Raw genomic sequence first — 71,508 nt, forward strand, 5'->3', positions numbered from 1 at the left:
TTTAAGGATGTCTATGATATATGTTGTCTTTAATAAGTACTACTCGCTCACAGCACTTGCCCCAACAGTCTGTTTAAGGATGTCTATGATATATTTTGTCTTTGACAAGTACTACTCGCTCACAGCGCTTGCCCCAACAGTCTGTTTAAGGATGTCTATGATATAGTTTGTTTTTGATAAGTACTACTCGCTCACAACACTTGCCCCAACAGTCTGTTTAAGGATGTCTGGGATATATTTTGTCTTTGATAAGTACTACTCGCTCACAACACTTGCCCCAACAGTTTGTTTAAGGATGTCTATGATATATTTTGTTTTTGATAAGTACTACTCGCTCACAGCGCTTGCCCCAACAGTCTGTTTAAGGATGTCTATGATATAGTTTGTCTTTGATAAGTACTACTCGCCCACAGCGCTTGCCCCAACAGTCTGTTTAAGGATGTCTGGGATATACTGTGTCTTTGATAAGTACTACTCGCTCACAGCACTTGCCCCAAAAGTCTGTTTAAGGATGTCTATGATATATTTTGTCTTTAATAAGTACTACTCGCTCACAGCACTTGCCCCAACAGTCTGTTTAAGGATGTCTATGATATATTTTGTCTTTGATAAGTACTACTCGCTCACAGCGCTTGCCCCAACAGTCTGTTTAAGGATGTCTGGGATATATTTTGTCTTTGATAAGTACTACTCGCTCACAACACTTGCCCCAACAGTTTGTTTAAGGATGTCTATGATATATTTTGTTTTTGATAAGTACTACTCGCTCACAGCGCTTGCCCCAACAGTCTGTTTAAGGATGTCTGGGATATATTGTGTCTTTGATAAGTACTACTCGCTCACAGCACTTGCCCCAACAGTCTGTTTAAGGATGTCTGGAATATATTGTGTCTTTGATAAGTACTACTCGCTCACAGCGCTTGCCCCAACAGTCTGTTTAAGGATGTCTGGGATATATTGTGTCTTTGATAAGTACTACTCGCTCACAGCACTTGCCCCAACAGTCTGTTTAAGGATGTCTGGGATATATTGTGTCTTTGATAAGTACTACTCGCTCACAGCGCTTGCCCCAACAGTCTGTTTAAAGATGTCTATGATATATTTTGTCTTTGATAAGTACTACTCGCCCACAGCGCTTGCCCCAACAGTCTGTTAAAGGATGTCTGGGATAGATTTTGTCTTTGATAAGTACTACTCGCTCACAGCACTTGCCCCAACAGTCTGTTTAAGGATGTCTATGATATATTTTGTCTTTGATAAGTACTACTCGCTCACAGCGCTTGCCACAACAGTCTGTTTAAGGATGTTTGGGATATATTGTGTCTTTTATAAGTACTACTCGCTCACAGCACTTGCCCCAACAGTCTGTTTAAGGATGTCTATGATATATTTTTTCTTTGATAAGTACTACTCGCTCACAGCGCTTGCCCCAACAGTTTTTTTAAGGATGTCTGGGATATATTGTGTCTTTGATAAGTACTACTCGCTCACAACACTTGCCCCAACAGTTTGTTTAAGGATGTCTATGATATATTTTGTCTTTAATAAGTACTACTCGCTCACAGCACTTGCCCCAACAGTTTGTTTAAGGATGTCTATGATATATGTTGTCTTTAATAAGTACTACTCGCTCACAGCACTTGCCCCAACAGTCTGTTTAAGGATGTCTATGATATATTTTGTCTTTGATAAGTACTACTCGCTCACAGCGCTTGCCCCAACAGTCTGTTTAAGGATGTCTGGGATATATTTTGTTTTTGATAAGTACTACTCGCCCACAGCGCTTGCCCCAACAGTCTGTTTAAGGATGTCTGATATATTTTGTTTTTGATAAGTACTACTCGCCCACAGCGCTTGCCCCAACAGTCTGTTTAAGGATGTCTGGGATATATTGTGTCTTTGATAAGTACTACTCGCCCAGAACACTTGCCCCAACAGTTTGTTTAAGGATGTCTATGATATATTTTGTCTTTAATAAGTACTACTCGCCAACAGCGCTTGCCCCAACAGTCTGTTTAAGGATGTCTATGATATATGTTGTCTTTAATAAGTACTACTCGCTCACAGCACTTGCCCAACAGTCTGTTTAAGGATGTCTATGATATATTTTGTCTTTGATAAGTACTACTCGCCCACAGCGCTTGCCCCAACAGTCTGTTTAAGGATGTCTATGATATATTTTGTCTTTGATAAGAACTACTCGCCAACAGCGCTTGCCCCAACAGTCTGTTTAAGGATGTCTGGGATATATTTTGTCTTTGATAAGTACTACTCGCTCACAGCACTTGCCCAACAGTCTGTTTAAGGATGTCTGGGATATATGTTGTCTTTAATAAGTACTACTCGCTCACAGCGCTTGCCCCAACAGTCTGTTTAAGGATGTCTATGATATATTTTGTCTTTGATAAGTACTACTCGCTCACAGAGCTTGCCCCAACAGTCTGTTTAAGGATATCTTGCTGTGTGTATTTTATCCTCATCGTTATTGTTGTTAAGCATATTCTTATTGATTATCCCGGGTGCGGACGACAACGAACGTATGTTGCCTCGATGATAACACGGAGGGGGGGGGGGCGCGTACGCAAATTTCGCAGCAGACAAAGATGCCCCGGGTAGCCTTCGATGAACTGTTGCGGCAAGAGCTGTTGGCGAAATAGCGGCGGCACCTGTGAAGGCGGGCGCGGCGCGCGAGGCGCGGGTGGTTTTTGGGGGGGGGGTGGGGTGGTGGTCGGCACCACGCCCGGCCGCTTTTGTCTCCCCAGTGCCGATGTGTACGACGCTCCGCGCCACGTGCTCATTTAACGGCACGTAAGTCGACCTGGTTCGCCGCGCCGGTGCGCTAACCGCTGCGCCACCACTCCCCACTCAAGGCAGCAACTACACGCACGCGTACACACAGTCGCGTGCGCGCGTGTATGTATACATGTGTATATGTGTGTGTATATATGTAGATGTGTAGCTGTACGTACAGCGTTTGCACCTGCAGCCGTTACGAATGTGTGTGTAGATGAGTGTCGTATTTCCGGCTTGCCCCCACCTTGCCGAATGGCACAGAGAGACGGGCGGGCGGGCGGCAATCACAATATTCATTCACACTGGAGGAGGAGGAGGAGGAGGAATCCGATGAGCTATAAAGCGCACCACACACACGTGTAGTTCGAATTCCCGCTCACGGCCAACACCAGCGACGATCATCTGAACCGGTCCTGGGCCCCCTCCCCCCTAGGTCGACTCAGCCTCAAATTAGCTACCTGGTGCGTTGTGTAGTAAACATCGCCACTGGGGAGACAAAGGCGGCCGGGCGTGGTGTTGGCCACCCACCCCTCGTGTGCCGTGCCGGCCTTCAAAGGTGCTCGCTAACAGCTCTTGCCCCTACAGTCTATTAAAGGCTATATGGGGGTCTTTGTGTGTATTTCCACTAAAAGTTAAGTTCATCAGTCTAATTTGCACAGACCATACCGTATGTACACGTGGACTGTGTGAATATATACTGCGCCGTAGATGTGTGCATCTGGGCCATGTGTTGTGGTTGATTAGCAGTCACCTTATATTCTCTATAGATCCTCTGTAGTCTCTACTTGTGTGTGTGTGTGTACGCGATGTGTCCCCGTGTATATCCGTGTAGAGCTCTGTCTGTCCACGTGCGCTTGTCTGTATATGAATGTGTCTCCGTGTGTGTCTTCATATGCATCGGTGCGTCCGTGTGTGTGTATGGACTGTATCTATGTGTGTGTCCGTGTATGTGTGTCCTTGTGCATCCGTGCGTGTCCGTGTGTATATGTGTATGTGTAAATGTGTGTGTCCGTGTGTACGTGTGTATGGACTGTATCTATGTGTGTCCGTGTATGTGTCCGTGTGTCTCTGTGTGTATGTGTACATGTGTGTGTGTTCGTGTGTATCTGTGTATGTGTACATGTGTGTGTGTGTGTGCGTATCTGTGTATGTGTACATATGTGTGCGTGTCCGTGTGTATATGTGTATGTGTACATGTGTGTGTGTATCCATGTGTATCTGTGTATGTGTACATGTGTCCGTGTGTATCTGTATGTGTGTACATGTGTGCGTGTCCGTGTGTATCTGTGTACATGTGTGTGTGTGTGTGTATCTGTGTATGTGTACATGTGTGTGTGTCCGTCTGTATCTGTGTATGTGTACATGTGTGTGTGTGTGCGTATCTGTGTATGTGTACATGTGTGTGTGTGTGTCCGTGTGTATCTGTGTATGTGTACATGTGTGTGTGGGTGCGTATCTGTGTATATGTACATATGTGTGTGTCCGTGTGTATCTGTGTATATGTACATGTGTGTGTGTGTATCTGTGTATGTGTACATGTGTGTGTGTGTCCGTGTGTATCTGTGTATGTGTACATGTGTGTGCGTATCTGTATGTGTACATGCGTGTGTGTGTGTGTGTCCGTGCGTGTTCGCGTGTAACCTTGGGGAGCGGCAGCGTGCAACGCTACGAACCCGGCCACCCGAGTTTGACCGCCCGAGCAAGTAATATGATATTTATTGTATCACGTCGCACGAGGGTTATTTTATTTATATTAACAAGTCTTCAAACTGTCTTCAATCGATACTAAGCGCATTCGTGGGTTCTATTTAAACGTGAATTCAGAGTCAGACGTTTAGGATTTTTTTTCACAGCTGTGTAATCTTTCGTCGATTATGTTTCGTTGTTTAAATTGATTCCGGACTCTTGCGCAAGTCTTGTAACAGGCGACGTATGTGACCCGACAAGAAGAAGGCGAAACCATTGTGATATTTATGATAATCATATCGAACAAATAAGGCACGCGATAAAATGATAATTATTTTATAAATAATATATCGCGGTCGTCGTGGGTGTAATGATTTATTGCGCCCGTAATGCCACAAACCGGCCTACGAGGCTGGAATCCTGCCTGAGGGTTGTATCTCAGCCCATCATTCCTCCATGGTTTACACCTGTTACACCGTACGGCTTAGCCGTATTCTTGAACATGCAAATTAAGGTTTTCAGGTCCATACGGCGCACAGCCGTTTCATTCCGGCCTCAAAAATGTCTCTGTTTGTGTTTCCCCCTTGTGGCGATGAACGTTGGGATTTATAAGTGGCACAGGGTTACCAATGAGTGTCTGAATTGGTCTGTAATAAGGCAGGGCACTGATAAGGGGTTGACAGGTATGACGGTTGAGCCAAAAAATATAATTACCACTTCGTGGTTGTTCCAACGGAGAGACTCGCCTCCCCGGCCATAGGAATGTGGAATGTTCCACCAGCGGCTCTGCAGGGCTGCGATCGGGAGATGAGGACCAATTTCTCGACGTGACTCGACAAAGGCGGTCGGGCGTGGTGTTTGCCACCCACCCCCTCGTGTGCCGTGCCGGCCTTTAAAGGTCCTCGCTAACAGCTCTTGCCCCAACAGTCTATTAAGGCTATACGGGGAATCTTTGTCCTTGTGTGTGAGAGTGTTACTTCGTGTGAGTGAGTGGAGTGTTATTAAATGTGTGTGTAATTGGGGGTAGGTGGCCAGCACCACGCCTGGCCGCCTTTGTTTCCCTAGCGGCGATGTGTGTGAGTGCGGTGTGTGAGTGTTGTGTTGCGTGTGAGTGTTGTGTGTGAGTGCGGTGTGTGATTGTTGTGTGTGTGTGGTGTGTGTGTGTTGTGTGTGAGTGAGTGTTGTGAGTGAGTGTTGTGTGTGAGTGAGTGTTATGTGTGTGCGAGTGCTGTGCCAGTGAGTGATGTGCGTGTGTGGAGTAATGTGTAAATGTTGTGTGTGAGAGTGTTGTGGGTGAGAGTGTTGTGTGTGAGAGTGTTGTGTGTGAGAGTGTTGTGTGTGAGAGTGTTGTGTGTGAGAGTGTTGTGTGTGAGAGTGTTGTGTGTGAGAGTGCTGTGTGTGATAGTGCTATGTGTGATGTAATTGTTGCGTGTGAGAGGGGAGGCTGAGCGTGCCGCTGGTGGGGCCTTGCCATCAGCCCCACCAAAACGAAGCACCTGCCTGGGTATTTTGTACCATCGGACACCCCACCCCCACAACTCGTGACCGGCTCCGGTTTAATAGCAGAGGTCTCACTCCGAATCAGAGCGGCAATATATTTTCATTGGTTGCGTAACGCTGTGTGGAAGCGACCTGGTCTGCCGCTACGCACGAAGCTTCAGGTCTTCTCGGCCACAGTCATTCCATCCCTTCTCTACGTTTGCGAAACGTGAAACCCCCTTAATGGAACATCTTCGCCGGTTCGAAACATTTAGACTGGCCTGACTACGATCCATAATGGGTTTAAGCAGGCTGGATTGCGTGAGGAGTTCACAAATCCTTGAAAGATGTGTACAAAGTCCCATCGGTGAGCTCCGATGGCAGGCAAGACCGCATGCCTAAACAGCTTTTGTTTGGCCGGATCGAGGGGGCTAAACAGGCACGGCACGGGCTAGAGAAGAGATGGAGTGATGTGGTACAGGAGGACGTGGACATGAGTGGACTTGCCGATGACCGGTACCAGCGGTGTCAAGATCGGCCTCTGTGGAGGAGGCTCGTGAAGGACGCTACTGGGAAATTGGAGGCAGTCGCCCTCCAACAACAACGGAGGGCGGAGGAGCGACGCTCACAACAACGAGCGGAGCGCCGGGTGCCTAAAGCGCAGCAAGTTGGCACAGTAGGGGGCACAGGTGGTGCATCAGCCAGTCATCTCGGTCATCTCAGTCAGTCGACCTGTGGCACCTGGGTCTGCCCTGTGACCTCCTGCCAGTGGGCGTTCGACACTTCACGTGGCCTCAAGGTGCACATGGCCTGGCACAAGCGTCGTGGTGACGTCACCGCCACTTAGTGGCGAATGGTGGTTGTTGTGTGTGTGTGTGGTGAAGGGTGTGTGTTGTGTGAGAATCGGTTACTGTTTCCATTACTGTGCACGGCGGTACGACGCGCCTGTAGCGAGTACTTTATCAGCATGTTTATTTATACTGCAGGAGGAATCCGATGAGCTATGAAGCTCTTTTTTCCGCTGATGTCCAGTAGGGGCAGGTCAGAACGTTACATCAACAAACACAATACACACACACGCGCGGTAGGAGTGTAAAGTATTGGAATGGTAAACAAATCACCGAAAAATTTAACTAAAATAAAACTGAACTTTTTTTTATTTTGGGGGCCGTCCATAAATGACGTCACGCGATTTTGAACGCTTTTTGACCCCCCCCCCCCTCGTCACAAAAAGCCAGACCCCCCTCAAATATGACGTCACAAAGCTCTGCCCCCCCCCCCCCCCCAAAAAAAAACATCGTCACAAATGTCTGACACCCCCCCCAGGTGCGTGAAGTCATTTATGGACGGACCCTTGGCAGGTAAATCGTGAGGGCTGACGTCCACCTCCCCGCTCCCCACGAGCGGGGAGCGACATCGACCCCCTCCACTCCCCCCTCCACTCCCCCCCCCCTCCACTCCCCCCCCCCCACTCCCCTCCACCTCCCCCCTCCACTCCACTCCACCCACCCCCCCCCTCCACTCCCCTCCACCTCCCCCCTCCACTCCACTCCACCCCCCCCCTCCACTCCCCCTTCCACTCCCCCCTCCACTCCACTCCACCCCCCCTCCACTCCCCCCTCCACTCCCCCCTCCACTCCCCCTCCACTCCACTCCACCCCCCCCCCTCCACTCCCCCCTCCACTCCCCCTCCACTCCACTCCACCCCCCTCCACTCCCCCCCTCCACTCCCCCCTCCACCCACTCCACTCCACCACCCCCCCCCTCCACTCCCCCCCTCCACTCCACTCCACCCCCCCCCTCCACTCCCCCCTCCACTCCACTCCACCCCCCCCCTCCACTCCCCCCTCCACTCCCCCCTCCACTCCCCCCTCCCTCCACTCCACTCCACCTCCACCACCCCCCCCTCCACTCCCCCCCTCCACTCCACTCCACCCCCCCTCCACTCCCCCCTCCACTCCACTCCACCCCCCCCTCCACTCCCCCCCTCCACTCCCACTCCACCCCCCCCCCCTCCACTCCCCCCCTCCACTCCCCCCTCCACTCCCCCCTCCACTCCACTCCACCCCCCCCCTCCACCCCCCCCCTCCACTCCCCCCCTCCACTCCCCCCTCCACTCCACTCCACCCCCCCCCCCCTCCACTCCCCCCCTCCACTCCCCCCCTCCACTCCCCCCTCCACTCCCCCCTCCACCCCACCCCCTCCACCCCCTCCTCCACTCCCTAAAACACACGGGGGGTGTCCGCTGACACTGGCGGGGCACGCTTTTTGTTTGCGGCCAATGGGGGTCGCTGGTTGCCAACAGTGACGTCGTCTTGGCTCTTGTGCAGGTCGCGTGCTGCTGCCCCCGGTACGCGTGTGTCGTCACTCGTCAAGGCGCACGCGCGGAGGCGGACGCTTCTGTAGGGGAGTGCGAGCTGCTGCTGCTGCTGAGCGGGCGTGGGAGGGGAACAATTCACTCGAGACTCGAGAGAGACGGGACAAGGAGTGAGACAGAGACGCGGCACAAGAAGAGAGACGAGACACGGGACAGGTCGTGGTGAGTCCTCCTTAACATCAGAACCTTTGCTTATCCTGCACACGGACTCCGCGTGAACTGGCACAGGGAGTGTGAAAACAACCCCGTATTGTCCCCATTCATCGATGATTATATTATCCGTAACAACATGAATCACGTACGTATAGAAACACATTTTAAACTGGCGTTTGTGTTCGATTGCTGCTCTCTGCCACACCGACTCGACTGCTTGTTCCGACCGCGGAATGAATGCCGCCTCGCCCTGCCCCACTTTACCCGCTGGTGGTGAGTGCAGCGAGAGATGTAGGAACGTGCGGTGGAGCTGTTACGAAAAGTGAAAAAAAGTAAAAATTAAGATTATTCCACTGATCTGTTTCATCCAGCAGCGGATAGACCACGGCTGAGCCCCTTCGTGCTGCGTGCACTCACACCCACGCCTCTGTGTGCGTGGTGGTGCTGGGGTGGAGCGGTAGAGTGTGGGCACCCCCACCACTCACACCCACGCCTCTGTGTGCGTGGGGGGTGAAGTTTGACCATACTTCACCACGCCGGTCACTGCGGCTTGCTGAAGGGACCCAGAGGACGTCTCCCCCCTCCACGGCGTTGTGCGACGTCTCGAGACGCACCCCGAAATGAGAGGCGTTGAAAAAAACCTGTTCCGTCTGCAGTGACTATAATAAAACACTCAGTGTGGACACGAACCATTGTGGTTAACATGCACACTCGCTGTGGTGGATGATAACGAGCCCATGTCGTGGTTTTGTTTCCCCGTACCGCGTTTTTTTTCCCCCAGCTCTTGACCGCAGCACTCAAGGGGGAAGCAGTTGACCAGCGCAACACCCATCAGTTCTCCAGCACTCGCCACTCCACACACAGGGGGCTGGCAGTGTTGAATACAATGCACCAATTGTGGAGGAGAGCCACTGAGTTGTGGTTGGAGTTGTTGTGTACGCGCCTGTATGTGTAGGAAGAGCGGTGGTGTAGTGGTTTAGCGCTACGCTGCGCTACGAACCTGGCTATAACCCGAGCTCGATTCCCGCTCACGGCCAACCCCAATGACGATTATCTGAACTGGTCAAATGAGTACCTTGAGTAACGGTGTGTAGTGAAAATTGCCACTGGGGAGAGACAAAGGCGGTCGGGCGTGGTGCACCCCCACACACACGGCACACACACACAGCACTCACACACACAACACTCACACACACACAAAACTCACACACAGCACACACAGCACGCACACAGCACACACAGCACTATCACACACACACACAGCACTATCACACACACACACAGCACTATCACACACACACAGCACTCACACACACAACACTCACACAGCACTCACACACAACACTCACACAACACTCACACAGCACACACAGCACTATCACACACACAGCACACACAGCACTATCACACACACACAGCACTCACACTCACAACACTCACACACACAGCACTCACACACACACAGCACTCACACACAGCACAATCACACGAGACTCACACACATACAGGTCGTGGGGTGTGTTTGACCATACTTCACCACGCCGGTCAACGCCGGTTTCTATCGGGACCAAGAGAGCCGCCTCCTCCCACGGCGTTGTGAGAGGCGTCTTGTCTGAATGTTTTTAGAACCAAAGTAAAATGTCCAACTCACCGTTGAAAATCAAAAACTGAACTCCGAATACCGCTCACGACAAGGCACCCCCTTCATCATGAACTGCAGTCATGTTTATTAACACAAAGCTAAACATGCCTCAGTGTCATGAAACAAATATACAACCTCTGAATTCAAAACATTTACAGAAGGTAACTGAAGCACAGAAACGAGTTGCAAAGTCGATACAAAATGTCCATACTTCTCTAGCAATGTAAACTTGTATACAACGTGAAGAGCGATGTGCACATCTGTAGATTGTATTTGGTTTTCAGTTCAATGTGCGCACCACGCCTCTGGCTGGATGTATAAAGGACGTTTCAAGCAAGCAAGCGCCCATTCAGATGGAATGGAAGTCTGATTTTTATCTGGTAATTAAGGCTAGTCAACGTATACATGTATCTAGTTTACGATACAACTTCAGTACACGATACGTCCTTTCTTAGCCGATCTGCCACAAATAGCAAAGCATTCCTTCGTCAGGTATGAAAACATTTGAACGCAGTATTTTTTATTTATTTTAAAGGCGAATTCTGCCTCGAAGCAGAACAGGAGGAGGAGAGATGTCATAGCCGGCAGTCACGGCGCCAGCGATGTTTTGGTGGTGTAGGCGGAGTGCTGATAATGTAGACGGAGTTTCTGGTGGTGTTGGGAGGTTGACTGCTGGGGCTATAAAAACAGCCGCGTTGTCGTTGCCGCTGCTATCACCGGCTGTTGAAGGCTCCTCCCCAGCAGCATCAGCAGCATCATCACAGCTGAGAGGAGCAGGTGAGGTTGTCTCTCTCGCCCTGCTCACGGAGACTGCGTCCCTGGGTCCCCACCGCGATTCTTGGGGTCCCATTTGGTTCATCGACTCCTCGTGTCGAGGCGTCACTCTGTGTGAGAGTCTCTGCCTGTGACTGTTACACTCGTGGTCTATGTGTCTCTGTGTATATCACTCTGTGTGTCTGTGTGTGTCTCTGTGTATCACTCTGTGTCTATGTATGACTGTGTGTCTGTGTGTCTATCACACTCTGTGTCTATGTGTGACTGTGTCTGTGTGTCTATCACACTGTGTCTATGTATGATTGTGTGTCTATCACTGTGTCTATCTGTGACTGTGTCTATCACTGTGTGTCTATGTGTCTATCACTCTGTCTATGTGTGACTGTGTGTCTATCACACTGTGTGTCTATGTGTGACTGTGTGTCTATCACACTGTGTGTCTATGTGTGACTGTGTGTCTATCACACTGTGTCTATGTGTGACTGTGTGTCTGTCTGTGACTGTGTGTCTATCACTGTGTGTCTATGTGTGACTGTGTGTCTGTGTGTCTATGTGTGACTGTGTCTATCACACTGTGTCTATGTATGACTGTGTCTATCGCACTGTGTCTATGTGTGACTGTGTGTGTATCACTCTGTGTGTCTCTATCACTGTGTCTATGTATGACTGTGTGTCTATGTATGACTGTGTGTCTATGTGTGTCTGTGTGTCTATCACTGTGTGTCTATGTGTGACTGTGTGTGACTGTCTATGTGTGTCTGTGTGTCTATCACTGTGTGTCTATGTGTGACTGTGTGTCTATGTGTGTCTGTGTGTCTATCACTGTGTGTCTATGTGTGACTGTGTGTCTATGTGTGACTGTGAGTCTATGTGTGACTGTGTGTCTATCACACTGTGTCTATGTGTGACTGTGTGTCTATCACACTGTGTGTCTGTGTGTGACTGTGTGTCTATGTGTGACTGTGTGTGTATCACTCTGTGTGTCTCTATCACTGTGTCTATGTATGACTGTGTGTCTATGTATGACTGTGTGTCTATGTATCACTGTGTGTCTATGTGTGACTGTGTGTCTATCACACTGTGTGTCTATGTATCACTGTGTGTCTATGTGTGACTGTGTGTCTCACACTGTGTGTCTATGTGTGACTGTGTGTCTATGTGTGTCTGTGTGTCTATCACTCTGTGTCTATGTGTCTATCTCTGTGTGTCTATGTGTGACTGTGTGTGTATCACTCTGTTTGTCTCTGTCTATCACTGTCTATGTATGACTGTGTGTCTATGTGTGACTGTGTGTCTGTGTGTCTATCACTGTGTCTATGTGTGACTGTGTGTCTATGTGTGACTGTGTGTCTGTGTGTCTATGTGTGTCTGTGTGTCTATCACTGTGTGTCTATGTGTGACTGTGTGTCTATGTGTGACTGTGTGACTGTGTGTGACTGTGCGAGTGGGATGCGACTTGCTATTAGAACCCCGCCGCTTGCGGGCGATGTGAACAGCGACTCACGATCAGAGACATTAAACATCCGCGGAAGTCCGCACGCGTCTCTAGCGCCCAGCTGGACGAGAGGTCGCGATTCTCGCCACAGCAAAGTGGAGGGTCGCCTCCTGCTCTCGGGAGCGGTGGTTGAGCCCGTGACGGAAACTCCACATTGCCCTGTCGGGGGCCAGACTCTCTCCTCTGTAGGGCCACCTCCAGTCGATTCAAACAGAGTGGTACCCAATCTTGATTTGAAGCTTTCGTGAATGCAGGAATCAATACTCTTTGGTTCTTTCGGTAACGTCACGTAGGTATAAAATTAAATAAATCACGGCCACCTCAGAAGCAGACCATGCTTTCCCACTTGAGGTTGGATGCTGGATGTAATTACCAGCGAAACGTCGAACTCAAAAATTGTAAATGTTGTGGATTCACTGTTCAACACACCGGTGGGCTAAAGTAGTGAACTATTTGTCTTTTGTCAACGTGACACTTTTTGCTGATTGGCCGTGTCGGGTGGTGGAGGGTTACGACACATTTATAAATAACGCGATCTAACCCAAACACGTTTATTATGAAACGATCAAAGATTAATAATATTAACGTGTTTAAGCAGTCTACCGCCGGACTATGCAACTTGGTTGAAGGCCAATGTAGACAAATTATCTTCGATAATTCTCGAATATTAATATTATTATCGAGGCATCACCCCCCCCCCCCCGTTTCCTATGCGCACATTGTCAGTAGACCCCCCCCCCCATACGCACACGGTACACATTTGGGTTAACCCCCCCCCCCTCCATGCGTACGGACACACACCACCACCACACACACACAACAACCACACACACCACCACCACCATACACACACCACCACCATAAACACTACCACCACACACCACCACCACCATACACACAGCAACCACCAACACACACAGCAACCACAGCAACCACACACACCACCACCATACAGTAACCACCAATACACACCACCACCACACACACCACCACCACACACACACAACAACCACACACACCACCACCACACACACACAACAACCACACACACCACCACACACATAGCAACCAAACATACCACCACCATAAACACACCACCACCACAACACACAGCAACCACCACCACACACAGCAACCACCAACACACACCACCACCACACACACCACTACCATACACACAGCAACCACCAACACACACACACCGCCACACACACCACCACCCGACACACCACCCCACACGCACACCACCACGTCAACCCATGGCACCTGCTGGGTCTCCTGTGACCTGTCAGCAGCAAGCCGTCGACACTTCACGTGGCAGCCTCAAAGTGCACCTAGCCTGGCACAGGCGCCTTGGTGACGTCACCGCCACTTGCGAATGGCGGCTGCTGTTGCTGGGAGGTAGTTGAGGGTGGTGAGAGTGAGTGTGGTGAGGATGGTGGTGAGGGTGGTGGTGGTGAGGATTGTACCAACTTCTACACTGCAGAGTATTCACACCGCTAAAGCACTCACTCTCAATGCAATCACAAGCTGTATTTTTAAGGTCTGAATTTTGAAAGTCACCACAAGCTGCATTTTAAGGTATGAATTTTGTAAGCCACAATTTCACGATGCAGCCCACACGAGAATGCCCCCCGGTATGAAAGCGCTTTGGCTCGCCGAGTGTCACGCGGTGGGAGCGGCAGCGGCAGGCGACTGATTATTGTACACTTCGAGAGTGAGGCGGGGTAATGTCGCCTCCAGGCAGCTACGGCATTGCCTACACATTCAGTGACCGGACAGTCGCCCAGACGCGCTGCTGCTGCTGCTATCGCTGGGTATTGGAGGAGACCCCACGTCCCTCCTGCTTCTCCTGCTTCTCCGCAGCAGCAGCATCACAGCTGAGAGGTGAGGTTGTCGGTCTTTTCCAGCTCACGGAGACTGCGTTACTGGGTCCCCACCGCGATTCTCGGGGTTCCATTTGGTTCATCGACTCCTCGTGTCGAGGCGTCTCTCTGTGTGAGTCTCTGCCTGTGACTGTTACACTCGTGGTCTACGTGTCTTTGTGTCTATCACTCTGTGTCTGTGTGTGTCTATCACTCTGTGTGTCTATTACTGTGTCTATGTATGACTGTGTGTCTCTGTGTCTATCACTGTGTCTATCACACTATGTGTGACTGTGTGTCTATCACTGTGTCTGTGTGACTGTGTGTCTATCACTGTCTGTGACTGTGTGTCTATCACTGTCTATGTATGACTGTGTGTCTGTGTCTATCTCTGTGTGTCTATGTGACTGTGTGTCTGTGTCTATCACTCTGTCTATGTGTGACTGTGTGTCTCTATCACTGTGTCTATGTATGACTGTGTGTCTATGTGTGACTGTGTCCGTGTATATGTGTAACTGTGCGAGTGAATGCAACTTGCTATTAGAACCCCGCCGCTTGCGGGCGATGGGAACAGCGATTCACAATCAGAGACATCAAACATCCGCGGAAGTCCGCGCGCGGTCTCGAGCACCCAGCTGGACGCAAGGCACCATTCTCGCCACAGCAAAGTGGAGGGTCGCCTCCAGCTCTCGGGAGCGGTGGTTGAGCCCGTGGCGGAAATTCCACATTGCCCTGTCGGGGGCCAGACTCTCTTCTCTGTAGGGCCACCCCCAGTCGATTCAAACAAAGTGGTACTTAGTTTATCGGCCACAACTGGGATCTGTGCCACTTCGGGCTGATTGTGGGGATCTGTCCGAGCACAGTCGGGAGGCTGCGTCCCGAGTGGAACTTCCGCGGGTTTCTCAATGCGCTGGAGAATTCACTCGGCCAGTTGGTGTGTGTGTGGTGGTGATGAGGGTGGTGGTGATGAGGGTGGTGGTGGTGATGAGGGTGGTGGTGGTGAGGGTGAGGGTGGTGGTGATGAGGGTGAGGGTGGTGGTGATGAGGGTGAGGGTGGTGGTGATGAGGGTGAGGGTGGTGGTGATGAGAGTGAGGGTGGTGATGAGGGTGAGGGTGGTGATGAGAGTGAGGGTGGTGGTGATGAGGGTGGTGGTGATGAGGGTGAGGGTGGTGGTGATGAGGGTGAGGGTGGTGGTGATGAGGGTGAGGGTGGTGGTGATGAGAGTGAGGGTGGTGATGAGGGTGAGGGTGGTGATGAGAGTGAGGGTGGTGGTGATGAGGGTGGTGGTGATGAGAGTGAGGGTGGTGGTGATGAGGGTGAGGGTGGTGGTGATGAGAGTGGTGGTGATGAGGGTGGTGGTGTTGAGTGAGATGGTGATGAGGGTGGTGGTGTTGAGTGAGCTGGTGATGAGGGTGAGGGTGGTGGTGATGAGAGTGAGGGTGGTGGTGATGAGAGTGAGGGTGGTGGTGATGAGAGTGAGGGTGGTGGTGATGAGAGTGAGGGTGGTGGTGATGAGGGTGGTGGTGATGAGGGTGAGGGTGGTGATGATGAGAGTGGTGATGATGAGGGTGGTGGTGATGAGGGTGAGGGTGGTGGTGATGAGAGTGGTGGTGATGAGGGTGGTGGTGATGAGGGTGAGGGTGGTGGTGATGAGAGTGAGGGTGAGGGTGGTGGTGATGATGAGAGTGGTGGTGATGAGGGTGGTGGTGATGAGGGTGAGGGTGGTGGTGATGAGAGTGGTGGTGATGAGAGTGGTGGTGATGAGGGTGGTGGTGATGAGGGTAAGGGTGGTGGTGAAGAGGGTGGTGAGGATTGTACCAACTCCTCCACTACAGAGTATTCACACCGCTAAAGCACTCACAACAGAAACACGCGTCAGTCCACTCGCTTTTACTGTCAACGCAATCACAATTCCACAGTGCAGCACGCCGTGGGGCATTCTCGTGTGGGCCATCGCTTTGCCTCGCCGAGTGTCACGCGGTGGGAGCGGCAGCAGCAGGCGACTCTGATTGGACACAACTCGAGAGTGAGGCGGGGTAACGTCGCCTCCAGGAAGCTACGGCATTGCCTACACATACAGTGACCGGTCAGTCGCCCAGTCGCGCTGCTGTTGCTGCTATCGCCGAGTGTTGGAGGCGACCCCACGTCCCTCCTGCGTCTCCCCAGCAGCAGCACCACAGCTGAGAGGAGCAGGTGAGGTTGTCTCTCTCGCCCTGCTCACGGAGACTGCGTCCCTGGGTCCCCACCGCGATTCTCGGGGTTCCATTTGGTTCATCGACTCCTCGTGTCGAGGCGTCTGTGTGAGAGTCTCTGCCTGTGACTGTTACACTCGTGGTCTACGTGTCTCTGTGTCTATCACTCTGTGTGTCTATCACACTGTGTCTGTGTGACTGTGTGTCTATCTCTGTGTGTGTGTGTGTCTATCACTCTGTTTGTGTCTCTATCACTCTTTGTGTGTCTGTGTGTCTATCACTGTGTGTGTCTTATCACTCTGTGTGTGTCTGTGTGCCTGTCACTCTGTGTGTCTGTGTCTGTCACTCTGTGTCTATCACTCTGTGTGTGTCTGTGTGTATCACTGTGTGCGTCTGTGTGTCTATCACTGTGTGCGTCTGTGTGTCGACACTTCACGTGGCCTCAAGGTGCACTTGGCCTGGCACAAGCGTCGTGGTGACGTCACCGCCACTTAGTGGCGAATGGCGGTTGTTGTTGTCTCTGTGTATATCACTCTGTGTGTGTCTGTCACTGTGTGTCTGTGTCTGTCACTCTGTTTCTGTGTCTATCACTCTGTGTCTGTGTCTATCACTCTGTGTGTGTCTGTGTCTATCACTCTGTGTGTGTCTGTGTCTATCACTCTGTGTGTGTCTGTGTCTATCACTCTGTGTGTGTCTGTGTCTATCACTCTGTGTGTGTCTGTGTCTATCACTCTGTGTCTGTGTGTCTCTGTGTATATCACTGTGTGTGTCTGTGTGTCTATCAGTCTGTGTGCCTGTGTGTCTATCACTCTTTGTGTGTCTGTGTGTATATCACGCTCTGTGTCTATAACTCTGTCTATCACTCTGTGTGACTGTGTGATTGGGATTTCACGTGTCACTAGAACTGCCGCATTTTACATTCGGAAAAATTAAACATCCGCGGAAGTCCGCGCGGTCTCGAGCGCCCCGCCTGACACGAGGTCGCGATTCTCGCCACAGCAAAGTGGAGGGTCGCCTCCTGCTCTCGGGAGCGGTGGTTGAGCTCGTGACGGAAACTCCACATTGCCCTGTCGGGGGCCAGACTCTCTCCTCTGTAGGGCCACCCCCAGTCGATTCGAACAAAGTGGTACTCAGTTTAGACGCCACGACTGGGATCTGTGCCACTTCGGGCTGGGAGGCTGCGTCCGAGTGGAACTTCCGCGGGTTTCTCAATGCGCTGGTGAATACACTCGCAGCCAGTTGGGTGAGTTGGTGGTGTTGTCCGTGGGGAGCGGTGGTGCAGCAGTTAGCGCGCTGCGCTACGACCCCAGCGTCCCGAGTTCGATTCCCGCTCACGGTCAACACCGGTGACGATGATCTGACCCGGTCCTGGGCCTCTCCTAGGTCGACTCGGCCTCAAATGAGTACCTGGTGCGGTGTGTAAACATCGCCACTGGGGAGACAAAGGCGGCCGGGCGTGGTGTTGGCCACCCACCCCCTCGTGTGCCGTTCTGGCCTTCATAGGTGCTGCTACTCGTTAACAGCACTTGCCTCTACAGTCTGTTCAGGCTACACGGGGGATCTTTGTCTTCATCTTTGTGGAGTCGTTCACTGCAAAGGCAGTCGACTCCGCCTCTTAACGCCACCAGTAAGCAGTGACGTCACAAGTTTCTCATTCTGCTTCTTCCCTCCCACTGGAGAAGTCACTCACTGGCCTGGTGGTGGGACATCACCCCCCGCCCACTCAGCATCGCGTGACAGAGTTGAGGCGGTTGTAGCGCAGCTCACTGCCGTGGTCGCGTTCAGAGGCGGCGTCAACTGCCTTGGCAGTGAATGGCAACCACACCACACACACCACCACCACACACACCACCACCACTCACACACCACCACCACTCACACACACCACCACTCACACACACACCACACACACCACCACTCACACCACCACTAGCACACCACCACCACCTCACCACCACCTCACCACCACTCACACACACAGCACTCACACACACCACCACCATTCACACACCACCACTCACACACCACCACTACTCGCACACCACCACCCCACACACACACACAGCAACCAGACACACCACACACCACCCCACACACACACACACCACCACCCCACACACCCCACCACCACACACCACCACCATGAACAAACAGAAACACACACACCACCACCACCCAACACACATACCACCACCACCGACACACACACACACCACCACCCGACACACACCACCACCCCATACACACACACCACCACCACACAACACACATACCACCACCACCGACACACACACACACCACCACCCGACACACACACACACCACCACCCGACACACCACCACCCCATACACACACACCACCACCCGACACACACACACCACCACCCCATACACACACACCACCACCACACAACACACACACACCACCACCACACAACACACACACACCACCACCCCACACACACACCACCACCATGAACACACAGCAACACACGCACCACCATCCTACACACACCACACCAACACACAGAAACACACAGCAACCACACACACCACAACACACCACCACCCCACACACACACCACCACACACACCCACCACCCCACACACCACCCCACACACACACACACACCACCACACACACACACACACCACCACACACACATACCACCACCCGACACACACAACCACCACCCGACACACACACCACCACCCGACACACACACCACCACCCGACACACACCACCACCCCGAACCACCACCCGACACCAAACCACACCACCACCCCACACACACACCACCACCCCACACACACCACCACATAAACACACCACCACCCCAACCTACCACCCAAAACACACTACTCCACACACACCACCAACACACACCACCCAACACACACACACCACCACCCCACACCCACACACCACGTCAACCCATGGCACCTGCTGGGTCTGTCCCGTGACCTCTTGTCAGCAGCGAGCCTTCGACACTTCACATGGTCGCCTCAAAGTGCACCTAGCCTGGCACAGGCGCCTTGGTGACGTCACCGCCACTTGCGAATGGCGGCTGCTGTTGCTGGGAGGTAGTGGAGGGTGGTGGTGATGAGAGTGGTGGTGAGGGTGGTGGTGGTGAGAGTGAGGGTGAGGATGGTGAGGGTGGTGGTGGTGAGGATGATGGGGGTGGTGATGGTGATGAGAGTGAGGGTGGTGGTGATGAGTGTCGTGGTGGTGAGAGTGATGAGGGTGGTAAGGAAGCCGAGGCGAGCTCAAAGACGCGACTGCCTCACTCAAGGTCAACGCCCTAAAGATGGCGCTCGTGAAACCGGGCGCGTCCATTCTCATTGTGTGTGTGTGGGGGGGGGGGGTTATTGCTGAAACGTTTCGCGTGATGGTACCAACTCCTACACTACAGAGTATTCACACCGCTAAAGCACTCACAACACAAACACGAGTAAGGCCACTGCCAACGCAATCCCAAGTTGTATTTAGACGCTGTGCAGTTCACAGCGCAGCCCAAACGACAGGAGGTCGAAATGCAGATTGCGCCGCGTTATTACAAAACGGCGTAGTGCAAAAGCGCCTCGACCGAGGATTGTCTGCAATGGCAAAGGAGCCACCATCGCCCCCCCACCACGACCCTCCTCCGGCTCCCCGGTTTCCCAGTCGGTGACTTTGTCCGTAAGTTTTGTGCATTTGTAGCGTCGGAAATACATCGCACACACCGCCCTGTGTAGACTTGCCTGTAGTTGCAGGCACGGGTCGATAGGGGGTGCCACCCTGAGCTAGGAGACCAGCTAGGCTGGGACCCCTGGGACCCGACGTCTTTTTAAGGGCCAAGCGTGGAGCAGTGGTCGAGACCCGCACCTTGGCTGGGTCGGGTCAGGTAGCCTCCCCTAGGGTAATCGTAGCCGGAGGACCTGAGAGCGTAGCCAGAGTCAGGCACGTTAGGATTGGGCTGTGTCCCACGGGTTGTGTCCCTAGGCTGTGTATCGTAATAAAGAAGTTACCTCTACAAGTGTCTCCGGAACCCATTACACCTCTAAAGACTACAGCTCCGTGGAACCCACTACACATTCATTAATCCCAGAGGTCGCAACCGGGTACCTGATACCCGTACCCTACCCGATACCCGGCTACCCGTACCCGGCCAGGTACGGGTAGCCGTTTGCGCCCCTGGTGCGGCCGGGTACGGGTAAGGAATCAAAACCAGTTTGCGACCTCTGATTAATCCCCCCCCCCCACTGCGTGCAATAAGTGCTCACAAGTGACACCATCACGTCTACCACTCTAAGTAACAAAACAGGATTTCTGCACAACTCTGGCTGTTGCCTGATGAAGCTGGTTGTAATTTCTGGAGAAACGTCGTAATCAGATGTAAATGTTGTGGCTTTGCTCTCCAACACACCGGTGTGCTGCTCTAGTAATGAATTGGCCACGTTCTGTTTACGTGACAAACCTTACTAATTGGCTGTGTCGCGTGATGGCGGGTTTAACGACAGATTTATATTCACGCACTTTAACCCAAAAAACCTGTATTATGGATGGTATTGGTCGCGAAAACCTACAACGTGTTAAGCTCACTACACCACCGCTCATAATCACAACACTGCCTGCTCCATCACCCCAGACTTCTCGGGTTCACAGTCTGTTACTTTGTCCATATGTTATTAAAGTTGGGATAACTAAATTCAAAATATGAATCTCATCACCGACATCACAAATTAAAATATGTAGAAGCGGAGTGATGTGAAAGTAAGGGAGCATGAACCATTGGGGTGAGCTGAGAGATGGACTAATGACTCATTCTCTTTTGTGATCATCAGCAGACAGAGCCGACCATGAAGCTGCTCCTCATCCCAGTGTTCATCTCCCTTCTGGGTGAGTTCACACCCAGAGCCACTCACCCAGCACACATTAGACGGTGCCCTTTCGTTAGCCAGGTGATAGTTCACCGTTACCTCCCTCGCCGGGAATGAAGGAGGTTGTGGGTTCGATTTTGACGCTGACGCCTGCTGTATATTTGGAGTTTGCATGTCTCTCTCACTGTGGTCACGTGGATTTGTCTCCGGGTCCTCCCGTTTTTTTCCTCCACATTTATAATCAACACGCATTTCGATTATTTTGCCGCAGTAAATTTCAGCACAAGCCACTTCGTTGAGCTACCATTAGTGGCCAGGTCACTTACCTGCAAATTAGACTAGCTTATTAGTTTTTAAATAAACCGCCGTGACAATGAGGTCACGGTCATGTGACCCCTGTGACACCGCCCTGGCCGTGCCAGTGGCTCCCGGGCCGCGCACCCTGCTGAGATTCGGCTCGCGAGCGGCCGCTCTGAGTCTGGGCACTGACGGTGGGGGAGGCAGCCCTAGGATTTGGTCGAGGGGGAGACGTTTCACTGCGCTCACTCACCAGGTGAGCGGCCTTCCTCTCTGACAGCTGATGCTGTGCGGAGCTCACCGTGTTGTAGCTTCCATTGAGGTCGTAGTTTTATTCATCTTTTCTCCACAATTACAAATGTAGATGGTGTAGCACCCCTGTGTTTAACGGCATTTTCAAGATCTCTCAGTGGCCCTGTTACCACTGCACGTACCTTTGCAGAGTGGTGTAACGAGTGTAATGATATTCAACATACGTACATCTCTGTAGGTATATGTGTAACGAGTGTGACCTGTCTCCCTGTAGATGCGGCATCGGCTGCGAAGCTCCAGATCACTCTTCCGCAAAGTCTGTCTGTGAGAGAGGGAGAGAACGTGACTCTTCCCTGCTCCTTCTACCCACCGTCGCCCGACCTGAGCCACATCGTCCTCGAGTGGTTCACGATGCCCAGACGCTACACAGAGAACGTGACGAGAAGAGAGATGACCAAGGTGACGGCCGCATTTCATGTCAACCGTGAATAATTATCTCCGTACTTGATGTCTACGTCGACACGTAACAGATAATAACAAAGTTATGTGGCACCCTTCAATTACCCAGAAATGTCTCAATTAGTCTCACAACTCCATTTCAAGAAGGCACTGCTCTGAGATCTTTGCCCAATGATGGTACGTTAATGAGAGTTTGGCTTCATGTGGAGGGAAACCAGAGTACCTGATGAACCTCGTGTTTAATTCGAGGGGGATTACATGCAATCCTCTACACAGATTCAAGTCCACAGGTAGACCCACTCTTACCACGCTACGCAAACTCAACATTGATGTTTTACCATCCCCTTGTCACCTTGCAGCCGAAGCCTACAACGCTTGGTGTTCCCAGGAGGTCTCCCATCCTGGTGGTAACCGAGCTCACGTCTGCTTAGCTTGCGACATCCAACGAGCCCAGGGGCATTCAGGACGATTTTACCGTGGGCATCGTGTGCCATTGTGGTTGACCTTCCATATTGTGGTTTGTGTCATTGCAGATCTATCAATCGGGGTATGAAAAAGAGGACTTGAGTATCGTTAAGTCTGTGGGAGACGTGCGGATGGGAAACTGCTCCATCGGCATCCCCAACTTCCCCAGTAGCCTCGGCCCGGTGGCTCTGTGCATCATCAAATGTCATCGATGTAACGCGGAGAACATCGAGGTGCGAGAGGAGATGGTGCTGAACGTGATGCCTGCAGGTGAACAAGAGCCGAGTGTGGCGCTCACGTTGTGAGATGACGGCGTGAATTGCGCTGATACAGCTACGCTAGCCACGATATGGCGGTACCCCGCGGTACCAAATAATACAAAATGGCCGAGGCAATTAAATATTTTATTTCTGGGACCCTATTTTTTCCAGGAGTCTACTTAACTCTGCGACTGGGGTACCAATCAATCCGAAATCAGTGCTACTCCACGATGTCGAAATGCCAAACATTAGCATAAAAATCCGTTATTGAAAAATTCAACTTTGAACAGTGCATCGTGTCCAGCTCGTCGAGATGAGTCGATTCCCGCATCGCCAACCATCAACAGACTAAAAATGACTGCATCACAGACATTATGCAAGAGCCGGGGTACTATGGTACCCTGGGGTACGGCCATAAGGTTCATATGACTCTTCACAATAGAATAAATATCAACTTTCACAACGTCATAATCTCGATCTCAGATGTTATTAACTTGTTCACGTTCATTATACAGGAATCTCTCGCCAACCCCGGTTTCATGTATATGCGGTTTATTATCCGCAGACCAATTTACCAACCGCAGCCTGAAAGTTTGAGTATCCACGGTTAAGCACGGCATTCAGGAAGTCACGTGACATAGGTATTACATCATTGCATTGCAGCATGACATCATTGTATTGCGTGACGTCATTGTTACACAATTCGTGCACCCTGTGGTGCTGCGTAGCTGATCAGCTCCCCGTCTGTGTCGTTGTACGTACTGTACGGCGTGAACGGGCGGGTGTCCCGCTCACCGCTGAATCTCGGAACGGGCAAGCGGTTCAGCGTCAATTTGATTCAGAGCGGCCTAGCGCCGTTGTTTAAGGACATTGCACTGGACTCGCCGCGGAGAACTGTAGCGACACGACCACACCGTGTGATGGCGAGCGCCAAACTGCGCCACGCGCCCTCTCGCAAAGCCTAGTGGGAGCTTCGGTACGTCTTCCCACCTACGAGCCAGCTTCAACACGAACCACAAAGGCGACAACGAAAAACATTTGTTTATTTTACCAGGTTAGGCCCAATGAGCTGTGTAGCTTTTTTTCAGAAGCGACCTGGCCACAAGTGGATTATCGCGTGGGAATTTACAGCAGCCAAATACTCTTACACACGTGTTGGTGAATGTGGAGGGGAAACACGGAGGAGCACACGGACAATACAGATGTTGTGTCATATCCACACCTTAACAATTAATAACGAGTTTGTAATTTTATTATTTGGCAGGTAAAAAACGTGATAAAAATAAAATGAGCATCATCCTTCACGATCTTGTTCAAAACAGATGATGCGATCATGGAGGAGGAAATTGCGAGATCCAAATCGTAGAAGCCGGGAGGTCGAGGGTCACGGGAAAAAACGGGGTGCAGGGCTGGAGTGGGCATTTGTACAGAGCTGAGTGATTCTCCGCCAGGAATCTGTGATGCACGTGGATTGGGCCTTTGAGTGTGGCACGTGAAGCCGTGTTGAGCGAGTGGTCTCTCCCTGCTGCACGTGAAGCCGTGTTGAGTCGCTGGTTGAGGCGGTGGTGCTGGGTGCGAGTGGGGGTCTCGTTGAGCCCCCTTCTCTGTCTAGGTTCTTGACAACGCCGTCTGTGTCTCTGCAGATCCACAGCTGCACAGCGGTGCAAGTGGCATGAGTGTCGCTGCGGCAGAGGAGACCTCGCCCACAGCAGGTCCCCACTTCCGGGGCAGGAAGGGGCTTGTGGCGGCGGTCGTCGTGGTAGCAGCGGCTGTCGTTATCATCTTCATCCAGAAACGCCGTCGGTCGTCTGGTACCTCCCCCGGCTCACACAGGTATGTACAGTACGTGTGTGTGTTGAACTTCGTTTGCACCCAACGTAGCCAACCGTAGCTAACCGAAGGGGTGGGGGGAAGGACAACAAACTGAACACCCAAAGCAGTTATAAAGAAATGCATTTTTAACCTCTAGCCTGGCACCAGGATCCTCCAGCCCTCATGAATGAATATGAACACAGGAAGCTGGGCTGGGTTCTCAGAGGTGCCGAGTCGGCACCACTGAGCACCTGGGGGGTGATTCCCTGTTTACTGTGTCCAGGTGTTGCTGGGTGCAGGCACTGTGCGGTTTGTAAACTCGTGTTCTTGTTCCTCAGTGGCGATGGGCAAGCAGACGTGCACGGTGGTGTGGAGGAGAATTGGCGTCCACTGATGGAGGTGAATGGACACAAGGGGGACAACGGAGACAACGGCACGGACGGCGTTTGAAGAAATCTTCTGTGGGCTCCCCCGTGACCACCCTGGCCGGCACGTGGAGCCGCTCTTACCCACAGTGCCATGCGGGAGTGCGGTGCTGACTGCCTGTGCTTCATGAGCTGATTGTTTACAGACCGTGCTTTTGTCATCTCTCTCCCTCTCTGTGACTCTCCACACTCCTCTTTGGCCAATTCAAATCCCTCATTGCGAAATTCTGCAGGATCCAGAATCCTGCTGCTGCCTCACCTCACAGCTTCTGTAAATGAAACCTCATCATCCCAATCCTCAGATTCCCCCACTGGCTCCCAATCCGGTCCCCAATCGACTGCGAGATTGCACTCTGCGCCTACACGATCCTCCATAGACTCTCCGCTACCTCTCCTCTCTCATCTCCCTGTACTCCTCACCACGTGTTCTCCTACCTCTCCCCTCTCATCTTTCTGCGTTCACGTAGAAAGTATATGAAATTCGCGGGTTTGTATTTTTTTAATTGGCTGCCGTGGCACAGATGGCCCGCTCCTAGCGGACGGCGTGGATGGTGAGAGGGGGAAGGTTGCCCAAGCGACGCCGCTCTCCCTCTCGGTTCGTCTTTGTCTGCCGCGCGGTTTACACGCGAGGTGCGTGTCTCTACACTGGTGTGGAATTGGGCACCATGTGACATTCATTCATTCATCTATTCGTATGAGCACTTTTAAATACCGCATGTTTAACCCTGTGTTGATCATGGGTACTAAGTATTAATGTTCTCCGCTTTAATATTTGCACCGTGGTTGCGGTGCAGGTCTGAGTTTTGCCTGTGAAGGGACCTGAATGTGCGTGCCTTGCACAAGTCTCGAGGCCACTGGGGAGACAAAGGCGGTCGGGCGTGGTGTTAGCCACCCACCCCCTCGTGTGCTGTTCCGGCCTTCATCGGTGCTACTACTCGCTAACCGCACTTGCCCCAACAGTCTGTTGAGGCTATACGGGGGTTCTTTGGCTGTGAAGGGACCTAAATGTGCGTGCGTTGCACAAATCTCGGGACCCTAAAGGTTCTTACTCTGGGATGTTTGGCCCAGAAGAGATTACATCGTAGGCGCCTTGAACTTGCCACAAACTAATGTCTGTTGTATCTGTACAATCGGGAAGCATTGATCTCAGGAGTCTATGCTGCTCATGGTTACTGTTGTGAGATGTGGGTCGAGAGGAGTGGTTCCCAGCCTGTGAGCTGTAGACCACACGGCCATGTTAATTTCCCTGAAGAATGTTGTCGATTTTATTCACGAAACCTTTCTTGTATACACTGCAAGTTATTCCGCAATTTGTTTTGAGGGTTGACAGTGAACGTGGCTCCAGAAAGGTTGGGAACCATTGCGCTAGAAGATCCACACTGTGACTGCTTGGAAGAGATTAGTTTCTAAGTGCCATGCTGCACATGTTTGGTCTTGACAAACATTTTCCATTCAGGTCTATAGTTTTTTATTTAAAATATTGACGATTGTCAACCTTGTTTAAAGCCAGTATGAAGAAAATATTTGTTCGTAAAAGCTTTGGTCAAGAAAAAATCCACGATTTAGCAATTTGCTGGTGTAAAGAGAAGTATTTATATATTCTTAAAGAAAACTCTTGTCCTGGAGACTCAAACTGACAGAAATATTAAATATGTTTACAACAATACCGAGTCTTGTCTGTTAATCATGACAACACCTCGAGCTGGGAATCTCCACTGCAGGCAAATGAACACTCGCGAGGGGCGAGGGGTTCGTTTTGCACAGCACAAACGTGAACGTTCATCTCGAGGGTAGGGCCCTGTCTCTAGCTCCCTCCACCCCACTCCATCCCACTCCATGTCCCTCAATCTCCCTCCATCCCACTCCGCCAGACGATTCGCCACAAGTGGTTGTAATCTCAAGCGAAACGTCGTACTCGAATTGTAAATGTTGTGGGCTTACTCTCCATCACAGCGATGTGCTGAAGTAGGCGCTGATTGGCACGTTTCTTATTCACGTGACAAACCTGACTTATTGGCCGTGTGGTGGTGGGTTCACGACACGTTTATGTTCACGCGATCCAACCCAAACCGCCTGCGTGATGAATCACTGAAACTCATCACACAACTGCACTGCCCCCTGGCGGTCAAACTACGCCATTGCACAATTCCACATTGACCAACAACCCAGCGGATTTGTATCTTTCACGTTCATCTGACCCCTTCCACATCAAGAATATAAAAAAAATGCAGCCACAAAAATCTTCCTGTGAGTGCACAATTTCAGCATCACTATTGGTGGTTCCAAAGCCAGAAAAGACATTCTGGACCGGTTTCGACATTCAGTGTCTCATCAGCAGTCAGGATCGCTGGAGAATGTAAAACACGGCGCTCGATGTGACAAAGATAAACGATGAAGGTGCAGCCCCTGCAACGGCTCGCTCACGCCACTGCAGGCAGAAGGGCCTCCACTAGAGGGCGCTCTGCACAGCCCTTCTAGCCAGACGCAGAGGGCTTGGGGTGCCGTGGTGGCTAGGAAATGTTAACTACCTCGCCTGGTATAAAGGAGGTCGTGTGTTCGATCCCGACCCTGACAGCTGCTGTACATTTTGAGTTTGTGGTGTCTCCCTCCTCGTGATCTAGAATCAACATCGCGCCTTCAGAGTGTTTGGCTGCAATAAATGTCCACGTGGTGATCAGCCACGAAGTTGAGCTGCCATTTGTGATGGCCTGCAGGTCGCTTCTGCAAGAGAGTGACGTAGCTCAGTGGGGCCTTACCTGGTAACAATAAAAACAGTTTAGTTTGTAGCTTTAACTATAAATATTATTTTAGTTGCACCGTGTATTGGGTTTAGAGATTGACAGTCTCACAAGTGACAGTAGCAATGAAAACATGTAAAGGTTACAAAACTCACAGTTAAGCAAAATAAATAAAAATAGTTAAAAGTTTGTGAACCACAACATGACCACAGCAGTCACGGCGCTTCGCCAGCGCACTGCTGGATGAAGGCCTCGCCAGGCCGCTGTGGGTCGTGGTGATTGTTGGACCATACTACACCACGGGTGATGGTGGTGGTGATTGTTGGACCATACTTCACCACGAGTGGTGGTGGTTGTGATTGTTGGACCATACTTCACCACGGGTGATGGTGGTGGTGATTGTTGGACCATACTTCACCACGGGTGGTGGTGGTTGTGATTGTTGGACCATACTTCACCACGGGTGGTGGTGGTTGTGATTGTTGGACCATACTTCACCACGAATGATGGTGGTGGTGATTGTTGGACCATACTTCACCACGGGTGGTGATGGTGGTGATTGTTGGACCATACTTCACCACGGGTGGTGATGGTGGTGATTGTTGGACCATACTACACCACGGGTGGTGATGGTGGTGATTGTTGGACCATACTTCACCACGGGTGGTGATGGTGGTGATTGTTGGACCATACTTCACCACGGGTGGTTGTGGTCACTACGCACGTGACATGTGACCCAGCGCTGTGGAGGCAGCAGCAGCAGCGGGGAGGGTTGCTGGATCACCGCACGAATGTTTCAGAACTCCCCTCTCGTGGCCGTGCAGGAGGCGTCGTACCCCGGGACTCGCCACGAGAGGGCGGCACAGCAAAGTGAGGTCATCATAGAGGCGCCACTCTTATCACTGAGGGCATCACGCGTGCGCAGTAGCCATACTTTGTGAGCTCTATCTATGGGACATTTTTTGCCAGTTTTGAAAATGATGAAAAATATTATCAAGGTTTTACCCTTTCTGGCAATAAAACAATAGTTGTGTTAAAATGTTCAAACACTAAATAGATGATACCTTTGGCAAGGCATCAAGTCTGCATGAACCACAACATACTTGTGGCAAAACATGCAAACAAGGCGGTATTTATTTTTGCCTTTCTCCGAGTGTGGCCAACGTGATCCTTGCAAGGAAGTTTTGAGTCTACGACGACCCTAAGGTAATTCGTTTTACCTGCCTGCTCAATTCGTTCATTATCTAAGACTGCATCGCTGAGGAAGACTTGCCGGTTGTTTTTCCCTGGAAACACGTCACCTTTGATGTATTGGCATTGAGGACGAGCTTAAGTGAGATGAGTTGGTGCTGAAATTTAAATCACTCTGTAATTCCTGTATACGTCTTTGGAGTAATTGCCAGCAGCCCTCAATATGGTGTCATCAGCAAAGATGTTCATCTCAGAGTGGTCAAGCTGGGTGCCCAAGTCATTGACATACAGGGAGAACAAGATAGGTCCAAAAACGGAACCTTAGTAATTAAACATTTGTTAGACACCAGAATATCAATGGATACGACCTGATTCCGTCAAAAAAGGTAGCTTTTGAACCAGTCAACTGTGTGCTCGGAAAATCGTAGGCTTCGAAGTCTATTTTATAAAATGCTATGGTCGACTGTATCAGATGCTTTGGATAAATCTAAGAATAGGCAGGCGCAGTTTTTTTTTCTCCAGATTATTGAAAAAAAATTTAGGGTGTCCATTACAGTGGAGGTTGTGCTGCATTGTTTACGGAAGCCTGATTGTTTTGAATGTAACAGCTCTCCTGATTGTTTCGGATGTAACAGTTTTCCTTTTTAAGAAAGTTACTTATTTAGGAGTTTAATTATTTTTCAAATAATGTTATCAATGGAGATGAGATTGATATTGGCCGTGGTAATCAGGGTCATCTGAAGACCCCCTTTGTGCACGGGGGTGAACAAAAGCAGTTTTCCATTGAGCGGTTACAGAGTCGTCTTGAATGGGCAAATTAATTATGGGTTAGGGGCCTGAAAATCACGTCACCCAATGCAATTAAAGTGAAGGCAGGCAAGCCGTCAGCTCCAGTGGGGGACTTGTTTGGAAGAGACAACTTTTTGAGACATCAAGCTCTGTCATGGGCTTGAAGTTGAAAATTATTATTAAACCATTTACAATATCCTGGCTATCAGTGAGATACTCTTTGGTTCACGTATGTAGAAAATAAATAATAAATCACGACCTTTCGATCGCAACACAAGCAATCAGGTGGAAAGATACAGCAGCAGAACTGCTGAACAAGAAAGGGCTGCTGCAACAAGAGGTTAGATATAGGTTTGAGGTGGGTGTCCGTGTGGGTGGCTTTCCTGTAGACAAAATGTCCCAACGAGACATCAGGTCTCTTCTCGATCAAAACATCCAGGAATGGTAGCTTGCCATCCTTTTCTACCTCCATGGTGAATTTGATGGCTGAGTGTATGGAGTTGATGTGGTTGAAGAATTGACCCAGAGCTGGTAGGCCATGTGGCCAGATGACGAACGTGTCATCTACGTATCTCTTCGACAAGGACGGACGTAGGGTGGATGTCTGGATGGAATCTGTCTCAAATTTCTCCATGAAAACATTCGCTACCATTGGCAATAAGAGAGAACCCATTGGGGTACCTTCCTATTGTTTGTAGAATGTAACATTCCAGGTGAAGTAAGTGCCTCACCAAATCTTCTTGGTTCTTTCGGTTATGTCACGTAGAAGGGAAGTAATAAAAGAATAAAAATAAAACAATAAAATAATTCTCACAACGTTTCGGCCACAACGCAAGCAGCCGTCTTCAGGTGAAAACCAGGTCTGTCGGGGAGACAGCGTCTGAATGAAACAGCACACGAGCTTGGAGCATATATATAAGCTGGGTTGGAAGGGGGGGAAAAGGGCGCCTTGACAAAATAATTTTCATATCAAGAGGAATTTAGCATATTTATGGGAAATGCAGGAATGTGATTAGTACTACATATGCCCGTGCATTATGCAGGATTAGCAGCATCAAAGGGAGGGGATATGGTAAATGCAGGTATGTGAATAGTACTAATTATGCCCGTGCATTATGCAGGATTAGCAGCATCAAAGGGAGGGGTAGCATTAATAAAGGGAAGGAGAGTTAATAGTATGTAGCTGCAGTAACTAAAACCAACACGTAAACAACTAAAGTATAAACTACATAGTATCATCAGTATACTAACAACACTCTATAATAAGCTGAGTTACTAACAGTAAGTAATACATTACAATTCTACGTCGTAAAAATTATATAATATGCTTACATCTAAACTTTATTCTCTTACATCACACGAGTCTACACCGTACTATATACTGCCATAGACAAACCCAACATTAAAGTATATACTGTATTGCTATAAACCTTATACATTTGTAATAAAGGACTCCGTCACACGATGTTGATCTCCGTTTGTCCTTTATTTGTGTTCGTTTTCCGCTCACCCCGCTGGCCTCCTCCTCGGCCCAGCGTCGTCTCTCCTTGCGCCCCGCGCACTCTGCAGCTACCCTGCTGCTCCGCTCTGCAGCTACTCTGCTGCCTGTGCAACCTCGCACCCCCTGCTAGTCCTCCACTAGCTCTGCAGCTACTCTGCTGCTCCATGCAACCTTGCACGCCCTGTGAGCCCCGCGCACTCTGTTCTCTCCTCACTCCGCTGGCTGGCGCCGTCTAGTGAGCCCCTCAGCCACCAGGCTGAGGCACGGCGGCCACCCAACGTGGTCCCCCCTCTTCACTCCCTCGACTGCCCCAGATGTCTTCCGGTCTCCTTCCTATAACTTCTCCCCCACGTGACCCTGACTCCTCCCTCTCCCACGTGACCCTGACTCCTCCCTCGCGGATCGTCACATCCGGCCTGGCCAATTACGCTCGCATTACACCACCCCCCCCCCCCCCCCGTAAAAAAAAAATCCAGCCGTCCTCGGCTGAAACAGGACAAAATAATGCAAGCGAAGGCATCACAATCAGGAATCACCACAGACCCAACGGAGAATAAGAATGGAACAATGCACAACAACGGCAACCGACACGGAAGAACGGCCGACGCGCACAACCCAGGAATGTGGTGTCTTAGAGCGTGTCCATGTTGCTGTTCCATCCGCTCGGCTCAAGTCAAACGTCAAAGAGCAAGTGGTAGAGCAGGAATGACGAACGGGCGCTCAATTGCTCCTTTAAGTCCTCATCCAGTTAGCACACCAGGTAACACCAAGTGTGGCAGGCGCCGAAGATCTGTGACGAGAAGGAGAATCCAACCCCCTGAGGCACAGCGCAACAACGCATATCCGCATGTCGTACACGACAGCCACCCGGTCCCAGGGTAGTGGAGATGATGTAAATCCGGCCCGCTTAAGAAAACCCCACTAAATACCCAAAATAGACGCGATGGATGCCCCAGTATTTACATTTTAACAACAATATTATTTACACGTGACAACAACAACAGCAAAAAATTCCTGCTCTTGCCCACCAGCAGTCCTCCCTTGAGGACCAGCACAGACATCGCACGTACACAGCATGTACCCACGGTCACTCTCAACAAAGCCCCCAGTCGCACACCCTCGCGTGGAGAGAGCCACGCTCCCCAGCGGTAACGTTTAACTCGCCCTAACCCTCCCTGTGGTCGTCAAACCACAGCAACATCCACTGACCATACTCTCGGCTAGTGCAATTTCGGGGATGAGCAGCAACTCGGCCATGCTCCTCCCTTGCTAACCCATCAGCGATGGACACACACCAGCATCTTATAGTCTGACGCTTTATAGCCCAGGGAAGGTTCATCCCCCGGCAATGCCAGACCCCATCGACCCCCCCCCCCCCCACCACGGGGCAATGTTCTCTTATAGATTCAATAACGCCCTAACCCAGAGTGGAACAAGTCCGCGGCCCTTCCAGCTGGAGGACCCACAAAGAGAATCCCCGCTCCATGCTAGCCAGGTTACCCCGTTCGCTGGCACGTAACGGAACCTCTACTCCACATCCCGTGAGCCCCCGGCACACCAGGTTCAGTCTGCCACCGCACAACTGAACCATGACTCCCCGAGCCATATGAGCACACGGCCCATTAGTTTGAGACATACCACGGAGTATCTCGCCTCCGGGCTGTCAGGTCAACCATCAGCGATAGGCCGATGTGACCACAACTCGTGCATCACCCAATCAACAATGGCAGGCATATACAGATGGAATATTAGCCCCACCGAGGTTAAGATCCGAAGTGGTTTATTACGTCCTTCCAATGATTGCTGAGCCAGAATCCATCTTCTCGGTTGAAATTGTCTCTGTGTTTGTATATGTGGATCGCCTCATGAACGAATCTCTCATGGTAGCCAGATGGCTTGCAGAGAACCTCTGTCTTGGAAAAGTCAATGTCATGTGAGCCCACTGAATTGTAACAGTGATCTGCCACGGCTGAGGTGTTTGTCCTACCGTGTTTCAGGTCTGCTTAATGTTCACGGATGCGGTCTGAGACATGCCGTTTGGTTTCTCCAATGTAACTGCTACCATAGAGGCAACTTAGTTTATAGACGCCAGGGTACTGTATGTCTGGAACCACGTCTTTTACAGACGGGACCAGATCACGGATTTTATGTACTGTGTTGAATCGTACCTGAATCTTGTGTTTAATCAGGATTTTGGAGATCTGTTTTGTGACCCCAGCAATGTAGGGTAAGGTGATGGTTTTGAAAGGCTCCTCAGCAGGATCCTTCTTGATGGTTGGAGTGATGGCTTTGCGGATTGTGTAGTCGGAGTAACCATTAGCCTTAATAGCTTGGCGTACGTGTTTGAGTTCAATGGCAATGTGTTCCTGGTCGGAGATGCATTGGGCTCTATGGTATAGTGTCTTGATGAGGGAGTTCTTCTGGGATGGATGGTGGTGGGAATCCGGTTTTAGGTAGGCATCCGTATGGGTGGCTTTCCTGTAGACAGATTGGCTCATTGAACCATCAGGTCTCCTTTTAATTAGGACATCCAAAAAGGGTAGCTTGCCATCGTTTTCGACTTCCATGGTGAATCTGATGGCTGGGTGTATGGAATTGATGTGATCGAGAAATTGGTCTAGAGCAGGCCGGCCATGTGGCCAGATGACAAAAGTGTCATCTACGTACCTCTTCCATAAGGTCGGGCGTAGAGTGGCAGCCTCTTGTTGCAGCAGCTATTTCTCCTACGTCGGCAATTCTCCTGCTGTGTTTGTTTCCCCTGATGACGGTTGCTTGTGTTGCGATCGAAACGTCGTGATCTATTCATTTTCTATCTTAGTGACTTTCCCGAAAGAACCAGAGAGTATTATCTCTCTACTCACATTGTTACACTCACACGCTGCACACTCATTCACATATTTAAAGTCAACACTCAACACACAATCACAACACCTCTGCCGCTGTGACGACTCCTGTGAGGCTGCTCACACATCAGCAGAACCTGCAGGGCGCGCGTGGTGGTGCTGGGGTGGTGGGGTAGAGAGTGGGCACCCCCACCACTCACAACCACGCCTCGTGCAAGGACAACTTTCGAGTCGGCGCCAAAACGACGCACTTCACCACACTCACACACACAGCACTCACGCGCGCGACACACACGCGCGCGACACACGCACACACGTGATTGCCGTGTATCCGTGGCTGGGGGAGGGGGAACTAGATAGGCGTCGCGCGTGTTTGTCGCGCGCGTGTGTGTCGCAGTTGTGGTGGGTGCGGAGCCGTCCAAGCCCCCTCCACACCTGGCGTCACCCCTCCCCATCACAAGTCTCCAACGACACGTCTCCCCACTCGGTGCCGCGCCCCACTGTGGGGTGCCCGCACGGTGCCGACCTGGTCTCCGTCAACCTTTTGGTTGAATTCCGCGCCCATTCTTCAACGTGGCCGCTGCCTCGGGCGGATTCACGGGCGCAGTAGAGAACGCAGCAGCGTCCGACACAGTTACTCGTCATCAACTGCGCACTTGATTCTGCGTATCCCTCCATTTACGACCGTGCAGCGTGTTGAGATCCACTGGACGTGAGACGTGTTGATGACACCCCACAAGCGGGAGTGATATAACAGCGGCAATAATGATGATGATGATAACGACACCACCAAGCCGTGGAGGCTGCGTGGCTCGCTTACATCAGCGCACCGAGGTGGCGACGGCTTGGAGGGGGCCTTCATCCAGCAGCGGATAGACCACGGCTGAGCCCCTACGCGCCGCGTGCACTCACAACCACGCCTCTGTGTGCGTGGGGGGTGAAGTTTGACCATACTTCACCACGCCGGTCACTGCGGCTTGCTGAAGGGACCCAGAGGACGTCTCCCCCCTCCACGGCGTTGTGCGACGTCTCGAGACGCTCCCCGAAACGGGGCGCTCAGAGAAAAAAAAACCCGTTCCGGCTGCAGTGACGATGATTGTCAACACAACTACGCCGTGGACGACCAAATATCAGAGGTGTCCCGGTTGCGAGTTGGAGTCTGCACGCAGCCGGGATAAGCCGCCCCTGCCAGCGGGTGGCGGCCGTGGGTGTCGTGGAGGCTGTGGGGGTAGTGGGGGACGTGTGGGCTGTGGGGGCCGCGGGGTCAGTTGTGGTGGGTGCCTTTGAAGGGCGCCACTTACACACAGGGGCGGGGGAGGTCTAACGTCTCTTACTAAGCTACAGTAGGGCACATTAAGCCCACAGCTCACGGGAGAAAAGCAAAGATCGACACACGAGATTGCGGCCTTTGTGTCACAATATGTGTGCACTGGAATGTGGCTGCAGGAATGCGCGCGAGCGCAGGAAGCATCGCTGATTGGTTGCGGACGGTGCGATGGGCGGAGCTTGCCTCGTTGCGACCAATGGGGTCGCGTCGAAGAGTTCTATTTATACGTGTTGTAGGTATAGAAAACACAGGACAAGAAGAGAGACAGAGACACGGGACAAGAAGAGAGACAGAGACACGGGACAGGCTGGGGTGAGTACTCATCAAAATCACAACCTTTATTTATCCTGCACACAAAGTGTGAATAGATCCGTCTTGAAGGTGTTCATGGCATCGTGATAATATTTGCTGTGATCTATTCTTAATATCTGTTCGAAAACATGCACAACACGTTGAATAAACACATTTAATGTATCCTCAATTATCGACAATATATATATAAATAAATGGATATGACAAATGTAAACAACTATTCTTATTTTTTATACAAGGTGTTTTAAAAGGATGGACCCAATTTCAATGTATACTGCTGTGAAATTGGGTCCATATTTTTACAACACCCTGTACTTTGATACTGGCAAAAAGGTCCCATGGTGAATTCTATAATTTTCCAAAGTAATAAAAATATATATTTTTAAACACGCTTTAATGAAATGTACCGCACGAGTAATGGCAGAAATCCACGACTCCAGGAAGTGGGCCCGAGGCTTGCCATAACGTCAGGGACCCTGGTGATTTACAGCCAACGTGAGTTGAGCATCGAGAATTAGACCCGTAAAAAGATATATATTTTTAATGATAGAATATAGTCTTGTCATCAGTATGACATACCTATACCAAGTTTGCAGTCGATACATTGGGAAGACGGTTGAAATTGAGTTACAAGATTTGAGGATACGACAACAGAGTGAAATAAAAGCATGTAAAATGTTTAAAAATATATTTTTAAAATTTTTAATAATTATAGAATATAGTATTGTCATCAGTATGACTTAAGTATACCAATTTTGCAGTCGATAGCCCATTGGAAAGTGGGTAAAAATTGAGTTGCAAGATTTTTTGAGGATACGACAACAGACGAGTTAAATCTCACGTTTGTTGCTATGGGTGGCGCTGTGATCCCCCATAGCCCCACCCCTCGGAGGCGATTCGTATAAAAGGCGGGGTGCCGGAGAGCTCGAGGTCAAGTGTGTGAAGCTTAAACCAGTGAAGACTGAAGACCGGCAGATAGACCCTGGGACTCCCCTGGCTCGCTGTCCTTCTCAGGACCAGGCAGGGCAAGCCAGTGGCGTGGCCCTGAGAGCTTCAGGAGCGATGCTCTTGTAAGAGCACGTCTGGTTGGCTGGGTGCCGGGATCCGTGCTTGACCAGGGCCGGATCAGACAGCCTCCCCTAGCACTCTTAGCGGAGGACTGGGAGTAGATCAGTCAGGGGATAGTGCTAGGGGTGTTTCCCATTGAGTACGGGTGAAGGGGCCGTTACCCTTTCAAGTATTGTGTTACCGCCCATTGGTCAAAAAAACAAGTGTGCCTCAACTACGTCGTCTCTGTCTCGCTGAGAACCCACTACACACACACTACACTATACACTACACAACAACAATAATCATTATAAACAGCGTCGTTATGGAGACTATATATAACAAAAACAAGCCTTCATCTGCGACAAAGAGCTTCATAGCTCATCGGATTCTTCCCGTCTAAATAAAGATTCTGATTCTCACCATGTCCTTCACATGAACAGTAACTCTCTCTGCATCACGTGATGTGTGGGCCCCGTGCCTCCTATTGGCCGTGAATGTTGAAACTGCTCCAGAATTTCCTTCCACTGAGCCCCTGCCGCTGAGATGATTCACTCCCAGAAGGTCGTGTGGCTGATGGGATGAGTCAACATTCTTGTGTACTTTCACGTGGAGGGACAGATATACGAAGGTGCTTGTTATGTGTTACTTGTATTCTCCAAAACAAACTAAACTATTTTTATTTGACCAGGTAAGACCCCACTGAGCTATGTACAGGATTACGATGCACATTCGTCTGGTTAGGGACCAGAGCATGGACGAATGTCAAAAATGGACGAATGCAAAAGCAGAAGCTTTAATTAGCTTGCAAATGTATTTTGGCTGGCGAAAAACGTACATTCAAATAACTACAGTCAATAAAAAATATGTACGTGCAAATAACTGCAGTAACTATATAAATTGAGAACCTTATGGGTTTATTGCTGTTCTACCAAACCGTCTGTTCCCTCATTGAAAGGAAACCGGCTCACCCTGCCCCACTTTAACCGCTGGTGGTGAGTGGAGCGAGAGATGTGATGAGCCACTCTCTTCTGTGTTCATCAAGAGACGGAGGCACCATGAAGTGGGTCCTGGTCGCAGCGTTCATCTCCCTTCTGCGTGAGTTCACACCGAGAAGCACTCACCCAGCACACGTGGAGCGGTCTCCTTCAGAACCCTTTCCACCGGCACAACCGAGCCGTGCCAGCCCAGAGCCCTGACGGTCCTGGTGGTTTTCCACTGCAGTTTGCTGCACTGAGCCAGAACCAAACCACCCTGGCCTCATAAGCAGGGCCAGGTGCAGCATTTATAATTTTCAACATACATACATACATCTCGACTCGTTCACGTCACGGCTCTGCCCCTGCAGTGGAAAAACAGCCTGGCCCCGTCCTGAGCTGCACCACATCGGCTAGGCACAATCCCAGCATGGCTCAGGTGTGCAGTGGAAAAGAAGTGATGTGTAACCAGCTGAGAGTCCAATGGAGGTCGTCGTCACGATAACGTCATGGCGATGGGGTCCCAGTGCCCCCGTGTAGCCGTGAGCGTCGGTGCCTCCCGTGGTCTCGCTGCGCTGAGACGCGTCCCTCACGCCGCCCGTGTGACCACGTGAGCACTGACGGTGAGGGAGGCAGTCGTGCTCACTCACCAGGTCAGCGGTCTTCCTATCAAATAGCTGATGCTAATGATGCTCATTTTAGGTCACTCTTCAGTGAGCTCCTCGTTTTGTTATTCACTGATACTGGGTCAGTGTAAACGTGAATGTTACAGCACCGCTGTATGTAACGCCTGCATCTAGACTCCCTCTGGCTCTGCTATTGCTGAGTAAACATGTGGTGAGCACTTTAACAACAGTAACCAGTCTCTATCCAGACATCTGTGTTGTCTATACAGTGATAGGGTATTGCTGATCTCTCTCTGTGGAGGCATCTCTCATGAGAGTGACTGGTCTCTCTCTCTCTCTGTGTAGCTGTGACGTCTGCCGTGAAGCTGCAGCTCTCCCTGCCGGAGAGTGTGGATGTGACGGAGGGAGAGAACGTGACTCTTCCCTGCTCATTCTCCTCCCTGTCGACCGACTCGAGTGGCCTCTACATCACGTGGCTCACGATGCCCACACGCTACATAGTAAGCATGTGTAGATGATATCATCAATGTGAGAACCTTTTTCCACGGCAACCCTGAATATTCAACTCAGTAATTGAGAGTAATACAACGTTATTTCCAGGAGAAAAACGCCACCACACAAGGGGATAATGGGCAAAGCTCTACACAGACTCAATCCATAGATAGAGCCAATCTTCAACACTACCTGTAAACCAAATCTATGGCTGTACCATAATCTTCTGGTCACCTTGCAGCCCAAGCCTACAACCCCTTGCATCCCCAGTCAAAGTATTAAGCAAGCTCAATCCTGCTTGCCTATTAAGATCCAATTAGTTAAGGTTCATTGTAATTTCATCGTAGTAGGATTGTGGTTCATGTTCAAATTTGTGTTTTGTGCAATTCCAGATCTATGACTCTCTTCACGGGAATATCCGGCTTGGAATAGCTGAGTTTGCGGGAGACAAGGAAAAGGGCGACTGCTCCCTCAGGCTCCTCAACGTCTCCAGGACCCTCAGCCCCGTGTTTAAGTGCCATGTCATTTGTACCAGCTGTGGGAAGGATGACTTGTGGGAGGAAGGAGAGGTGAAGCTGAACGTGAAACCTGCAGGTGAATGAGAGGGGAGGTCAAGGGTCACAGATCACAGGGTGGAGGGTACAGAGCTGGGGAGCAGTCGTTGTACAGAGAGGAGTCTCGGCAAAGACTCTCCCTGCTGCACGTTTAACCGTGTTGATTGAGTGGTCTCTCTCTGCTGCACGTGAAGCTGTGTTGAGTGAGTGGTCTCTCTCTGCTGCACGTAAAGCCGTGTTGAGTGAGTGGTCTCTACCTGCTGCACGTGAAGCCGTGTTGAGTGAGTGGTCTCTACCTGCTGCACGTGAAGCCGTGTTGAGTCGCTGGGTGGGGCTGTGGTGCTGGGTGCGAGGTGGGGGTCGCGTTGAGCCCCCCCCTCTCTGTCTCCGTGTCTCTGCAGCCCCACGGTCACACGGTGAGGGCGTGAGTGACTCTACCCTCAGCCCTCTAGAGGAGACCTCACACAAGGGAGGGGTGGTGGCTGCCTGGGTCCTGCCTGTCGCCATCTTCATCATCTCCGTCATCTCCGTCATCTCCGTCATCATCATCGTTGTCTTCGTCTGGAAGAAGATTAAACGCCGTCGGTCTTCAGGGCCCTGCCGCCGCTAACGCAGGTGCCCCCCCCCCCTCCAGCCCAGGCACCCGGACCGCCCAGCACCGCCCCTGGTGAATGAGCGTGGACGTGGGCAGACGGGTTGAGCTCTCTCGGTGGCCTCCCACTCGGTGTCACTGACGAGGTTTCACGTTCATGCACCGCTGGGTCTGGGTTCACAGCGGCTCTACGGGGGACGCTGAGCCAACACCGAGCTCTTGGCTGACTCGTACGATGTTTTTTATCAACGGCTGTGTCAGCGACAACGGAATATGAATCTATATTTAGGCCCGGAGGAATCCGATGAGCTATGAAGCTCTTTTTCACAGATGTCCAGTCGGGGGCGAGTCGGCAAGATATAACGCCGTGGCTATGAGATGTTAACTACTTCACTTCGTATGGAGGAGGTCGTGGGTTCGATCCCCACCCTGACGCCTGCTGTGTATTTGGAGCTTGCGTGTCTCTCTCTCTCTCCTCGTGGTGGTCACGTGGATTTTCCTCCGGCTCCTCAGGTTTTTCCCCTCCATGTACAATCAACGTCACCACGCGTTTAGAGTATTTTGGCTGCTCCTATACATTCCCCACGTGATGATGATGATGATGATATCCGCCACTGCGTCGAGCATATCATTTGTGATGGCCAGGTGGTCGCTTCTGACAAAGAGCGACGTAGCTCAGTGGGCCTTGCCGAAGGTGTCCCCCCCTCCAGCCCAGGCACCACGACCCCACCCCTACCCAGCTCCTGATGAGTGAATGTGGATGAGGCATTTAACTGATCTACCTGCCTCGTGTGGCTCTGTGCTACCAAGCAACCACGATTTATATTAAGCTGTAAAGTGCGTTACCATCGTGGTTTTTTGTTTTAGTGAATATTGATTGTATTAAGTGATGTGGTTTAGTCGTTACCGATGTTATTCAACCCCCGGGGTTTTTACATGGGGCTTTAGTCAAATGGCTTGTCGTGTTACCGGGTGGTTCGCTCACGGATGCTTTTGTTTCTCGTTTTCCAGTGGCATTCCATGCGTAGTCTCAGGAGAGAGTGCAGCAGAGGGAGGACAGCTGATGGGACCTTCCAAAGGAGTTGTGGAATGAGCGGCACCATCACCCAGGTGTGAAGACCGGGGCCTCCCCATCGTGAACGCTACTGAATCCCGAGCAATTTTACGCCGTTTCCAGCACTGCATTTGGACTAGAGTTGTTTTGTTACTCGTAGTTTTGTTGCTTCTTCTGCCTCAATCTCGTGAACAGTTTGACTCACAAGGAAGGGGGCTCGCTTTGGGGGCCTTGACAGGAGGGACCCCCCTAGGTGGTAGTCATCCCGAGGAAGGGTGGGACCCCTAAGTGGCAATATAGACCCCGAGGCAGGAGGGGACCCCTCGGGTTGCAGTAGTGCTATCGTCCAAAACGTCGGCATGAGGGCAGGGCTAACACAATGGCAGCTGTGAAGATGTTTTGGTAATCGCTGTCAATCTGATCAAAGTGCGTGGGATCAAAACCGCTTGATATTTACAATCTGCAGTTTACTTGAACACCCTCATGGGCAGCAACATCAGCAGCAGTGAATTATTTTGAGACGCGTGAACAACGTAACATCTTTAGCGATGTGCACAGAGACACGTTCCTCTGAAAACGGGTCGGCTCTGCCGCTCGGTCGAACCCACAGCGAGCCAGACCGAGCGTCTCCGTGCCGACCCCAGGGTTGTTGTGAGCTGGCCAGTGCGATTACATTTCCTGTGGCAGGGTCCAGTGATTACGCAATGCTGCCGCTCGTTCTACATTCGCGTGGCCCATCCGGTGGTCATAACTATTATACACCATTGCACTCGTACACAAACTCCCCTCCCCTGACATCACAAAAGAACAGAGATGGTTATTTATCAGCGTAACTCATGCTAATCCCCTGCCCAACCGCCCGCGACACCACACGGCCTACCGCATGCCCCCCCCCCCCCCCGCTTGATTCCTCCCCCCCTAACAGCCTATATAAACATGTCTTTTAATAACTCTCTTCATACGCTTCAGTAATTTTGCTGGAGCAGTCACACCTGATGAAGGATGCTTGTGTTGCTTCCGAAACGTCGTGATTTAATTTATTTGTTTTCATTTAAATATATTTACTTATTTTTCACCTACATGACTTTACCGAAAAAAAACAAAGAGTATGGATCCTTGCAGTAACGAAAACTTCAAATATAGAATCATAACTCTGATGTTGATGAGTGATGGTACCGATCGATGATGTGTGTAGGGTACTTTACATGTGTGCTGGTCAAGTTTTGATGCATCGACTGATCGATTGAGACGGTTTGTTACACTCGCAGTACTCGGCACTACTCGGCACGGTTCCCCGCCTCTCCCCATTTCCACTCCTCCTTCAAGGCCCCCACCTCTTCTCCCTGTCCCCCATCCTCCCCGTACCCATCCCTGTCCCCCTCCCCTCTTTCCCCTCCTCTCACACGCCACCAAAATCAGCTTTAGCTAACCTCCTTGTACCACGTGTAAAGTGCCTTGGATATAAGCTACGATTACCTTACCATTCGTGTATTTTAATGTAACGTTTGCACTGCAGCTGTTAGCAGTGGAATAGAATACACGAGCGATTTGCCAAAGAAGATTTTTTTGGATGACATCATGAGTGTGTAGAGTCATTTCCCGACTATTGACTACGATACTGCTACTGATCATGTACTGTTGCCAACCGTCTGTGCCTTGGAACTGCTAAAGTGTTGTACCAACTGTATTGCCTTCAGCAACAAACCTCAGGGAATTTTATATTGGAAGAGGGCACGCATTGTTTTGGACACAAGCTAATCTTAATAGATTTTTAAAATCCCATATATATATTCAAATGAAGCCAGGCGGTAACGTCTTCAAATGGGTCACGAATGCAATATATTTATCTACGTTAAACATTGTCACGTCGCCTAAGGTCTTCGCTCAATTACCAGCTTCACATTCCTTATTGCCGTACAAATACTGGAGGAAGGGCCTTTTCTATTGATGCCCCCAGGGTCTGGAATGATATTGCCAATAGACTGCAACTTGGATCACTACCCGGGAGATCTTCACTCAAAACTGCTCTAGAGGAGTTGTACACCCCTAGCTGCCACTGCTATTCAGAATGGCCTGAAATCAAATGTATCGTTCCGGATGACCGCTGCAAAGCATGATCCTGAGTTTTGATTATGGTGTGCTTATCTTTAAAGGTGTATTGAGAAATGTATTCTGCTACGGGTGCTCCTTCTGTTATGGAGTGACTCATGAAGCCAGTTGTGGGGTTTGGTCGTACATGTTATGCGCATCGTTTGTTCGTGGATTAGAATCACAGTTCCTAGGATCACTGTTACATTGTTTTTGTGCCTTTATTTTGGTGATTTTTGAGGACGGTTTGGTCTTGCCATGTTTTTTTGTTGTAGTACAGAGTTGGCCTGATAACTTTAATCTACATTGTCTTATGGGATTTTTTTGCACACAGCGTGGAAATACGGTGTTTTTTCTGGAGGACTTTGCTGTTTTTTCCAGGATTTTTTCTGTTGCGTGTAGTCACTTTAAGATGTTTCTTGTTCATGTTTTTGTTTTGTTGCGGTTGCACCCGAGTGAAGAGCCGCATGGCTCACAGGGTTCTACCTAATACATGAAACTGAAACATTGGTTGCGTGTAAAACCCGCATTGATATCTCCTCACGCTGAATGCGAGTGCAGTGGCACGGCGCGTCTCGCGTGGTGCGTCCACAGGAATGCCGTGGCGGTGCTGCGTGGGTGAGCCGCCCCCCGTGAGGGACACTGCGACAAAGTGGCCCCACCGCGGCCTCGTCAGTCGCCGGAAAAGGCAGCGCCGCCCGCCGCGTGCCGCGGTCACGCCCAGCGCCGCATGAAGCTCGTGCGGGGCCTGGAGCATTTGTTGTTATAAAGGGGCCCTAAATAAAAACATATTAAAACACAAATATTTAACTTGCTTAGTAAAGTTATTGCATTTTTTCATTTGCGAAACAGCCAGATAATACGCCAAATCGCTCACCTTAAACACCCAGTCCATAAAAGTTGAAGGCAGTATAGTAATAGAGCAAGTGCAGAATCACTGAACCGGAATTGACAGCTTGAAAATATTTAGCGTGGGGCCCGTAGCATTTGCTGCTTTTGCTACGAGGATCACCCGGGGCACTGTTCACGTCCCCTCTGGGTGCTTCTGTCTCTCCGCCTCCGTCTCTCGCGGCTTCACGGTGGCCGCGTCAGGCACGGGGAGTCGGCACCGCTGACTTCGAGCCATGGGATCTGGCGCGTGGTGGGAGGTAGGGGGTCTTCCCCAAGGGGGACACACGGTGGCCGAGTTCGGATCACGACGGCCTTGCTGGGGACGCTGGGCCAAGCGGCGCTGAGCTTGTGCTGGTGCAGGGGGGGGGAGGTTCCTAATGGCCGTGTAGTTCAGCCCACGTCACAGATGCCCACACACACCGCCTACACCAGGGGTCGGGAACCTTTTTGACTGGGAGAGCCATAAAAGCCAAATATTTCTAAATATATTGCATTGAGAGCCATATAGTATTTTTAACGTATAATAAATTAAATATGTCTTACTTTTAATGTGACTTCAGGTGCCGCGTGGTTTTGCTGATGGCCTTGTAGTCTGGTTCATACGTGGTGAGGTTGAGCTTCATGCAGGCGTTGAGGCCCCGTGACCCGTGAAATTTATCTTCAAAACTAATTTCTGTTTACTTCAAAATGACACAGTATTATTAAGCAATATCACAAGTATTTTAAAATCAGTTCAAAACTGATTTTTTCTTTTATTTTTTTCAACTCAAAATTGTCTGGGAGCCATATGCCGTCACCGAAAGAGCCATATATGGCTCGCGAGCCATAGGTTCCCGACCGCTGGCCTACACGCAACGAGGTGTGGAGGCACGAGACCACGGCCATCCGTCCTCGCAACCGCTGTCGTTGCGAGGACCGACCTCTTTGTGTGCCCATGGGTCTCTGTGTGTGTCCATGGTACTCTGTGTGTGAGTATAATCGTATCGGTGATGTGGAGGACGCTGTATACAACCCGAACACTGCCGACTCAGAGGCCACTGAATGGCGCCGGACAATCGGACAGAAGTTTCGTTTTTTGGACTCTGCTTGCACCACACTGTTGGCCAGCGCTGTGAGCGAGTGATTACACCCTGGGGGTGGGAGGGTACTGCTGCTGCTCAGTGCAGACTGGTTTTAGTATTTTGGAACAGGCAGTCCTTGATTTACGATCACCCGACTTACGAACACCCGACTTACGAATACCCGACTTACGAATACCCGACTTACGAAAACGAGCTTCCACAAGATAGTTATGTTTTAACCATCCCACTTGTGAATGCGAACTCGCGCTTGTGAAATGAACCGCACAGCTGTTATGTTCAGTGGAGCGATCCTCTGAGAGATGAAATGAGTCCCAGCTTCACGCTGGGAGCGAGTGTTTGCTTGAACATTAGCGTGATCTGGACAAAGTCCCATCGGTGAGCTCCTCCTGCAGGCAAGGCTGGGTTGGCTGGGTCTTGTAGCCCGTATGCCCAGCCACCGCATGCCTAAACAGCTTTTGTTTGTAAGGATAGAGGGGGCTAAACGGGCACGGCACAGGCTAGAGAATGAGATGGAGTGATGTGGTGCAAGAGGATGTGGAGCTGAGTGGACTTGCCGATGACTGGTACCAGCGGTGTCAAGATCGGCCTCTGTGGAGAAGGCTCGTGAAAGACGCTGCTACTGGGCAGTTGGAGGCAGTCGCCCTCCAGCAACAACGGAGGGCGGAGGAGCGACGCTCATAACAACGAGCTGAGCGCTGGGTGGCTAAAACGCAAGAAGTCGGCACAGTAGGGGGTATAGGTGGTGCATCTAGCGGTCATCTCGTGTGTGAGTGGGGTGAGCGAGCCACACTGCCACTTACACAGTCAAAGAACCCCCGTATAGCCCCAACAGACTGTTGGGTCAAGTGCTGTTAGCGAGTAGCAGCAACTATGAAGGTCGAAACGGCACACGAGGGGGTGGGTGGCCAGCATCACGCCCGACCGCCTTTGTCTCCCCAGTGGTGATGTTTACTGCACACCGCACCAGATACTCATTTGAGGCTGAGTCTACCTAGGGGCGGTCCACGACCAGTTCAGATAATCGTCACCGGTGTTGGCCATGAGCGGGAATCGAACTCGTGCCGTGCTAAAGGTAGAACCTGTTTGTTGATTGAACATCTTAACACAGCTCTTGTTCATTCCCAGAAAGGGTAAACACCGATAATTATTTTTCATCATTTTCGAAACTGGCAACAAACATCTCATAGACAGCGCTCACAGTGCATGGGCACTGCGTGCACGCGGTGACGACCTCGCCCAGTGTGATGCCGCCGCCACGAAGCCGTTCAACAGGCGCCCTAGCTACGTCCTCGCCACCACCAGGCGACGGAGCCAACCCCGCGTCCCCCTCACCTCACCTCACATGAACACACCCACACGCATTTCCCCCCCCCCATAGAGCTCCGAGGGGAAGTCACCTGGCCGACCGGTTTTAATCCGAGAAACCCTTATCGGGATAACTTTCATGGTTTCCGGTGACCAGGGAATTGGACGACCTCCCCCGATGCTACTTCGCGGCGCTGCGACCGGCATTAAGATTGCAAGGTCGCAGCGAGGGGCCATTCGGCCACCGCGGGTGAAACGCACCACACACACCCCACACACGCAAGTATCGACGGGGCAAGAAGAGGGGCATAAGCATTGTGATGGAGGAGCATAGTTGGAGTGAGCGCCGAGCATAAGCATTGTGATGGAGAAGCATAATTAGAATAAACGCCGCAACACGCAGCGCATCTGATTAGCATAGCATGGAACCCCCCTTATTCCTGACCGGCGCTAAGGTATGGCTACACACCCCTCGCGTCGGGGCCGGGCAGGTGGGGAAACTGACGACCTACTGGCGGGGACCCTGGACCGTGGTGCGGCAGATCTCCCCCTGGACGGTACTAATCTATGGCGGGGAGAGTGGTCGAGAGACAGTGGTCAACGTCCGCCGCTTAAAACCATGGAAAGCGGCCCCGGCGAGAGAGAACTCCGTCACCCGAAGGCCCCGGAATCCCGGGGTACCCGCACCCCCCGTGTTTGGGGGCCTCGCGCGCTACATGGGCCCCGCTGGGCCCCCGAGACGCCCCGATCCAGTCAGGAGACGGCGCGGACGACAGCCCCTAAACCCTTCCACTGCTGAGTTTGTGCCCCAGCCCACAGGTGCCGGAGGACGGGGAGAGCCACTGGAGTGGAGGAGGAGGCCGCCGCAGGAGCTGCAGAGGATGGAGCCACCCGCCCCGAGACCAGCCACGAGGTCCGGACGGATCCCCCGGACCCCGCAGCGTTTCCTCGTGGGCGCGGCCCAAGCAAGGTGCTCCAGTCAACCCGAGACGGGGACCAGCACCTCGGGGGCCTATGTGATGCCGCCGCCACGAAGCCGTTCAACAGGCGCCCTAGCTATGACCTCGCCACCACCAAGCGACGGAGCCAACCCCACATCCCCCTCACCTCACCTCACATGAACACCCCCGCACGCATTCCCCCCCCCCCCCCCATAGAGCTCCGAGTGGAAGTCACCTGGCCGACCGGTTTTAATCCGAGAAACCCTTATCGGGATAACTTTCACGGTTTCCGGTGACCAGGGAATTGGACGACCTCCCCCGATGCTACTTCGCGGCGCTGCGACCGGCATTAAGATTGCAAGGTCGCAGCGAGGGGCCATTCGGCCACCGCGGGTGAAACGCACCACACACACCCCACACACGCAAGTATCGACGGGGCAAGAAGAGGGGCATAAGCATTGTGATGGAGGAGCATAGTTGGAGTGAGCGCCGAGCATAAGCATTGTGATGGAGAAGCATAACTCAGCTATTGGACTTTTACATGGCAGCATTAGCATTCAGCAGAGCAAGTATCCTGACGCTGTGCTGATTATAGCAGGGGATTTCAACCATGCAGACTTAAAAGCAGCACTCCCTAAATTCCACCAGCATGTTAAGTGTGCTACTAGGGGAACTAAGATTCTGGACAAGGTCTACACCAACATCAAACTAGGCTACAGGGCTAGATCACTACCACACCTGGGCCAGTCTGACCATTTGTCCCTGCTTTTGATCCCTGCATACGCCCCCATCAAGAAAACGGCTCCTACCATCACAAAAACTGTCGCCATCTGGCCTGAGGGTGCCACCCAGCAGCTGCAGGACTGCTTTGATAGGACCGACTGAGGGCTCTTCGAACATCAGGACCTGGAGGTGTTCACATACAGTGTATTGTGCTACATTAAACACTGCATAGACACTGTCACTGTGGACAAACGCGTTTGGGTTTACCCGAACCAGAAGCCCTGGATGATCCGGGAGGTCCAGCAACTGCTGAAGGAGAGGAATATCGCCTTCAACTCCGGAGACAAAGCTCTCTACAGTACAGCCCGAGCTAACCTGAAGAGAGGCATCCGCAAGGCCAAAGCAGACTACAGGAGGAGGATTGAGGAACGCCTGGACAGTCACGACAGCAGGCAGGTGTGGCAGGGAGTCCAGCACCTCACCAACTACAGGGCCAACCGCGGAGCTGCTGATGGTGACAACGCTCTGGCAGAGGAGTTGAACCTCTTCTTTGCCCGCTTTGAGGTGACACCACAAGGGACAGCATCACCAAACCTCACGGTCCACAGCAGCTTAAACCTCACAGTAGAGGAGCATGAGGTGAGGCGCACGCTGCGGGCCGTCAACCTTAGGAAGGCTGCGGGACCTGATGGCGTCCCGGGACGTGTGCTGAGGGACTGTGCTGACGAGCTGGCTGGAGTCTTCACAAGGATTTTCAACCTGTCTCTGGAACAGTCCACTGTACCAACCTGCCTAAAGTCCTCCACCATAGTCCCGCTGCCCAAAAAAACCCACATTTCCAGCTACAACGACTACCGGCCGGTAGCACTCACGCCAGTGGTGATGAAGTGCTTTGAAAAACTGGTCCGCCGTCACATCATAGAAAGCTTGCCCCGAAACCTTGACCCCCACCAGTTTGCCTACAGAGCGAACCGATCCACGGAGGACGCCGTGGCCACAGCACTACATGCTGCACTGTCACACCTGGAGCAGCAGGGGAGCTATGTGCGGATGCTCTTCGTGGATTACAGTTCCGCGTTCAACACCATCCTCCCACACAAACTGGTGGAAAAACTGGCCGACCTGGGGATTCCACATTCCACCTGCATGTGGATATATAGTTTCCTCTCGGGCCGCAGACAGAGGGTCAGAGTGGGCCGTCATACATCCACAGCCCTGAGCCTCAGTACCGGCTCCCCTCAGGGCTGTGTACTGAGCCCCCTGCTCTACTCCCTCTACACACATGACTGTGCCGCCGTCCACCATAGCAACACCATAGTGAGGTTTGCTGATGACACCACAGTGGTGGGGCTCATCTCTGGGGGGGATGAGTCTGCCTACAGGGACGAGGTGGAGCGGCTGACAGCATACTGCAGGGGCAACAACCTGCTCCTTAACACCGCAAAGACCAAGGAGCTCATAATAGACTACAGGAGAAAGAAAACGGACACTCCACCACTAATCATCAGCGGGGACTGTGTGGAGAGGGTGGCAGACTTCTGCTTCCTGGGAGTCCACATTGGGGAGGGCCTGACCTGGAGCGCCAACAGCACTGAGCTTCTGAAAAAGGCCCAGCAGAGACTTTACTTCCTGAGAATTCTCAGGAATAATAACATCACACAGAAACTGCTGGTGTCCTTCTACCGAGCCTTCATCGAGAGCATTCTTACATACTGCATCTGTGTATGGTACACCAGCTGCACAGTGGCTCAGAGGAAAGCGCTCCAGAGGGTCATCAACACAGCCCAAAAGATCGCCGGCTGCCATCTCCCCACACTGGAAGAACTACACAGTTCACGTTGCATCAAAAAAGCACAGAACATTGTAAAGGACTCTTCTCACCCTGGACACTCACTGTTTGAGCTGTTAATTCAAACAGAGCTTTTATCCTACAGCGATCACCACACTCAATAATGCTAATTAATTATTAAGTAATAGTGTTTACAATTGACTGTAAAATAGAGATGTGCAATGACAAAATGTAACCTTATGTGGGTATGTGGGTATACTTGGGCTGTTTTTATATAGTATAAATTGATTATCTTTCATTTAATTTTATTTTTATTTTCTTGTTTTATTTAATTTAAATTTATGAATGATGCCCTAACTGGTGAGCATTTTAAATTTCGTTGTACTGGTGACAATGACAATAAACTATCTATAATTAGAATAAACGCCGCAACACGCAGCGCATCTGATTAGCATAGCATGGAACACCCCCTTATTCCTGACCGGCGCTAAGGTATGGCTACACACCCCTCGCGTCGGGGCCGGGCAGGTGGGGAAACTGACGACCTACTGGAGGGGACCCTGGACCGTGGTGCGGCAGATCTCCCCCTGGACGGTACTAATCTATGGCGGGGAGAGGGGTCGAGAGACAGTGGTCAAAGTCTGCCACTTAAAACCATGGAAAGCGGCCCCGGCGAGAGAGAACCCCATCACCCGAAGGCCCCGGAATCCCGGGGTACCCGCACCCCCCGTGTTTGGGGGCCTCGCGCGCTACATGGGCCCCGCTGGGACCCCGAGATGCCCCGATCCAGTCAGGAGACGGCGCGGACGACGGCCCCTAAACCCTTCCGCTGCTGAGTTTGTGCCCCAGCCCACAGGTGCCGGAGGACAGGGAGAGCCGCTGGAGTGGAGGAGGAGGCCGCCGCAGGAGCTGCAGAGGATGGAGCCACCCGCCCCGAGACAAGCCACGAGGTCCGGACGGATCCCTCGGACCCCGCAGCGTTTCCTCGTGGGCGCGGCCCAAGCAAGGTGCTCCAGTCAACCCGAGACAGGGACCAGCACCTCGGGGGCCTATGTGATGCTGCCGCCACGAAGCCGTTCAACAGGCGCCCTAGCTATGACCTCGCCACCACCAAGCGACGGAGCCAACCCCGCATCCCCCTCACCTCACCTCACATGAACACACCCGCACGCATTTCCCCCCCCCCCCCATAGAGCTCCGAGGGGAAGTCACCTGGCCGACCGGTTTTAATCCGAGAAACCCTTATCGGGATAACTTTCACGGTTTCCGGTGACCAGGGAATTGGACGACCTCCCCCGATGCTACTTCGCGGCGCTGCGACTGGCATTAAGATTGCAAGGTCGCAGCGAGGGGCCATTCGGCCACCGCTGGTGAAACGCACCACACACACCCCACACACGCAAGTATCGACGGGGCAAGAAGAGGGGCATAAGCATTGTGATGGAGGAGCATAGTTGGAGTGAGCGCCGAGCATAAGCATTGTGATGGAGAAGCATAATTAGAATAAACGCCGCAACACGCAGCGCATCTGATTAGCATAGCAAAGGCGCCCGGAACCGCCTATTGTTAAAGAAAAACTGGGAGGGGGCCACCACCACCACAGGCGGAGCAGATCCCTTTGATGTAGGGACGATAAAAAGGGGGCGAAAACGGGAGATCTCTCTCTCTTGCTCCAGGACCAGGCCACGAGACGCTCTCCAGCCCAGCAACCCGGACGTCCGTGCGACGCATCGAGGTACGCTGCGAGTACGGGATCAACGGACCGCCGTGGGCACCTAACTGTGAGTAAGAAGGTGAATTAGGATCATAAGCAGATAAATCGGGAATAGGCATAAAGGTATCAGCGTAGGCCAGCCTCGTGGATTCAGACTGACTCAACAACAAGTCCCAGGTAGCAGACAATAAATCATTAATAGCTGATCGTGGCCTCGTGTGATCTCGCTGAGAAGTGTGAACGCATGTTGTGCTGTGTATACCGCGGCTCGCCATGTGGGAGCACTGAGCAGAGCGGCGCAAGAGTGGGTGTCGCGCGTGTGCAGGTGTGTGCGCTCGTAGCGTGGGGGGAGGGGTCGGTGCGTCCACAGGTACCCGCTCCGTCTATCGCCGCAGGGACTCGCGCGGTGTGAGGGCGGCGTCATTCGCCCTCCGACCCCTGACCCCCGTTTAGAGCGTGTGATTGGTGGAGAGACAACGCAGCGTTTACAGGTGAACGAGAGCGGGCGGCGAGCTATGCCTCTCACACGAGCTCGCGGAGGGGCGGACCAGGGAGGGGAGCCGTCGGGCGATGAGCCCAGCAACGGCAACAGCTGGTCGCAGAGTAGCGAGGGGTCGACAAACGGCGGAGCCACAGCCATCGGCACGAAGCAAGGAGGGACCTCGGGGACCAGCGATCCCAACAATTTGGTGTCAGAAGTCGTACGAACCCTCACATCTTCACGGGAAGGTGGCGCGCTACTCCACGCTAAGGTAAGGCATGTGTTCACCGGCCAGGGGACCCCTACATGGAAAGCGTTTTCCCACAATATCATAGGGGCTAAAGAGCTTAATGGCTGGTCGGACGCGCAGGCGTTACGGCAACTTACGTTGAACCTAGATGGGCGGGCAGCCGACTTTGTAGAGGCACTACCCGAAAGCGCGCAAACCCAACTAGAAGAACTAATGCGTAGATTAAACCTGCGTTTCGGCACGCGCAACGTGATACGGGCAAAGACGGCCTTAGAGGCGCGCCGACGCCAACCCGGCGAGGACTTCCGAGACTACGCTGAGGACGTGCAATCACTAACCCGGATCGCCCGTCCAGAGTTCGCGACGGAGGTCATTGATGCGCTAGCTGCAGACAAGCTACTCAGGTACCTAGCTCGCACCGCGGGGTGGCAGCCCACAAGGGGTAGCGCAGGCCTCCCCTTCGATACCCTAGTCGAGCAAGCACTTAAGTGTGAGGAGCTCTCCAGCGAACACGCGCAGCTCCGAGGGTCGGGACAGGAGTGCACCGTGGCGAGCCTGATCCCTGACGAGGAGGAGGATAAGGAGGAGCCCGCCAGCCCAATAAGGAGACGGGCAAGAGAGCCCCAGAGACCCCGCGAGACAACCCCGGGGTGGGTAGCCGGGTTACAGAACGGCATGTGAGATATTGACGGTAAGATAACCCAAGTACGCGAGGAAACGAATAAAAATATGACCAAACTGCAATCCTCCGTTGAGACCATCCGATCCGAAATGGGGGACCTACGTGCCACGGTAGGAGGGTTATCTGGAAGGGTAGCCCGACTAGAGGCGGAGGGTGGACAGCGGCGTAATGCGATCGCCGAGAGCATCTAGTGAGAGACTGTCCTGAACTCACCCGAGCTAGGCAGACGAGGGGGTTAAACTCCAACGCCCCCTAGAGCGTGGACCAACTAGGGGTGCAATCGACGCGGTCCCGATACAAATAGACGATAATGGGAATAATGGCCAGCGAGTGATCTCCACACAGGTTCCAGCAACAATGCCCACGGAAACGGTGACTCCTGGCGACTGGCTACGGGAGCTGGTGGCGGGGATCACGGGGGCCACGTCGCTGGTGGAAGGGGAGGTAAACGGAATGCGTACCCGAATCCTGCTGGACACGGGGGCGGTGGCCTCGCTCGTGAGCGCAGCGCACTGCAGCGCGATCGGGGTCGACGTGCGTCACCTGCAGGCCCCGGACCGCGCGCTGCACACGGCGAGTGGAGCCAGAATGGGGTTGCTGGGGAGAGCCACCCTAGAGGTCCGCATAGGCAGCCAGGTGTGCACCCAAGAGTTCTACATGTCGAGTGCGTTGTGTCACGAGTGTATCGCAGGTACCGACCTCCTAGAACAGCTGGAACTCAACGTGCAACCCCGCCAGCGATGCGCCACCATGGAGAGCAACGGCAAGCGGATTCCGTTCCTGGGACGAGAACCGACGCGCCCCCGCTTCGCACCTGTGGCCGCTATCCTGGCGACGGCAGTCACCATCGGGCCACTCACCGAGATGCTGGTGCCGGTGGCAACATCCCCCACCGACCCCGCGCTCCGACCATCAGGGGAGGTAATGCTAACTCCTCACCCGGAGTTGGCAAAACGGTATGGGGTCGTGGGATCCGCCACGTTGGTAAACACAGATGGGGACCGATTGTTTATGCGGATGTTTAACCCTCACAGTACCCCAGCGATACTGCGACGGCGCATCCCGATAGCCACCGTACACCCCCTGCACGCACACGCCACTCCGACGACTCGGTGTTCGCACTCTGGGCTGAGGACCCCGGTCGTCCTGAGGGTGACCAGGACCTGGCCTGGCGAGTCGGCCTGACTCCCCGAGCCGAGGTCGTTCCCCTGCTCGACGCGTTACATGTACCCTGGGCAGATTTACCTAAGGGAGAGGCCGATCGGCTGCGCGAGTTACTGCAGGAGTATGCCGACGTGTTCAGTGAACACGACTCGGACGTGGGTCGGACCGACCTTGTTAAGCACCAAATTGACACCGGTGCAGCCCGACCCATCAAACTCCCTGCGTACCGAGTGGGCGCACCCGAACGCACCCAGATCAAAGAGGCGGTTGGGGACATGCTTCGCGATAACACAATTCAGCCCTCGGCGAGCCCCTGGTCAGCCCCAGTGGTACTAGTGTAGTGACATAAGAAGGGAGGGGCTGCTGGGGGCTCTGGGACCCTGGGCGGGCCAGGCGCTTAAGCCTCTTGGTGCCAGGCGTTTGGTTCCCGGGTGGCCCAGGCGCTTAAGCCGCTTGGCGCCAGGCGTTGGGTTCCTAGGCGCTTAAGCCCCTTGGCGCTGCCAAAGAGGGAGGCTGTGTGTGCTCTGTGGGATATCTGGGGGCGCACACGGCCCCACCCCTCGTTGGGGACTAGGCATAAAGGGGAGCTCCCTGGACGATCAGGGCCAGTCGTAGCTCAAGACCCAAGACCCAAGACCAGCCATCTGAGGACCCTGGGACACTGTGAGAGCCAGTGGTGGGACTCTGGAACTCCCGACTCTACGACCTTGTGAGGGCAAGTTCCAGAGCGTGGCCAGAGTAGTGTATCTAGGCTGTGTACCTAGGCTGTGTACCTGGGAGTTGTTACAGAGTATCTGGACTGTTGGACTGTTGGTTGGATTGTAATAAAGAAGTTACCTCTACAAGTGTCTCCGGAACACGTTACATTTGGCGTCAGAAGTGGCTATGGAGACAAGAAATAAGCCACGTACCTTCAGTCCTGACGGCAATGTCGAGGAGCAGGTAGCGACGGGGCGGCAAACGCCGGCCGACAACAACGCTGCACCGCCGGCCAACAGCGACGCTGCACCGCCGGCTGAGCAGCTGTCTGCTCCGCCGACCGTCCCCTCTCCAGCGTCGGGAACAGGGACGGAGGAGGCGCTGCTTCGCCTCGCAGAGCTGCTCTGCGCCACCGCCTCCCTCCTGGGCGAGATGCAGTGCTCGCGGGCGATGGCGGGAGGGAGAGAGGAGGCGCGGCGCTCGCCCGAGCCCGCCGCCGCCATTCCCGCCACCGGCGTTCCCCCCACGAATGTGGGGGATGCTTCCGGGTGTGTCGTCACTTCTGCTGGGGGAGCAATGACCGCTGGGAGCAACGTCACTTCCGGGCCCAGCGTGGTCCAACCAAACAACGCCGCGTCATCAGCGCTGCGACCTTCACTGCCGGACAACAGCTGGCTTAAACCTAGCATACCGCGTCATCAGCGCTGCGACCGGACAGTGAGAGCGCCATTCTTACTGTAACCGGCGCCGGGGCCGGCACATCGACCGACACGCTGGTCGTCACCTTTGCTCTGGCCAAAGGTTGGAGGTCGGGAGACCAGGCCCCTGACACTTCGTACATTTACGCGCTCCGGAATAATGATTTTTGTTGACATTTTCTTCGTTGTCGTCAGGGAGTCGTGATTGTTGTTGGGTAAACTGTGTGGAGCTTCGCTCGTGAGTGTTGTCAATGTGTGTGCGAAACTTTGCTTGTGATTGTTAACAATGTATGGTTTGTATGGAGCTTTGTTCGTGATTGTTAATGTATAGCTTGTGCTGTCATTGTTAACGATGTATAGACTGTATGGGGCATTTATCATGAGATGGTGACATGCTGCCAAGGATTTGGAATTGTCATGCTGGCTCTCAAATATCTTGGGGTGCAGATCCTGACCAGGATGGCCCAGTGGGTGTTGCGTGTCTAACACGAGAGTTGTGGTCCCGTCATGCTATGGCTGACGGCCATTACCGGTGTTGGTTGTGCATCCAACGCGTCGGAATCTGTATATTTGTTGTTGTTAATTCCCCGTTTTCTATGCGGATCCCGAGGAGGGCTAAGTGTGCCGCGGGTCGTTTGTTCACGTGTCATTGCTTCACCTTTTTGTTGATTGACGCTTGCATATAGTGTAAAGTTGTACAGGTTGGTTATGATATTTATGGTTGCTTTCTTGTTCTCTTTTCTTTTCCTGTTGAGGCTCGCGTATTTTTTTTCTCTCTCTCCCTTTTGTTAATTTAAACTTTCTAATTATTGACAGCCGGGACGGCTGGAGGCTACATAGAGGAGGGTAATGTAGTGACATAAGAAGGGAGGGGCTGCTGGGGGCTCTGGGACCCTGGGCGGGCCAGGCGCTTAAGCTTCTTGGCGCCAGGCGTTTGGTTCCCGGGTGGCCCAAAGGTTGGAGGTCGCCGCCAAAGGGGGGGGCTGTGTGTGCTCTGTGGGATATCTGGGGGTGCACACGGCCCCACCCCTCGTTGGGGACTAGGCATAAAAGGGGAGCTCCCTGGACGATCAGGGCCAGTCGTAGCTCAAGACCCAAGACCAGCCATCTGAGGACCCTGGGACGCTGTGAGAGCCAGTGGTGGGACTCTGGAACTCCCGACTCTACGACCTTGTGAGGGCGAGATCCAGAGCGTGGCCAGAGTAGTGTATCTAGGCTGTGTACCTAGGCTGTGTACCTGGGAGTTGTTACAGAGTATCAGGACTGTTGGACTGTTGGTTGGATTGTAATAAAGAAGTTACCTCTACAAGTGTCTCCGGAACCCGTTACACTAGTAACGAAAAAGGATGGGTCAACCCGGTTCTGCGTCAATTACCGTAAATTGAACCACAGTCACGCTCGGCGACGCCTTCCCCATACCCCGCATCGACGACACTTTTGACAGCCTCGCCGGAGCGCGATATTTTTCCACCCTCGATCTCGCGTCCGGGTACTGGCAGGTGGAGATGGCGGAGGAGGATCGGCCGAAAACCGCCTTCACCACCCCGATGGGACTATTTGAGTTTCGAGTACTCCCGTTCGGACTCACCAATGCGCCTGCGACGTTCCAGCGGCTGATGGAGTTGGTGATGCGGGGCTTGCAATGGGAACAGTGCCAGATTTACTTGGATGACGTGATAGTGTTTAGTAGATCTTTGTCTGAGCCCTGGTCCAGGTTATGAGAGGTGTTCCAGCGACTGCGAGCGGCTCATCTCAAGCTCAAGCCACGTAAGTGTTACATCGCACAACGCGAGGTGGGGTACCTCGGGCATCGCGTCAGCGAGGCAGGCGTGCGCACCGATCCGGAGAAGGTACGCGCCGTAGTGGAGTGGCCACGGCTAAGGAATCTGACGGAGATCAGATGATTTTTGGGGCTTGCCACCTATTATCGTCGATTTGTGAAGGGATTCAGCGAGATTGCACGCCCCTTCACCCAACTCACTTCCCCTAAGCACCCCTATCAGTGGACGGGGGCCTGCCAGACGGCCTTCACCACTCTCAAAGACCACCTCACCCACGCTCCCACCCTCGCTTTCCCCGATTTTACCACCGATTTTATTTTGGACACCGACGCCTGCAGCAGCGGGCTGGGCGCGGTGTTGTCACAGGTACAGGATGGGACGGAACGAGTCATCGCGTACGCCAGCCGGACCTTGAGTGGGGCCGAGCTGAACTATTGCGTGACCCGCCAAGAGTTGTACGCCGTGATTTTCGCATGTAAGCAGTTCCGGCCGTATTTGTATGGCAGGAAATGTCGCGTACGCACTGACCATTATGCTCTGCAGTTTCTTCTTACATTCAAGGAGCCGCGGGGGCAGATGGCCCGGTGGCTGGCGCAGTTGCAGGAGTACAACCTGCAAATCGAGTATCGGGCTGGCCGGACGCATGCAAACGCGGACGCCTTGTCGAGGCGGCCCACGGTGTACGCCGAGACAAGGGCGGAGGAGGCCTGGCCGTGTTTCACGGGGGGACGCTGCCGGCAGGCAACGGACCCCCGAGAGGCCGCGGCCACTGACCCCCCCCCCCCCCCCCCAGCGAGAGAGAGTGCAGTGTGCACCACAGAGACCCTCACAGGTGGCACCGAGGATCCCGTCGACCGCCCGGCAAGTGCGGGACCCACGGCTCGGGACCCGGCGGATCACCCCGCCCCGATCGGACGGATCCAGGAGGACGTCGGCTGCACCTTCCCGGGCCTGAACGACGCGCAGCTGAGACAGACCCAGCAGCGGGATCCGGATCTGGCGGCGGTGGAGGCGGCACTACGGGAGAAGAAGAGCGCCCTACCAGGACCCTGGAGCGGTTTGTATGCCCGGTTGTGTGTGCAGAACGGAGTGGTACGGGAGTTAACCGAGGCCGGCCAGCCGGGGTGCATCTGTGTCCCTGCCCAGGTGCGACCCCAGCTGCTACGGCTGGTGCATGACCACCCACTCGGGGGCCACGATGGGGAACGACGCACTCGAGAGACCCTGCGTCGCCAGTATCTCTGGCCCAAATTGGCACAAGACGTGGCCGCCTGGATACAGGGCTGCTACGCCTGTCAGCAGTGCGGGCCGAAGCCGGCACGATATCAGGTACCCCTAAGGCCGTTCCGCGTCAGCCGCACGAATCAACTGGTCGGGATCGACCTACAGGGGCCAATCCCGCGGTCCCATCGAGGCAACCGGTATATCCTAGTCGCAGTAGAGTATTTCACCCGCTACCCCGTGGCAGTGGCCATCCCTGATAAAACGGCCCTGGTGATGGCCCTGGCATTCGTGGAGCATTACGTACTTAAGCACGGGATCCCAGAACGAGTCCTCACCGACCAGGGTAGCGAGTTCGAGGCCGAGCTGTTCCAGGCACTGTGCCGAGAATTCGGAATCCAGAAGGACTGAACCACAGCGTACCACCCCCAAGAGAACGGTATGGTGGAGCGCATGAATCAGACCCTAGCGGGGAAACTCAAACGTATGGCGGCCGCAAATCAACGGGATTGGGACGAACACCTCCCCTATGCCCTTTTCGCCTACGCCACCACCGTACACACGTCGACGGGACAAACCCCGTTTTTAATGATGTTCGGTCGTGAGTCTCGTTTACCCGCAGACCTGCTGTTCGGCGTTCCTTCCCCCCAGCCAGAGGAGGGAAGCCGCCCCGTGGAACACCTGATGGAGACCCTGCAAGAAGCCCGAGGCCGAGCATACCCGCAAGGGGAAGCCGCGCATCGGCGGCAAGAACAGGGCGCCCAACCCCGCATGGAACCTCCCTTATTCCTGACCAGCGCTAAGGTATGGCTACACACCCCTCGCGTCGGGGCCGGGCAGGTGGGGAAACTGACGACCTACTGGCGGGGACCCTGGACCGTGGTGCGGCAGATCTCCCCCTGGACGGTACTAATCTATGGCAGGGAGAGTGGTCGAGAGACAATGGTCAACGTCCGCCGCTTAAAACCATGGAAAGCGGCCCCGGCGAGAGAGAACCCCGTCACCCGAAGGCCCCGGAATCCCGGGGTACCCGCACCCCCCGTGTTTGGGGGCCTTGCGCGCTACATGGGCCCCGCTGGGCCCCCGAGACGCCCCGATCCAGTCAGGAGACGGCGCGGACGACGGCCCCTAAACCCTTCCGCTGCTGAGTTTGTGCCCCAGCCCACAGGTGCCGGAGGACGGGGAGAGCCGCTGGAGTGGAGGAGGAGGCCGCCGCAGGAGCTGCAGAGGACGGAGCCACCCGCCCCGAGACCAGCCACGAGGTCCGGACGGATCCCCCGGACCCCGCAGCGTTTCCTCGTGGGCGCGGCCCAAGCAAGGTGCTCCAGTCAACCCGAGACGGGGACCAGCACCTCGGGGGGCTATGTGATTCTGCCGCCACGAAGCCGTTCAACAGGCGCCCTAGCTATGACCTCGCCACCACCAAGCGACGGAGCCAACCCCGCGTCCCCCTCACCTCACCTCACATGAACACACCCGCACGCATTTCCCCCCCCCCCCCCCCCCATAGAGCTCCGAGGGGAAGTCACCTGGCCGACCGGTTTTAATCCGAGAAACCCTTATCGGGATAACTTTCACGGTTTCCGGTGACCAGGGGATTGGACGACCTCCCCCGATGCTACTTCACGGCGCTGCGACCGGCATTAAGATTGCAAGGTCGCAGCGAGGGGCCATTCGGCCACTGCGGGTGAAACGCACCACACACACCCCACACACGCAAGTATCGACGGGGCAAGAAGAGGGGCATAAGCATTGTGATGGAGGAGCATAGTTGGAGTGAGCGCCAAGCATAAGCATTGTGATGGAGAAGCATAATTAGAATAAACTCAGCGCATCTGATTAGCATAGCAAATGCGCCCGGAACCGCCTATTGTTAAAGAAAAACTGGGAGGGGGCCACCACCACCACAGGTGGAGCAGATCCCTTTGATGTAGGGACGATAAAAAGGGGGCGAAAACGGGAGATCTCTCTCTCTTGCTCCAGGACCAGGCCACGAGACGCTCTCCAGCCCAGCGACCCGGACGTCCGTGCGACGCATCGAGGTATGCTGCGAGTACGGGATCAACGGACCGCCGTGGGCACTTAACTGTGAGTAAGAAGGTGAATTAGGATCATAAGCAGATAAATCGGGAATAGGCATAAAGGTATCAGCGTAGGCCAGCCTCGTGGATTCACACTGACTCAACAACAAGTCCCAGGTAGCAGACAATAAATCATTAATAGCTGATCGTGGCCTCGTGTGATCTCGCTGAGAAGTGTGAACGCGTGTGGTGCTGTGTATACCGCGGCTCGCCACGTGGGAGCGCTGAGCAGAGCGGCGCAAGAGTGGGTGTCGCGCGTGTGCAGGTGTGTGCGCTCGTAGCGTGGGGGGAGGGGTCGGTGCGTCCACAGGTACCCGCTCCGTCTATCGCCGCAGGGACTCGCGCGGTGTGAGGGTGGCGTCATTCGCCCTCCGACCCCTGACCCCCGTTGAGAGCGCGTGATTGGTGGAGAGACAACGCAGCGTTTACAGGTGAACGAGAGCGGGCGGCGAGCTATGCCTCTCACACGAGCTCGCGGAGGGGCGGACCAGGGAGGGGAGCCGTCGGGCGATGAGCCCAGCGACGGCAGCAGCTGGTCACAGAGTAGCGAGGGGTCGACAAACGGCGGAGCCACAGCCATCGGCACGAAGCAAGGAGGGACCTCGGGGACCAGCGGCCCCAACACCAGTGCTTCTTGACCTTGACTGCAGCCTCGCACCCCTTTGGTTCGCAGCCGTCACAACAATGTAACACAGTTAACACAGTTAATAAGCACACAGGGGTTGATGAAACAAAGTTGTTGTGTAATAAATGACGTCACGCGATTTTGGACGATTTCTGACCCTCCCCCCCTTCGTCACGAAAAGTCAGACCCCCCCCCCTCCTCAAATATGACGTCCCAAAGCTCTGCCCCCCCCTCCACAAAAAATAAAACACGCTTCAAATCGCTTTAAACTATTGTCATTGTAGTGCGTATTTAATGTGGCGCTGCATTCTGATGTTGTAGGAGAAAACATTTATTAAAAAAGTATATTTCATTAAGTAGAACGTGTTGCCTATATTTATTTAAAGTTGCGCATTTTGATGTGGCGTCACATTTCTCAACCCCCCCCCCCCCTCATCACACATCGTCACAAATGTCTGAACCCCCCCCCCCCCCAAGGTGCGTGACGTCATTTATGGACGGCCCCTTACGTGGCCGTCCTGAATTTGTGTTTCGACCATTTACCTTCTAAAAACAATCTGGGCCATGTCTCGCGCACCCTCAGAGAGGGCATCTCGCACCCCCAGGGAGTTGCGTGATGCATCTCACGTCACGAAGAAGAAGAACCACCACTGCCCAAGGTGATGAGGGTGGCGCCTCTATGATGATCTCACTTTGCTGTGCCGCCCTCTCGTGGCGAGTCTCGGGGTACGACGCCTCCTGCACGGCCACGAGAGGGGAGTTCTGAAACATTCGTGCGGTGATCCACCAACCCTTCCTGCTGCTGCTGGCTCCACAGCGCTGGGTCACAGGTCACGTGCATAGCCACCACAACCACCCGTGGTGAAGTATGGTCCAACAATCACCACCACCATCACCCGTGGTGTAGTATGGTCCAACAATCACCACCACCATCACCCGTGGTGAAATATGGTCGAGCAATCACCACCATCACCCGTGGTGAAATATGGTCCAACAATCACCACCACCACCACCCGTGGTGAAATATGGTCCAACAATCACCACCACCATCTCCCGCGGTGAAATATGGTCCAACAATCACCACCACCATCTCCCGCGGTGAAGTATGGTCCAACAATCACCACGACCCACAACGGCTTGGCGAGGCCTTCATCCAGCAGTGCACTGACGACGAGCTGTCACTGCTGCTGCTGTCGTAGTCGTGTTGTGGTTCACAGCCCCTCAACCGTTGGCGAGAGGGGTGCCTCTGATTTGCGTCGATGTGGATTTGTGAAGCTGTGCGGTTTGACCGCCAGTCGGCGCGGTGGCGTTGCGTGACGTGTTCCAGCGTCGTCCAGACACCAGGTCAACTCGCGGCAGCCAGTGACAGTGGTCTTGGTTCTACGCGGCTGCACCATGCGGAGGAGTCTCAGAAATAGCAAAGCCATGCGGGCTCACGAAATCCCAGGGGGGCCACCGTAGCTGCATCGTGGGTCAGGCCACGTGGACTCTCCATGCCCCGAGCCCACGTTGTGCCCGCTGCCATCGGACCAGCGCCCATTCATGACGTGACCCATCATCGCATCTCGCCACCGTGGCTAGGAGACATTATCTATCTCGCCTCCTATACAGGAGGTCATGGGTTCGATCTCGACCCTGACACCTGTACATTTGGAGTTTGCATGTCTCTCTCCCTGCGGTTGTGTGGAATTTTTCTCTGGGGCATCCGGGTTTTCTCTCCACATCTATAATCATGCCTTAAGAGTATTTGGCTGCTTTACATTTCCATGTCATGATAAGCGACTTCGTTGAGCTATCATTTGTGTTAGCAGGTCGCTTCTGAAAAATAAGCTAATAGCTCAGTGGGCCCTTACCTGGTAAATAAATAATAGTTTAGTTTGTAGGATATAACCAGAGGTGGGACAAAGTCATTGTTATGCAAGTCCAAGTCGAGTCTGAAGTCATCAAATTCATGACTCGAGTCTGACTCGAGTCCAAGTCACATGACTCGAGTCCACACCTCAGAGGTGGGACAAAGTCATTGTTATGCAAGTCCAAGTCGAGTCTGAAGTCATCAAATTCATGACTCGAGTCTGACTCGAGTCCAAGTCACATGACTCGAGTCCACACCTCTGGATATAACTATATCAAATATTTATTTAGGTTGCACCGTGGTATGGGTTCAGAGGAAGACAGTCTCACAATTACAATATAAATAATACAACTATTTAAAGGTTACAATGCTCACAGTTAAGTTACCGTGCGTCTTGCTTTCCTTCGCTTGTCAACAAACGAGCCTGGTGCTGTTCAGGAACAAACACAAGCAGTATCGGCTACGATATTGTCACACGGTGTGTACTTTTTCTGAAATATATTTTGTTCATTTGTAACAAAAAAATGTTTTTGCCATTCATGGTGAATTGTTGATTTTTTTCAATTTGTCTTCTATCTTTACTTGTTTATATCTTGTTGATTATGCCCCCACCCCCTTGTGGCCGACTGGGTCCCGATGCATCGCATCACCCTGCCACACACAAAGACAAAGATCCTGCGTGCAGTCTCTAACAGGCTGTTGGGACAAGTGGTGTTAGCGAGCACCTATGAAGGCTGGCACGGCACACAAGGGGGTGGGTGGCCAACACCACGCCCGGACGCCTTTGTCTCCCTCGTGGCAATGTTTTTACACATAGCACTAAGTATTCAAACTGAGGCTGAGTCGACCAAGGGGAGGCCCACGATCTATTCAGATAATCGTCACTGGTGTTAACCGTGAGCAGGAATCGAGCTCGGATTGTAGCCGGGTTCATAGCGCGGTGCAGTGCTAACCACTACACCACCGCTCCCCTACACAAAGGGTCATACAAAAAAGCACATGATCTTAAACAGCATTTTAAAAAGATGTTACCTTTACCTATGTTTATGATCTTACCTCGAGGAGTGGATAAGTTGTGTTGAAGGGTTGCACCGTAGCTACGCACGCCAGAGAACACCATGGCACTAAAGGTGACGGAGCAACCATGAGTTGTACAGTACCTCTATACCCCCCACCCCGAGCCGAGTTCAGCTGAGCCAAGTTGAAAACGATGATTCAAAATCGATCAATCGTCACCGGTGTTGGTTGCCGTGAGCGGGACTCGAAGTCGGGTTTCTGGGTTTGTAGCACAACGCGCTAACCGCTACACTATTGCTCCCCACACATACACACACTACCCACTTTTGTGTATATATTGTCTTGAAAAATAATGAACATAAATGAAAATTAATGAAAAATTTAGAATGTGTAATGTCATGACATTATGCTAATTTATGATTTCATGCAAATTAGGCGTGGCTTCGTTGTCAAGGGTTTTATTACCAATCGTTATAATACTGTAGTGAGTTATTATGGAGACGTTGTCGTAGAGGCAACAGGGTTTATTGCTAACTATTACACAACACCCTTGAAGTCCACTATCTAGGGAGGTACAGCTTTCCGGCTAACGTGACCTCACACACTCAGTAACCTATCTATTAGCCTTCCGGCTATCCGTGCCCTAAGGGAGGCTATCTGACCCGACCCAGCCAAGGTACGGGTCCCGACCTTTGGTCCAAGCTCGGCCCGGCCCTTACAAGGACAGCGGGCTCGAGGGCCCAGGGTCCTAGCCTAGCTGGTCTTCAGTCTTCAGTCTTCGTAGCACTGCCCCGAGCCGTGCTTGAGGCGCCCATTTTATACACCTCCAGGGGACTCTCCGCCCCTGGTACCGCCCCCTTTCTGGAACCTTCCAGAAGATCCGGGAAGGCCCCCCGCAGCCCCCCACCTGTGGGTAGGGGACGGGAACCCAGCCTCACTCGGGTTCTGCTCTCTATCCCCATGTACAAGCTAGCACACCCTACAGACTTCTGGCTGTAACTGCAGGTAAGTGAATACAGGTGGTGTGTGCATACGCATTTCCGACGCTACAACACCCCCCCCCGACCCCCCACGTGGCACATAGCTGTCTCGGCTGTCAACAATGACGGCAATAATCAACTTTTAAGAACAACCCCGAGTCCGTGTGCCTCAATATCACAACACAACACAATAAGAAGAAATATCAGAACAACACCCAATAAATAACCCAACCCTCCTGTACAAATATACACTATGGGAGAATGTATACATGACTCCCCCCCCTCCCCCCTGCGGACGCGAGCCACTCAAAACCGGCCAAGAAAGCGGTTGCCGGATGAGCATGCAACGTTTATGAAAAAGTTTTAGATTTTGACTGGGTCCTGGTTGACGGTCCATCGGAAGCAGCGGGTGGAAGACGTGGCCTTGGGGTCGCATGAAGCGGAGGATGGCGGCCTTGAGGAGACGTGTCAGCCGAGCGTGAGATGCTCCCCGTGGCCGGAGCAGGGCCTTAGAGGCGCTACTCCCGAGGGGTCTGCGAGGGCAAGCACTCGGCTGGGTTGAAGGTTAGGCCCGGCGATCGCACGACCCGGCTCGTCGGACACATCATGCCCTCGGCCCCCACGTGGAGTGGGTGTAGTGAGGTAAGGAAGAAAGGGCTTCAGGCGCGATGGGTGCACAAACCAGCAGCGCTTTCCTCCGGCGTGCTCCGCAGTTTCCTGCCCAACCTCAGCGTGCCTCCACATGGCCTTTATATATGTGTAGTGGCGTAAATATGCTCACTATACTGTTAGCGCCAGCCACAATTCCAAGAGTGCTACTGAACGCCGGGAACCTCCCTCGGGGGCTCGAGGGACACGTGACAGGGAGCCGGGAGCTCCTGACTTGATACAGCAGGGGGCGTGGCCAAGGGCGAGGCGAGGCCGCGGCCAAGGAAATAAAGGGGGAGCTCCGACAGCGATCGGCAGAGTTCGCAAACGGGTTTTGATTCCTTACCCGTACCCGGCCGCACCAGGGTCGCAAACGGGTACCCGTACGCATACCCGGCCGTACCCGTACCCTACCCGTACCCAGCTGGGTACGGGTAAGGTATGGGTATCGGGTACCTGATTGCGACCTCTGGGATGAAGCCATGTTGCAGGCGTGGGTGGGTTGATTCTAGGAACTTGAATTGTGAGAAGAGACAAGACGTTGGGAAATGAGTGACAAATGGTTACTCACCAGTGACTCACGGCCTACCCGTACCCGGCCGCACCAGGGTCGCAAACGGGTAGGGTACGGGTATCGGGTACCCGGTTGCGACCTCTGGTGATCGGGGCTTGATTGTGGGGATCATCCTGGGGTCTCTTCGTTCTTTGCTTTTCGTTATTTGTCCTTCACTCTTTACTTTGCTGTCAGTTGAATCTTAGCTCAGGATCGTGGGTCAGACAACGTGTGTGCTGACTGGCCCGTTCGCGATAGCTAACTCGCATGCACATAGCGAACAGTATAGCCTGAAGTGGTTAGAGTGAGTTATGTAAATAAACGTGTTGTCTCCAACTATAGTGTGTGCGCCTCTGTAACACACACTACATATGTGTAGTGACATCGTGGATGTCACTGTGTATGCCGGCTTTAAAGAGGAACGGCGTGCGATGTAGTGACATTGCGGGTACCACTCATACGTGGGTGCAGTACCAGCCCTAGAGGGGCTAGTGGGCGCTGACTGAAAGTGCTGGATGGCACCACGCTCTGCGTGCAGTGCCGACCCCTACAGGATGGGGTGTCAGGGTGCTGGTCAAGGGTATGGGGTTAACTAAGGGCCATGGCACTCTGGTTGACCCTAGAGGACACATGGCGGGTAAAGTCTACACAGGGGCCCCAGGTGGGGGCTAGGGGTAGTCACGTGTCAGGGTCGAGATCCTGCTCGAGAGTTGGAAAAGGTGGGCGTGGCTAAGGGCGGGGCCAGCCCCACCACAGAGGATATAAGCCGAGTCCCTGAGAGGGACCGGCTGCTGTAGTTCATCTACGTTCACGTCCTACAAGAGTCACCAACACGTGGACTGGGACCCAAGCTAGGGTCCGGTCTGTTGCAGTTAATTCCAGTGTAATTAGAGCAGTTAGCCTGGTGGTCCACCACCATAGGTTGTTATCTTGTTAAGGGGTAGTACCCCATGTGTTGGTTTTAATAAATGTGTTGCCTCCAAGAAGTGTGTCCAACTCAGTTGAACTCACTACATATGTAAGGACAGTACGGGGCCTAGTGGCCGTAAATAATGATTTTAGCGATGAGGACAGGCAGGGTCAAGTGAGGTAACTGGGTGAGGAGTCAACATGGGGGTAGAGATGGAACCCCCATTGGGTGTTATAATGAGGCAAAGGAAATCTCCGACAGGAGAGAGTTCGGGAAAAGGGGCATGGCAGAGCCAAGGGGCAATAAAAGGCAGCGCGGAGCGAGGCTCGGGGCTGCCGTGGGGGAGTTAGAGTCTGGATCGTCGTCACTGTCATCGCTGTGGATCGTCCTCATTGTCTGGGAAGGCTAGCGAGGAAAGTTATATATTTACGCCGTAGCTGCTACATCGACGGCTCCTATATAGTCAACCAGACGTGTAAGGAACGTCGTGTAGCCGCCACATAGAGTTACCCAGTGTAATATAATCAGCCTGTGTCCAACTGTGAAACGTCATCAAATCAGTTGGACTGTAATGTATGACAAATATATAACTTAAGAAGACAGCATCTCTGAGTGCTGCATTACACATGTGGAAAGGCTGGCCATATGATTCTAAGCTTGTACGTGTCATCTGTACGTTGAAATACATAGAAGTAGGAGGAGCCTTTCGCAATAAATATTATCCCTAAGGTGGGTTTTTTTTGTTTGGATAGATCACGTGTGTGTGTGTTTAGTGGGGGTGTGCGTGTGTGTGTTTAGTGGGGGTGTGCATGCCTGTGTTTAGTGGGGGTGTGCGTGTGTGTGGAATGTTCGAACGCTCACTGCGGAGGAGAGGCTGCCACTCCTTTGTCGGGAGCTGGACCAGTACTGCCTGGATCTCTGTGGCATTCAGGAGGTCCGGTGGACCGGTTCTGGCTCCTGCCACCATGAGGGGTGGACAGTCCTCTACTCGGGGCAGGAGACTGCCAAACAACAGGGTGTGGCTCTTCTTCTAAACAAAAGAATGACGGGGGCGTGTGAGCGTGGCGGTGAGGTGTGGGAAGCTGTAAGCCCCAGGATACTTTGGGCTCGCCTTCCCATCAACCGGAGGCGAGGAGTGGTGGTCGTGGTTACTTATGCCCCCACCGAAGACGAACATCCGTGGGGGGATGTTCGTCAGATGCTTTCTATGACCTCCTGTCACAGGTGCTGGCTAAAGTGGCCACTCTGGACAGAGTCATCTTGTTGCGTGACTTCAATGCCCGAGTTGGTCATGATGCTGGCACCTGGTCTGGAGTGATTAGAAGGCATTGGCCAGATCAGCTCAATAACAACGGTAGGAGGCTGCTAGATGTTTCTGCAGCCTATGGGCTTGTAATAACCAACACGCTCTTCCGGCATCGGCGCATCCACACAACATCATGGATGCATGCCGGGTCCAAGCAAGAACATCTGCTGGACTACATAGTGACGGACCAGCGGATGCGAGCCCATGTCCTTGACACCAGGACCTACCGTGGAGCTGATCTGCCCTCTGACCATCGACTAGTCATCTGTAAGATGCGCCTGCCATTATTCCACTCCGGTGGTGGGTGTACACCCAGGATCCCATTCCAACTAAAAGTGGGCCTGGTCTCAGCTGATGAAAGTTGCAAGCGAGAATTTCATCATCGCTTGCAGCTGGGGTTGGCATCGTCCCCCACTCCACCTGATGTCGAGGGTAAATGGGCGAGGTTTAAGACTGTGACTCATGCAGCTGCAATGGCTGCTTTGGGTACGCGGTCCAGACCTCCCCAGAAACCCTGGCTGACAGAGGAGGTGTTCAGGTTAATTGAGAAAAAGCGACAGGCCCACTCTCATCGGCTACAGCATCCCACGTCAGAGAATGAGGAGGTTTACCGCAGCCTTCGCTCGGAGGTTCGGAGAGCCGTAAGGCGCTGCAAGGATGGGTGGTGGTCGCGGGTTGCTGAGGAGATGGAATCTGCCTCAGTGGCCCGCGATCACAAATCACTATTTAACTCCATCAAAAAAGTAACCTGCAGCGCCACACCAATTACCATCATTAGGGGAAAAAACGGTGATCCAATCTCCGACCCCCAGGAACAGGTTTGCAGATTTGCTGAGCATTTCTGTGAGGTTCTGGGGGAGGGAAAATCTCTCAGCCAGGAAAACATCATGGCACAAAGTGGGGATAACCCTGCTGAGACTGCGGTGCCTCAAATATTGGAGGAGGTCACCCCCTGTGAGTGGCTAGCTGAGGTGCCATCTGTTGAGGAAGTACTGAAGGCGATCAGGAGTCTGAGACCAGGAAAGGCACCGGGCAGAGATGATCTCCCAAGCGAAATGCTGAGGGAGGGTGGCGCTTGTGCACAGACTGCCCTATATGACATCATAACAACAGTCTGGACCGCTGGACGGGTACCGCAGGATTGGAAGGATACCCTGGTGGTCCCCCTCTTTAAAAAGGGGGACCGCACAGACTGTAACAACTACAGGGGCATCTCACTCCTCAGTGTGCCGGGAAAGGTCCTGGCAAGGATTATTCAACATCGCCTTGCTAGGCACACTGAGGAGAGCCTTGCGGAACCCCAATGCGGTTTCAGGAAAGGGCGGTCCTGTACAGATGCCATATTTTCTGTCCGTCTGCTACAGCAGAGGTGTAGGGAATTCCAACAAGACCTACATCTCTGCTTTATTGACCTGGTCAAGGCCTATGATACCATCAGTAGGCCTGGGCTCTGGGTTGTTCTTCGTGCTTTCGGAGTCCCTGATCCTCTGCTCACGATCATTAAGGACCTTCATGATGGTGAGCGGGCCCGGGTAAAACTACGTGGCCGGGAGTCGGAGCCTTTCCCTGTACACCTTGGGGTGCGACAGGGATGTCCTCTGGCTCCCACATTATTTAACATCTATTTCGACTGCGTAGTTCGTGAAGCCTTCAATAGCTGTACCGGGGGACTTTCTATTTGGTTCAGATATAATGGGAGGCTGATCGACGCCCGGGTGCGATCAAGGGATGGCTCCCTATTGGTCAACCACGTTATGTATGCCGATGATTTGGTAATAGCTGCTCATTCAGAAGAGGAGTTGGAGATGCTGCTGCTGAGACTGGAGCGTGCCACTAAGAGGTGGGGCCTTACCCTCAGCCCCACCAAAACTCAGCACCTGCCTGGGTATTTTGTACCATCGGACACTCCACCCCCACAACTCCCAATCGGTGATGGGGCAGTTGTGGAGAGAGTGGAGAGTTTCCCATACCTGGGCAGTGTGCTTATGACCGGCTCCAGTTTATCAGCAGCGACGTGGTGACGTCACCGCCACTTAGTGGCGAATGGCGGTTGTTGTTGTTGTTTAGTGGGGTGTGCGTGTATGTGTTGTGTGGGGGTGTGGGGGTGTTTAGTGGGAGTGTGCGTGTATGTGTTTAGTGGAGGTGTGTGTGTTTAGTGGGGGTGTGCGTGTGTGTGTTTAGTGGTTGTGTGTGTGTGTTTAGTGGGGATGTGCGTGCGTTCGTGTGGAGGGGTGCGAGGGGATGGCGGCGCTGGTGGAGTTGTTCTATTGCTGTGGCACCAACAGAGTCACTGATGCGATTCCCATTCACATATGGAGGGAGGTGGGCTTTGGCAGGACACACGGCAACATGGCAGGGGGGGGACAATGGTGATCTAAGAACAAAGCGGCAGCCAAGGGCTTGGAAGGCGTTTGAGAGCACGGATCCGCCAAACAAGGCGGATCGACGGCATCTCGTTGTGCACAGATGCTGCGTGGATTGTTGCAGAGGATCGCGATGAAGTCTTGGAAGGGTTGTGTTCTGGTTTACCGTTTGCGACAATGTGTTGGTCTTACCCAAAAGCCTGTGTTTGTTTTGCTCACTGTAGCTGAGCTTAACGCGATAAACCTCAAAGAACGCGGAGAAACTCGTCCAGCAGATTTGGCTATTTGCTTACAGATAAGCAGCCACTGCATGGTCCAATGAGTTTCACACAAA

At 52.8% G+C, this 71,508-nt stretch overlaps 2 protein-coding genes across 8 annotated transcripts; both read left to right on the forward strand.

Annotated features, from left to right (window-relative positions):
* Positions 1-8,347: 8,347 nt before the first annotated feature.
* On the forward strand, positions 8,348-26,923 carry LOC133339591 (uncharacterized). Of its 4 annotated transcripts, none has more exons than XM_061547710.1 (6): positions 8,348-8,497; positions 21,282-21,336; positions 22,141-22,325; positions 22,859-23,060; positions 24,694-24,883; positions 25,201-26,923. In XM_061547710.1, the coding sequence occupies exons 2-6, from the start codon at positions 21,297-21,299 to the stop codon at positions 25,310-25,312; spliced, it is 729 nt and encodes a 242-aa protein (XP_061403694.1). In that variant the 5' UTR covers positions 8,348-8,497; positions 21,282-21,296; the 3' UTR covers positions 25,313-26,923. The 4 variants fall into 4 exon arrangements, with proteins under 4 accessions (XP_061403694.1, XP_061403697.1, XP_061403696.1 ...); XM_061547713.1 differs by having other exon boundaries at positions 8,363-8,497; positions 21,285-21,336; XM_061547712.1 differs by lacking the exon at positions 8,348-8,497 and adding an exon at positions 14,210-14,286.
* Positions 26,924-35,924: 9,001 nt separating this feature from the next.
* LOC133339597 (uncharacterized) lies at positions 35,925-43,927 on the forward strand. Of its 4 annotated transcripts, none has more exons than XM_061547722.1 (6): positions 35,925-35,988; positions 38,083-38,133; positions 38,984-39,138; positions 39,523-39,724; positions 40,086-40,299; positions 41,288-43,927. In XM_061547722.1, exons 2-5 carry the CDS (start codon positions 38,094-38,096, stop codon positions 40,292-40,294), a joined length of 606 nt encoding a protein of 201 aa, XP_061403706.1. In that variant the 5' UTR covers positions 35,925-35,988; positions 38,083-38,093; the 3' UTR covers positions 40,295-40,299; positions 41,288-43,927. The 4 variants fall into 4 exon arrangements, with proteins under 4 accessions (XP_061403706.1, XP_061403703.1, XP_061403705.1 ...); XM_061547719.1 differs by having other exon boundaries at positions 35,933-35,988; positions 37,994-38,133; XM_061547721.1 differs by having other exon boundaries at positions 35,946-35,988; positions 38,080-38,133.
* Positions 43,928-71,508: the final 27,581 nt, after the last annotated feature.

Source organism: Lethenteron reissneri, unplaced genomic scaffold, assembly GCF_015708825.2.
Source record: "Lethenteron reissneri isolate LAM-NWPU_2019-01 unplaced genomic scaffold, ASM1570882v1 scaffold_1930, whole genome shotgun sequence".
NCBI classification, from domain to species: Eukaryota; Metazoa; Chordata; class Hyperoartia; order Petromyzontiformes; family Petromyzontidae; genus Lethenteron; species Lethenteron reissneri.

What these genes read in the sequence shown, in the direction of transcription:
- LOC133339597 (XM_061547719.1), top strand. Translation starts at nt 38,052, where the DNA reads ATGAGCCACTCTCTTCTGTGTTCATCAAGAGACGGAGGCACCATGAAG. An exon ending in AGCGTTCATCTCCCTTCTGC is followed by an intron (nt 38,134 to 38,983) that starts GTGAGTTCACAC and finishes CTCTCTGTGTAG; the next exon opens with CTGTGACGTCTGCCGTGAAG. An exon ending in CGATGCCCACACGCTACATA is followed by an intron (nt 39,139 to 39,522) that starts GTAAGCATGTGT and finishes GTGCAATTCCAG; the next exon opens with ATCTATGACTCTCTTCACGG.
- LOC133339591 (XM_061547710.1), top strand. Translation starts at nt 21,297, where the DNA reads ATGAAGCTGCTCCTCATCCCAGTGTTCATCTCCCTTCTGG. An exon ending in GCTGAACGTGATGCCTGCAG is followed by an intron (nt 23,061 to 24,693) that starts GTGAACAAGAGC and finishes GTGTCTCTGCAG; the next exon opens with ATCCACAGCTGCACAGCGGT. An exon ending in ACCTCCCCCGGCTCACACAG is followed by an intron (nt 24,884 to 25,200) that starts GTATGTACAGTA and finishes CTTGTTCCTCAG; the next exon opens with TGGCGATGGGCAAGCAGACG.